At 42.0% G+C, this 72,089-nt stretch overlaps 2 protein-coding genes across 2 annotated transcripts; both read right to left on the reverse strand.

The window, feature by feature from the left end:
- Window positions 1-764: 764 nt before the first annotated feature.
- On the reverse strand, window positions 765-2,033 carry sf3b5 (splicing factor 3b, subunit 5). The gene is made up of 2 exons (XM_041947981.1): window positions 1,930-2,033; window positions 765-1,518 (listed from the first exon to the last, which is right to left on the reverse strand). The coding sequence occupies exon 2, from the start codon at window positions 1,488-1,490 to the stop codon at window positions 1,230-1,232; it is 261 nt and encodes an 86-aa protein (XP_041803915.1). The 5' UTR covers window positions 1,491-1,518; window positions 1,930-2,033; the 3' UTR covers window positions 765-1,229.
- Window positions 2,034-7,485: 5,452 nt separating this feature from the next.
- oprm1 (opioid receptor, mu 1) lies at window positions 7,486-34,673 on the reverse strand. Its single transcript, XM_041946846.1, has 6 exons — window positions 34,275-34,673; window positions 12,832-13,181; window positions 11,856-12,031; window positions 11,079-11,257; window positions 10,336-10,519; window positions 7,486-10,148 (listed from the first exon to the last, which is right to left on the reverse strand). Exons 1-6 carry the CDS (start codon window positions 34,541-34,543, stop codon window positions 10,143-10,145), a joined length of 1,164 nt encoding a protein of 387 aa, XP_041802780.1. The 5' UTR covers window positions 34,544-34,673; the 3' UTR covers window positions 7,486-10,142.
- Window positions 34,674-72,089: the final 37,416 nt, after the last annotated feature.

Here is a 72,089-nt window from a genome sequence, read left to right on the forward strand (position 1 = left end):
AACTGTGAGATGCTCCATCAGGTGTTTTCTTTTAGCAATTCATAACTTTTCCAGTCTTTTGTTGCCACTGCGCAAACTTTTAAAAACATGTTGCTGACATCAAATTCTAAATGAGGATATAATTTTCAACTTTTGACATGTTGTCTTTGTGCTATTTTCAGTTAAATATGGAGCTTCAGTGTTTTGCAAATCATCAGATTCGGATTCCATTTACCTTTTTCGTGTTCCAACTTTTTTGGAAATGCGGTTGTAGTATGTATCATACGAGCATTTACCAACACAAATTGGTGCTGATCTTAAGCATCAAAATGTATCAAAGACCCGTATGTTAAGAAAGTGCTTTAGGTCTCTCATTTTTGATGACTTTGCTATATACCACATCTTAAATTTCAATGGTGACCAAACTTTTACTTCTTTCTACATTTTCATTATTTTTTCTAAGCTGTGTTTGTTTTTTTTTATTCATTTGACATTTTCTTCTCTTCATCTTTTTTCTGAAGCACAAAATACCCATTTGAAATTTAATATAGTCAGTATAATAATGCATGCATGTGTGCATATCATGGAATTTGCTTCATTTGCTCTCTCAATGGCCCTACTGAAATCTACAGGCTGTTATAAAGGAAAAAAAATGTAAATAGGGAAACATAAATGAAAGCACATGCTTTTTTTTCACTCATGACAGCAGGTGACTCTTGATTAATTTTTTTGATTGATCTGACCCATGAATCATCAAAGACAGAAGTCTTGGTGTAGACATGACATAGAGAAAGATGAATTTTAATTAAATCAAAAACAGAAATTTCAAATCAAGAACAGCTCCATCAGTTAATACAAATACTTGACAGGTGATAGGGCGCCAGTTTGCACATTTTGTATTGTCTTCTCTTGTGAATGATTACATCTTCCACACTTCTTTCACCTTCATAGTTAATTTCCCTGGAAGCTGCAGAGCTGTATTGGGAAGGAAACAATGCTTTTCAGTGGTCCAGATGCAGGTATGTAAAGATCTGAGTCCAGGTATCTCATGAGCGAGGTTAATCCATCTGGTGTTGGCACGGTCATCCAAGACTGTTGCAGTTCTAATTTTATAGTAAGAAATTCAGACGAGCGTGACTTTGAAGATGTTAAGCAGAAAATCAAGCTGAATGTCTATTTAAAAAAACCCAAATCCTACAAAAACATCCCGAGGGGGGAAAAAAAACATTCACAGCTCACTCCAGTGTAATCTAGGCATCATCGGGTTTGTCTGCTGGTGGTCCACATGGTTGAAGCATCTTCTCCATCAGGTTGAAGCGGACTCGTGCTTTGCTCTCATTCTCAGCTACAGAGAAGTAGTTGAGCAGGTCAAAATGTCCCATATAGGAACAGTAAGAGTCTCTGTGCTGGTTGACCAGCCATTCCCATTTGCTGGTGTCCGCATGTCCTGTGCCGATGTACTTGGACTGAAGATGCTCCAGCTGACTGTGGATGTTGTATCTGTCTGTCATTCTCGGTAAAATGAGAGTCCCAGAGACTCTGGACAGAGAAGGAAAAAGGCGGAATGTCATGTAGATATATGAGTTAATGCAGAGGCAAACAGATGACACAACGAGATTGGGGGGAAAAAACAATTCTGAGACACATCACTATTTGGCTTAAAAACCCCAGCAACATGCCAGTCATTGTAAAAGGAAGTACTTTCCAGGTTACTTATCAATACAACCGTAAAATAAAAGTCAGTAGCTCCCTCGCTTTGAATTGCTTGCTAGCACTTGGAGCGGCTAGCATGCTAACGTTGCTTAGAATGGCTTTCTCGCTAACAGTAACGTGAGGTTAGCTAGCTGATGTTAGCCCGAAAGTCTTCTCGAACAGTAACTAAAGCTGCTCTTTTAACTAAATATTTGCTTCTTAGTGATCGTAAAGCTTTGAAATACAAAAGATACTTACTTAATACAATGTAGAACGTTCAAGAGCGAAGACAAAAGACGTAAATAATACTGAAGTCCACTCGCACTACGTCGCGAAGCGATTGAACGATGACTTCCGGTAGGTTTCCCGTGTAAAATGAACCGGGTAGAAACAAGGGCTGTAACATTTTGTCCTCGCCTTCTGAATCGCATTCAGATTTGCTTCAGAGGCACAAGAAATGCTCTGCTCTGCTGTTTCTATGCCACCCTCCATTTTCCCCACAAGTACATACACCTTTATGTTTTGGTCTGAGGGGGTGTCAAATCATTAACACGGAAGTTTTTTTTTTTTTTTTTTTGGTGTCTAAAGAATAAGATTTCTTCTGTCTTTTTTAGAGGCTGCAGTTTCGCAGGACGTGTTGCTTGATCTTGTAATCATTCTGATTTCTGCTATTTTCTAGAGTTTCTGTTGAATGGCTGATGTAGGCCAGCTTTTCTTATTGAAGTGGGACTTATCTGAATACCATGGTTATGAAATAACTGTTGAGAAGCTGTTGAAATATTTCAGTCTGGACCAAGGTGGATCAGAATCAGGCGCAACATCAGTATCGGCTTTATTGGCCAAGTATGTGTTCACATACAAGGAATTTGACTCTGGTTTAAATGTTGCATTCAATGAAAAGGAAGCAAATACCAACATTACCATCCCTCGTGCCATCCTGGAATGATAAAGTGTTTATTTTGAGCAAAATTAATGTTTAAATCCAACATTTTCACTAATGAACATTCCCATCATTCCTCATTTCATCCTGTAGTCTAGGTAGTCTAAGTGAATTTGTACTATACTATTTCTGTTGGTGCTTTTTGTTGGAGTGAGGTTGTTATAGTGTAGGCATACTTGTACAACACTGTCCCATGTGTTGAATATGTTTTTGTAGCCAAAGCTTATTTCCAGCCACGGTCCCCTGATGGGAACACCTTGCACTTTGGATAATTACATGACTTTCGCACCAGTTCTTTTTGAAGTTATTTATCATTAACATCTTGCTTCTTGAGCCGGAACAGAAGGGGCAAGAAAGCAGAATGAGGCAGAACTTAGTAGTCACAGTAAAAGTGTGCTGTCCTCACTACACCAACAGGACCAGAGATATAGATATCTGGGTGGCTAAATAAACCCCTCATTAAAAATTATTTCTTCCTGTGTTTTGTTGGAGCAATAGTGAAGTATAACTAGAACTTGTTCTGGCATTTTTACATGGAAAATTGACTTTGGGTTATGTCCCACAAACCACACAAGGAGTGCCAGAGTATTTGAAATTGAATTGTCCTTAGATGTTGGTGAATAGAGATAAGTAGAAATCCAGTGCTGTGATAATGGAACTCTATAAAAGCAGACTGAAGTAGCCTCCAGAGAGTAATTTCCACAATCCTGGAAGCTCAACTTTCAAGCCATTGTAAGAAGTTTAGGTCTGGAAAAAGCAATCATAGTGATATAGTATAATATCAATTCTTTGAGATTCACCTTCATGTGTGATTAAACTAGGCAGCATATTCTATTCAATGAGGCCCCATGAGGACTGCATGACTATTGATTGTCTGTATAGCTCACCCACTCTGCAGAAAAATACCTGATGAGTATAATGAACCTTTAGTATGATGAAGGTCCATTTATCACACAGCACCGTGGAGATTCACAGAGATAGAGATTACATTTCTGGTATAGCACATCCTGGCAGAAGCTGCTGGGTGTGAGGTCAAATCTGCGTGAAACAATATTGTCCTTATTTCATTACAGAGAAAAAACAAAAGCAAAACCTATTGTGGCCTTACTAAAGAAAATGCATCTTATTTTGGCTGCTTCTGAGACGGATTTAGTACAAAAATTACAGAAAGATTTTATGGGTTGTGCGGTTTCCAAGAAAGGAACTCACATGATGCTCAGAGAGGAGGGTTTCAGGAAATGAGGATGTAATGAAGATAGTGCTTGACACACTTCAGAGCGATTCATTCCTTTCAGCCGTCTTTCAGTCAATGCACAAAAGGTCAACTCAGCATGAAAAAATGTGACATTTCTCCACAGGTAAGCATGAAATTCCACATAAATCGTTTCCAGCAACAAATGCGCTATTGATTAATATTTGCTGTCTTTCTTTCAATGACATTCTTCTAGATAGCAACATACTTCATGAACTCAATAAACTAAGAGGATTTTGTCTCTATTAAGATTCTTCATTCTTTCCAGGTATGTTCTTAGGCTGTAGTATGTGGGATTATTAGAGATTTTCAACACAATTCAAATCGATTTTAAAAGAAGACTCCGCCAAATTAGATTAGACTTCCATAAATCTAAGACAAGATAAATTAAGATCCTGACTTTTCGTCTCAAAAATCCTACAATTCCCACAACTCAAAAGCATCTTTCATTAGACCCCCCGTCTTTCTAACACCCATATCTATCAAACCTCACACCCCAATTTGTGATTTAGGCTTTCCTTTAAAAAAATCTTCCCTTATGCAACCGTGAAGACATTAAACAACTGTTTTCCCACGCCGCATCGTTCTCCCTGAGCTGCGCAAACTGATGTTCGTATGTAAAACTGGTGGAAAGCCTCTTTAAAATGAACGCAGACAGTGAAAAAAAAGTGGAGTCTTTCTCTGCAGTTCTGCTGTCAACTTCTCTGTAGAGTGCACCTCGGGTAGAGCCCTTAAGCAAGGTATTCAAGTGTGTAACTGCTCCAAGGTCTGTGAAAGATACTCAGGTAGAAAAGGTTTAAGTGCATAGAAGGATCGCTCTTGCAGACCTGTGTGTTATACGCTATGTGCATGTATGCTGAGACATGAAAGCATAAAGTCAGTGCGCATTCTTTCCCCCTAATTATTTGTTTTGGCACTCAGGTAGATGCAGTTTTATCTCACTTCTTCTCTGCAGAGCTACACCTCTGGTAGAGTAATAGTCACAGGGGCGTGATAATCAAACTTTGACAGCCAATCTTTTAGTGAGCAGACCCGGGAGCTGCAAAGCAAAGCACCAGCAGGAGGAAAGGGTCATGAAATGAGGTGGATTGATGGGAATATTACCTGACTGGATGACTTTTGTGCCTCGCGGTCCTGCTGAGTGATCGCCCAGTATAACACAGAGTCAGCGAAATTTCCAGTGATTTAAACCAACTGCATAAGACGGTGCTCATTCCCAACCACCAGGACAGAGAGAGGACGTAAAAACAAACTACACCCTGCAGAGTTTTTACAGCGATGGCTCGTTGGTCAACGGACAAACTGAGGTGTCTCATTGGTAGATCTGCTGGCTTTTTCTGGGCCGCTGGTTCGTTGGCGGACAAAGTAACGAGGTGGATGGGAGTTTTACAGGACTCAGCAGTCTGTCCCACTCATTTGACTGCTGATACATTAGCTCGAGCAGCTGGCTGGTTTGCTTATTCATCTCACTTCCTGTCTGTGTTCTAAGGACAATCCACGACTTAAACACCCCCGACACACCTGATCTCTCCTGCGGCCGCCTCTCAATCTCCGGCGGTGCTGTGAGCCACACCAGCAAAACCCAATGTTCCTCTCAGTCAGATGACGGGAGCCGGTTAGCCATTCATCTAGGTGTGAAATGGCTTGAGGAAACTATTGGTCTATGACAGTGCTGAGCTGCTGGAGCATCGGGGCCTGGAGGACTTAAATCGGATTTGGCACGCCTCTGAACATATAAGCTCACTCTTTCATGTGCTTGCCGTTTGGGGTTTCATAAAGGATTTATGTTCATCTGCTATCAAAAACTCGTTATTTTCTGCATTGATCACATGCTACAATCAAGTCAAGAGCCTGTTTGCTCGAGGCTTTGGTTATAACCGGAGAAAAGCCACTTGTAGCCGTGGCAAAGATAAAACATGATTCATGCCATTGGCTTTTCCCCTGAAGCCTTCAGAACTGAAGAGACAGTATGGAGCAGATAACCACAACATCCGAAGCGCTGCATGACTCTCTCACATGAACAGGAATCACATTTCCTATAAGTACAGATACAGTGCCGAGTCTCATTATTTGGGCCATGCCTGTTACAGATGACATGATGTAAAAAACATGCACCTTTAATCACTGATATCAGATCGTGGGTATATACACACCATGTGTGCAGAATAATTGTTTACATGCATCATAATAATGTCATTAACCTTATCAAATAGGTCCAATTTAGACAGAACATTAACAGAATGGGCATATTTGCATAAGTTATCAGCTGTTCCTTCTAAGCAAAACAGAACATTAAGGTTCCACACAGGGGAACCAAATAGAGCACAGTATCACATGTCTGTAGTTTTTATTCTGCTCTGAGGTCATTTAGCTTTAGTTTGGTTCATTAGTTTTCTGTGCAGACAAGGGCAGCTCCACAGCATCACGTCTGAGCGAGGGCGCCGGCTCTGTGGGGAAGAGGGGACATTCAACAGCACTTGATAATAATCACTCTGACAGAACTAATCATGCTGCCAACTCCGATAACATGATGTCCGCCTGCGCGACAGCCCCATACATGACAAGACAGAGTCGAAGACCTGTACGCAGGCGTACACGCCGCACACACACCCACCCACGCTCTCCTGAGACGGTGCCGATGGTGTTTTCTCACGCAGACACCGGCCTAAGGGCCTTGTGCACACTCATCCACGTGAACACATGCAAACGCAGTGAATCCACGGTGACCTCACGGGCCGTGCGGGCCGATAATGCTCACACACGACTTTTTTTGGCCCAGCGCGACAAAATGAAACGGTGTGGGAGCAGGTTTCTGCCCACTGGTTCCGTCCCTTCACTTCCCCTCGACACTTGGTGAGACATAGCACCATATGTCAAGCCAGTGGCCACTTGCTGAGTGAGGGGGCAGGGTCAGACACGAGCAGCGGACTGAAAACGAGACGGACCTGCTCTTAATCAGGCCTAATAATTGAGAATAACACTTGATTAAAGGATTGCAGGTGGTTCACTTTCATATGGAACATCAGATAACGAATTTGAAGAAATTCAGAATTGTTTAAAACTGTATTGTATGACTTCATATTCCAGCAGGCATTGTGCAGAAAAAATCATGACATATTAGAAGTGCTTCAACTGTGTGTAATTACGCTCTCGTTCTCCCTGCCCTCATTCTGTCAGTCATGCAGAGCTCCATGTGAGTGTTCTGCAGTTTTCAAGGGATTTCACGAGGGAAGGTGCAAAGGAAAAAATAATTTCCTTCCTCACAGACATTTATCTAAACACAGGTGTCCGTAGACTTTTTGGTGTGCTAGTTCCAGGGTCCTGCTGTTGTGCCTGCTCGCTAGCTGGTATGGCATGATAGGAAAGTTTAATTGGAACAGATGAGTTACACCTGTGTCTACACACACTGCAGCACCTTTTGGCTTAAAGATCACCTAATGTCACAATACTAATAAGTTTCTGAATTACAGAAAACAGTCACAATTCTAGGATGGAACAAGTGATTGATGGGGGGAAAAGGACAGACCACACTGCAGATGACACTTTATTCAGATGCAAGAGAAAAGGCATTCAGTGAGATTCATAGTTACATTTTATTCCATTGCATTTATTAACAGTAAAATTATATATATCGTGTTGTGGCATCCATAAATGAAAAATTATCGTTTGTACATCAGATTACAAGAAATGCCATTTCAAGAATAGAATACGAGTTAAATCATGATCGAGTCAGAAAACAAGCAAATAGTTTGGTGTTGGCGTGTTAACAGATCACATTGATTTTATTACAGATTATCCTCAGAGTATGGTCATCAAATGCTTCTGCAGCAACATGATCTTCAGGTTACATTAAAGCCAAATGTCACTCTCTGTGTGTTATGTTCATTTTCTTATTTCATGATGATTAAATATCATTATCATGATTTACAGCCTGACAAGCCTCAACCCCAGCAAGTTACTGTGCTATTCCCGTTAATCTCAAGTAGACTTCTCATATCGAGCAGTGACTGTTTGCGACTGTTTAAGTGACAACTGGAATATTTTAACAGCTGTAGCTGACTAACTAACTAACACTGTTTCTGGCTGACTTTTTAATATTGCCAGCTGGCTCGTTCTAAAATGAGAATCCTGTAAATCGGGACTTAAATATGAACTACATGAGCACCGTGCTCGAAGACTGAGGCTACAGCTGAATGTCTGCTGGGCAAAAAACCAGCACCCTCACTATTTAATGATCCATGGAGGAAATTAACTAATTAGCTCCTAGTATTACTTCTATGCTCAGGAAAAATGTAAGACCATTTGTTCGAAAATAACCCCATTTAGCTGGGGGGGTGGGGGGGGGGCATTTTAGAGCTTTTCGAGACCTTTAAGAGCACACAGAGAAACATGAAAACATACAAACTCAGGACCTTCGTGCTGAATATTTTAGACTGTTGCTTTTCCTCTTCCTTGGCCTGAAATGCATTACATAGCATAAGAAAGTGACAACCGGCTCCTCAACATTTGTTTCGTGCACATAATGTGTTTTGCAAGATGACACATCAAATTCAGCATGTGATGTTTGATGCCACACACGGGCCAAACTCGGCTGCTGTTTTTGTGATAAGTAATATTTTAATTTAGCCAAATTTTTCTGTCACGGTAGCTGGCGGCCTGACTGCAAACAATAACAACAATCTACTGTATTTTCCTTCAAAACTTACGGAAAGCAGTAATACCAAAAATAGACTGAGACATCATCAAACATTAAGTTTTCAGTCCAAACAAACAAAGAAACATATGAAACAGTCTATGAAGTTAAACTCTGCATACATGTTAGAATTCACAATTTAAAGGTTTTACACACGTTATTTTCTGATTAATAGACATCTCTTCAGTCAACAAGGCAGATTCAATATGACAAAACTTCTGTTCAGAAGCACGATGACTTGCTGGTCCATCGAATTCTCTTCCGGCAAATTCATGATTTCGTGTTTATAAAAAAGCAACACAATGCATACAGTATTTTACATGAGAGACGAATACAATCATGTTCAGCTGTACAGCTCATTTAAAAAAAATACTGATTCACAGAATATTGAGGAGAGTTACTGTAAAGGCAACTGGCAAATATAGCATACAGCACAACACGTAAGCACAAGCAATTCTAATGATTACACACACATGTACAATCCTGCTTGGCTCACACGTCACTCCATTTAAGCCCATACCTTGTGTAATGGCTGTTAAGATGTAGTTAATCATACACTGGTAGTGCCATATGTTTGCACTACATGCCACAATAGCATGCTCTGTGCACACAGGCCGATGCGGCTTCTTTGCTGGTTTAGATGATCCACAGTTCAGCACAAGGATCCAGTGTGATGAACACAGCTGGTTTTCCTTCTGTACATTCAGAAGTTTGTCAAATTCAGCAGAGAGAACATACGGTGCTGTACAGTCCAACAAGAGGGTAGAAAAGGTCTTTACAGAGACAAGATAAATATAGAAGAAATGAAAGGAAAGGAAAGAAGACATAAAGGGCAATAAACAGTCCAAAATGGGATTAGATCCCATACCAGTAACTGCTGTAAATCCACATAAACTAAACCTAAACTGTCCTCTCACATGTGCAAACAGTTGAAAAAGAAAACATCGGGAGGAAAAGCGACAGATTGGCGTGAAGTGAAAGGAACTCAAACACAAACACACAACAATTAATTGATCTTCTTTTTAAAACCTATAGAATTAGGACGAGGGTTCGGACAGGAGGCGCAGATCAATGAGGCAACTTTGTACAGAGCAGAGAGAACAAAGCAACATCATAATAGAGTTTTATAGATCTGTCTACAGCTGTCTTTCTTTGCTGCACATATTCTGTCTATATAGTCTTTAAAGGCATATGAACAATGAAAATAATTTAAAAAGTTGCAGTCGCATTAATGCACAATTTAGTGCAACAACTTCTTCTCTCATGAGGCTATGTTATTGTAATGATGCTTGGTTTTCTGTTTAGTCTAGCTCTACACATGTCTGTATCCGTGTCAGTAACAGTAAAAGCCTTGCACAGCCATGCAGTGAGTGATCTGATGCAGCGCTGCGGTCAAGCTTTCCATACATCGTCAGAATGGTCTGTGCTATTGAGTCTCAGTCATATCCCGTTTGTTTGTGTTGTTTGTGTGGTTTGTGTGTGTGCGGTCAGAGCCCCGTGGTGACCTGCGTGACCTCTGAGTTGAGATCGTCGTTGGCGACGCCGCCACAACAGCGGGAGTCCACCGACGACCCCTCCAAGGCTAGTCATACCTGCAGAGACAAAAAGTATACTGCATACAGTTTATCTCTATATGCCTGTTCACAGACATTTACCTAAGATTATTTTAAAGGTTAACATTCTTTGATCAGCTCTTTATCAGCTCTTGAGTTATACAAGGAGATTGATGCCACTCTATCATGTTTGTCCTATAAATATGAAGCTGCTGACAATGTCTACCTGTTGATTGAACCTTTCTCCTGTGTTTGCACTGTTCTGTTCACGCTGGGGGAGCTTGCGGCTGGTGGCTCCGGTCCGGGACGAGTTCTGCATCTCCAACACCGATGGACTCGGGGTGCAGAACTCACGGAAACAGCGCTTGAAGTTCTCATCCAGGTAGCCGTAAAGAACCGGGTTCAGACTACTGCATGGAGCAAAAACAAGGCCCACCTTTATATACAGTATAATGAGCGGTGTGAAAACCACAAGTCAACTGAAGTCACTGTATAAAAACGTGCGTCAACAAATGTATGTTCAAAAAGTCAATAACATTTGGCTCTTATCTGTGAAACGTGCATCACTGCTCATAATAAGCATCCTGTTATCTGCATTTAACCAGACTTTCCCCCAACACAGCTTGTAGCATTTCACTGATAAAACCACTTTGTGTGCAAATGCAGGACAGTGACTGTAATAAGAAAAATACAGGTGTGGCAGCGGGTGCACACACACACACACACACACACACACACGAAAAATTAGACTAACCGGAGTTCAGTGTGGCTTCAACCATAAAAAGAAAATCAAGCAAATTCTCACCCTAGTCCAGTTGGGATGAACTAACCACAAAAACTCACATTATTACTAAAGAAATGACTTAAATGTTTTATCTGAATTATTATATTTGGATTTTCAGGACTAATATTTCCGATACTACAGTGACTACGCAGGATTTTTTTTTGAGGCTGCTGCTGAGTGCCAACCTGTTGGTGTAGCCCAGGGCGATGCAGAAGTGCCAGGTGATAGTCTGCAGCGTGGAACTGGGGATTTTGATCAGAGCCGTGATGATGACGAAGATGTGGATAGGCGTCCAGCATATGATGAAGACGGCGACCACCACCAGGACCATGCGGGTGATCCGACGCAGGTTCCTGTCCTTCTCCTGTGTGTGTGTGGAGGCGGTAGGTGGTGTAGTGTTGGGGATAAGAAGGAGCACAAGATGAGTGTTGGAGAAACGGAAAGGAAAGGTGGAGAAGGTGAAGGGGGCAAGGAAAAGGACAGAGGAAGGGAGGGAGACAGGAGGGAAAGGATGGAGAGAAGTGGCTCCATTTGTATCTGCACTAAATGCATCCTCTTGAGAATGCGCACATGCTTTCTTGTTCCTGTGTCTGGAACATTTCCTCGAATACTGAGTGTGAAATTATTGTTGCTGGGTCATTTCACCTTCTCCTGCAATTCATTAAAACTGAGCCACAACCTCAGGCTTAAGTGGATTTTCCCTAATTGTTTTCTCTTGAGAGCAACGAGTGCACCTTATTTGCATGCATGCTCTGGGGTAGCCTTCTATTGCGCTTCATTATTCTGAAAGATAAAATCAATTCATTATTCAGTAAATAAGCCATGGAATTAAAATTTCACAAAATGTTCACTAATGCTTACACTCTAAAATTCACTCATTTGCATCTATTTAAAAAAGCGTTTGGCACTGACTGTGGAAAGCAGCTCATGTTTGTGTAAGAAAAACAGATTAATTTTTTTACCTGGGAGCCCGACAGCATGCGCACGCTCTTGAGCCGCAGGATCATGAGGCCGTAGCAGACGGTGATGATGAGGACGGGCATGATGAAGGCAAAGATGAACACGCAGATCTTCAGCAGGGTGTCCCAGTACCAGGATGGGTGGGGGAAAATCAGCTTGCAGTCAACAATGCTGGAGGCTGTGCAGGGTGAGGAGGTACACGAGCTCATGTATATGTTCACATGTGAAAGACACAAACGTTCATTTCTTCCACTCTGTTTTCTTTTTCTTTTTAAACATCTGCTCTTCCTTTCTTTAAAATATGTTTGTTTGATCTGGTTCTTATGTTTGTTTCTGAGAAGACTGTCAATTATTTCTAGGATTAACTGATCGTTTAGTCTTTAAATTTTGGTAAATAGTGAAAAAAGACCCCAAGATGATATATTCGATGTGTTTGCTTTGTTTGACCAACAGTCCAAAACATTAAGCTATTCAATAAAGATAAAAAACAGAGAGAGGAACCAATTTTTCAAATTTAAGAAGCTGGAACCAGTGAATGATTTAAACTTGCAGTAACTGGTTTGGCCACTTGGGGCAGTGGCAACATACACTCAACATCCATTTTTACTTTTACATCTGCTCATTTACACGTCCAGCAGATATCGATCAATAGTGACATTCATTTGCCGTTTCTGTCCACCTGGTGAGCGGTAGTCCAATATTTGCTGTCCTTTTAGCTCAGTTTGTGGGCTCAACCAACTCCTGAGTGAAATCGACTCCCATCATCCCACATTGTTGTTTTTTTTCTCTCTGTAGCCCTTTGTTTCATCTGTTCTCAATTATCTTGAGGCCAGTAGGTGTAAATATACATACTGATATGTTGGTGTGAATGTAAATGTATTCATCTACCATAGAGTTCTAGAATTAAAGTTATTATCATTCATTCATCACTGTGTCATCATCAAACTTTATTTATCAATTGGGTGTGTGTGCGCTCACGAGTGACAGCGGTGGAGGCCATGAACATGACGGGCAGCCCGATGGCCGATGAGAGAATCCAGTTGCAGACGTTGACTATCTTGGCATTGTGCGGCGTCCTGAAGTCCAGCGCTTTGACTGGGTGGCACACGGCGACGTAGCGGTCGATGCTCATGGTGGTGAGCGTGAAGATAGAGGTGAACATGTTGTAGTAGTCGATGGACATCACCATCTTGCACAGCACGTCCCCGAACGGCCAGGTCCCCATCAGGTAGTTGACGCTCTGGAAAGGTAGCGTGCTGGTGACCAAGGCGTCGGCCAGGGCGAGGTTGAAGATGTAGATGTTGGTGGCGGTCTTCATTTTAGTGTACCTGCACAGGAAGCAGGGATTTATTATGAAACATCAGGCCGTGGGCACAGACATGTAAAAGGCTACCTGCACTTCTACAAATGAGCAACGCCCCCAGACTGATGACGTAGCTGCTTCATTTGTAGTCACATTGACTCTCTTTGTGGTCCTTTTGAGTCTCTTTGCAGTTGTCTCGTGTTTTCGTAATCATTTTGTGTCTCTCTGTGGTCGTTTTGAGCCATTGTAGTTGTTTTTAATCTTTCTGTAGTTGTTTTTAGTCCTTTTGTTGTCACCTTTTTGTAGTTGTTTTGCATCCAATTGTAGTTATTTTGAGTCACTTTGTTGTCATTTTGTATCTCTTTCTAGTCTTTTTGTGTCTCTTTGAAGTTGTTTTGAGTCTTTTTGTAGCCATTTTGTCTCTCTTTGTGGATATTTTGAGTCTTTGTGGTCATATTTGGTCTAGTTTTTTTCTATTCATTTTTTTCTTTTGAGTATTTTTGTTGTTCTTTTTAGTCTTTTTGTCATTCCTTTTTGTTTGTTTTTTTTTGTTTTGCATCTCTGTGTTACTTTGAGTCTCTTTGTTGTCACTCTTTATAGCCTTTGTGTAGGAGCAAAAAACATGATCAATTCAGGAGGATGAGCCTCTCCTCTGATTCTAATAATCTAGTTATGTGTAAACAGACACTATTTCCTGGAAATTGTGAAAGAAGTGAATTAAAAAATGTATATTGTTGGGGTTGCTGTCTCTTCCAGGTGACTATAACTGTAGAATTAAATGTTCTTTTATGGGTCTTTTGAACACCATTTGCAGAATTTGCATGGATGAATCACAGGAGGTGTCCTGGAATGTTTTGTAAATAATTCAGTCTCTTCCGAAACCAATTTGGAAACATAAATGCACACACAGAATCGCTCGCAGTAAAATACATTTTCAAGTCCAGTTTCCACCATGCTGAAAAAGAGGCCACAAAGGACAAAGAAGTCCATCCTGAAGTAAACCTGCTTCACAATAGCCTCTGTCATCTGACTAATGGGTGATCAAAGGACTGGATTCGAGGACTGTCCATTTTATACAATAAAAATGTCCTTTTAGTCAATATGGTCCGCAAAAAAACCCCCACTGTGGTAGTTCAGTGAGTGTTTATAGAAAACAGAACAAAGAGTGTGGATCCATTAGTAGAGAGGATGGAACGCAGACCATCGAAATGACTCTACTGTTTAGAGCTCGTGTCAGCAAAGAAATATACTATGTTTAGAATTTGCCGTCCACATTGCAATGAGGTGAAGCTGGATCACGTCAAAAAGACCTGATGATTTTTGCACGTCATAACCCGTAGGCGAAAGACCCAAAATGAAACACGTAAGCGATCGTGAGCCAGCCATTCCTTTGGGACTAAAACGCTACGTGACGAGAGAAAGGTGGCATCAATGTAGAAAATACGCTTTAAAATGCAGAGAAAAGTTCAGCCGCAGCCTGAACGTTTGACATGTTAGAGTGAAGCGCTGCATTTTAATCGAGCCGCTTTTGTTTTTCAGGTTGTCAGATGTGAGGAGGATTTCCACTGCTGAGTCCCACAGTGAGGTCAATATGCCTGTGAGCTATTACAGAGCTCCACAGAGTGGCATTACTCAGGAAAGAGCTAATCAGCCCAAATAACGACGCTGTAATGAAACTAACCAGGAATTAGATCCTGCCTGTAAAAGACACTTTAATCCTACTTTCTCTCCTTAATCTTAAAACACAAGATATTCAGATTTTATTCTTTTTTTTCCATCTCGGTGATGAGAGGAGAAGAGAACAACTGTCCTACCTGTCCAGCAGCTGGTTAGCTTAGCTTAGCATAGAAGCTGAAACAGGGGATTCAGCTGACATGGCGCTTTTTAAACAACACAAACCAGCACAAATTAACACTTAACATCCAAAAAAGTTTAAAAATAACAAAAGGGTTATGTGTCAGGCTATTTCTTGTCTCTCAGCAGTTGCCAGGCAACCAGTGCAGACTCCAGGAAGTTACTGGTTGCAGCCAAGAAACAGTCCGACACGCAACCCACCCATTAAAACAGAGAATTTACATTTTATATACAGATTGAACAGACGTGATACAGCGTGTTAATTCAAGAGCTTCAGAGCTGCTGCTGACGGTAGCTTTACATCTAACAGACACGGCGGCGTCTCATCAAACTCTCTGCCAATTTCCAAAGCACAGCAGCGGTTGCACTGTTGCTGCACTACTCCATGTAACGGCCGCTTAAGACACATCCCCTGCCGTAACGCTATTGAATTAATCTGTATACACAAAGTGACAATGATACAGCACACCCTCTGGCCTTCACTTTATTAAACTGTCATTCTACCTGCGAGGTAATTTAGTTCTGTTTCGTTCTAGCACTCTCCTCAATAATCCCAAATCCTCTTAACAACCAGACGCGACAGTTAGTTCATTAAATTCTGATTAACTTTAACACTGACAGCTTAGTGAGTTTGTTATTTCAGACTTTATTTGCACAGGGACTGACGAGGCGCCTCGAGATGAAGTAAAATCTGTCACTCTGCTCTGAGTAGTGAGCTGGAGGTAATTTCCAACAGCCCCTTATTGACTTTGTGACTGACTGACGGTTAACATGGCTGCAGATGATGATAGCTTGTGTTTCTCCTGTGCGTCGTATGCCTGAAGCTCATGCGTGAACGTGCATGCTGTATGGGGGTGAATGGCCTCATCTCGTCCATGTTAACTGAATGAGGCCTTTTATTAATGAGTTTTCAGCTTTCATTTATTCTTTGCCCTTGAGGTTTTGCTACACTGATCACCCATTTGTTGTCAATATGTTTTGATGAAATAATATTGCAAGATCTCTATGCCGTCTTTATAATTTACATTTCTGAAACCTGAAATATTTCTGCAATAGGAATAAACATACAGTAGAATTACTATATTTTGCATTGATTCTTGTTGCTGCAGCCAATCTTTCCAACAATACACAGATTGTGTGCAAAAAATGCTAATGTTGCTCAAAACTCGCCGTATCGATTTCCTTGGAGGGACATATGTGATCTTCCAGCTCGGATTGTTGGAGATCGTTACCATCCGTGCTTGCTAAAAGTGATGGAAGCATTTAGATGCACTTAAGTAACCAGGTTATGCATAGAAAACAGGTGACGCTGATAATCTGAGAACATGTTTACATGCATTGTAGCAAACTGGTTCGTGTAAATGTGCGTAAAAAATGTTTGTAGACCTTGTTTCGGATGCATTTTAACACTTTTCCTTCTTTATCAGTGTGTGTTGAAGCAAACTGGCAGTGCGGTGAGAGGAGGACAGCAGACAGACAGCTTTAAATATAAAGGTGCGTAATTATGTCTCCTTCCCATCAGCTGCCCTGCTGCTGCTTTCCCTGTCTGCAGTCCATTGTTAAGCACCATTAGAAACCCGGTTTCTCGTATGTACAGCCGGAAAATCGCCGCTGCTCAGGAGAAATCTACCTGGGAAAGCGGCTTTCTTATTTGAGGTTTAACAAATCAGCTTCCTGGAGAACTGGACCCTGGTCTGTGTTTATTTTGAAGCAATAAATCATTTTGGTTATGGTTCGGAAAAGTTGCAGGTTAATATTTATTCCACAATCTCTGCCTCACCCTAACCAAGTGCTGCGAGAGCCTAAAGGTCAATGGTGCTGTTGTTGAAATGAGTGGATATTGATTGCTGTTGGTGAATATTTTGCAAAATGTTCTGTTGATAGATACATTTATTAAAAATGCTTTCTCATTACGTATACAAAGATAATTTCTAGGCTGCAGAGTTGCATGATGATGTTACCTGGAAAAGAGAAAGCACTTTTATGAGCTGTGTCTAGCCTAAATGACTGTCGTATTATATTAATTGACAACACAGAGTAGCAAATGGACAGTTACTGAGGATATCTGACACATTATTACTTTATAAAGCGTAAAATGAATTCCCACGCCAGCAGCAATCATTTGATAAGTATCACTCATAAAGAGGATACAGATCTCCCACGGATGGTTTCTCATTTTGGGAGAAAACTGTGACAAGAAAATTGAAGCTCTGCTCATTCCACAAGAAGATTGTGTCATTATATGTCAGTAAACAGACGTCAAATAAAAAGGTTTACAGCAAATATTGAGCCACTATTGACAGGAAGGGAAAGCGACACCGAAGCCACAGAGAGACCAGACAGAAATCTTCATTACCCCGCTTCTGTGGATAAACACTCCACAACTGAAGTCGTCCAATCTGCCTCTAAACTACCTCGATTTGGTCTTTTCCTGGACCGCTGAAGCAGAGAGGCGGCGGATAGATCTGCGGTAATGGACCTTAAAATCGTCCAGAACAGTCCTTTCAGTGAAATCATGTATAATTCATTGCCTTCCATCCACCCATTAGCTGTGGTTCCCACCTGGGGGTGAGAGCCGCCCTCCTCCTTCCTGTTCCTCATCTGTCTTTATTTCGCCTTAAATGAGAAAAACAGGTTTGACAATGACAGTAAATTATCCCTCAGACGATACCGACGAGACGCTGATTTACAAACTCATCGCATGATCTCACAGGATGTCCTCTCAGATGCATTACTCAAACATTGCAATCATTTGACACGCACTGTGCCAGTACAACAGTGTTAATTTGCCAATTTGAACACATTTACATACAAAAAAAGCTGTTAAATGACTGGGGCAGTTGAGGATTGGTTGTTTCAGTGCGCACAAATTCAACAGAGCTTAATGTGGCAATTTTGGCAAATTTGACTGAAGACCCCACATAATCTTCCGTATGAAAAATTATTAAAAGGAAAATTGCATTTGCCTCCAGCCTGGTTCCATAATGAGCCTCATCTGTTGCTGAAACTGTAATGCAGAAGCACAGACACAGCTTTATAACTGGTCATTATTCTTTTGAATGAGATTTTTTCACAGTTTTGGGAGACAGATGCTGATAAATGATGGGAATCAGAGAAGTGACCACCTTTTTGATGATGGTATATTAATGTCTAATGTATTCAGCTGCAAGTAAAAATTGGTTTAATATCCTCCCATTTATTTAGATTTTTATTAATTTATTTATTTAGACTTACAGCTTTGCTTAAATAAGAAGGAATGCTGATGTATATCATAAATAAATTCATATTTCACACCAGAAAAAGCTGCACAGAATGAACTCTGAGATGAGTTCATCTATAAAAAGCAGAGGGGTATTGTTATATGTTGTAGTCTTGTACTAAAACCCTTTTGGACCTGTGCAATTAATAGAATATTGCTATGTTTTCATTTCGATAATCCATTTTTCTCCTCGCTTGTGACGACTCAGCACAAGCAGGTCAGACCCTGCGGACACATTCAAGAAGAAATATATTGATCCTGCACTTTCAGCTGCAAGAACAAGTATAACACTTCACTGGAAACCTGAATACCCACCAACAACACCTCAATGGCTACACAAAAGCAAATCATTTACATATTGGTATATTTACATAATGTTCAATTTAAAAAAAGGACTTTTTGAAAATGGCCTCTACATAATGCAAAGCTAGTGTCTGGGTGTCTTTGTGCTTGATGTACGGCATATATGCGCATACAAATGTTATAACTCATTGCTCTTTTTTTTTTGTTCTTTTCTTTCTTTTGTGTTAAATGTAACCATGTTCTTGCTGCGATAATTGTTTGAGTGCCACTCACCCAGAGGGAGAGGGAGGAGGGTTGTTCTCTGAAAAATGTGAAAAATATTAAAGAAAGAAAATTACAGTCAGAGGTTCTTACAGCTAAATGCTGACGTCAGCACACTAACAGGCTCAAAATAACAGTAACATGCTGGTGTTAAGCTGGTAGGTATAATATGCACCATGTTAGTTTAGCTTGTTAGCATGCTAAAAAACAATATTCAGCTGCAGCTAATGAGAATGTCATTCATTCTTCAATTATCTGGCACAAGGACACGTCAGAGGAAGATCCAAGAAATGAGGATTTATTGTCTGATATCCATGAACGTCTTGTAGCAGTAGTAGCTGTTGAGATGTTTCTGTTAGCATGACTAAAAAAAAATAAAAAAAGGACAAAAAGAATAGACAGCACTGACAGTGTCCTAATGTTTTTTATTCCTCACTGTATGATTGGATGTGTTTCTTCCTGTTTCACTTGTGATCAGACCTCTTCTTCATTGTGCACATACATACGTTTTAACTCTCCTCTGGTGCCAATAAATGTTGTGCTGTCTGTGTAATTGGGCTGAAGGAGGCCAACCCCATCTGTTCAATAATAAAGGACGAACACTGGACCCATTATTTCTGACTGCCGATAACGTCCGAGCCGTGTTTCCTTCTTGTTCCATTAAAGCGACACTGCAGCAGTGATTGACGTGAACACATGTGGGACATCTGGACAGGAGAGAAAACGCATTCTGCCCACACATCAGGTCCCCAGCCTGTCAATGTAGGACGCAACACAATGTCATTTAAATGTACCTGAATGTTAATTAGCTGATTACTGTTTTCACGTGTGAGGATCATGCTTCACCATGGCAACAGCTGTGACCAGGCGAGGAGAATCTCGTGGCGGGTTTGACAGGGATAACGCAGCAATAAGAACATAATGACTGGACACTTAAACCTCATACCCTGTTCAGTATTAAACTCCTTTTTACTTAAATACTATATATATTTAACTACTGTGCAATAGAGCAAGCACTGTACTTAATTTATCCATAACTACGTGCAATTTTTGTACTTTCAATTGGCAATATATTTTCTATAGTCTTTTGAATAAAATGTACATATACATAGTCAGCTTCTTATTTTGTATTTCTTAATTTCCATTGCCTTTGCTATTTGCTATTTATTGATGCTGCCTGTAACACCAAATTTTCCCAGCTGGGCATTAATAAAGTCGCTGCAACATCTCTGAACGCAAAATGTTCTGACATTCTCACCGTGGATGTAAGTTTTTTGGGGGGGCAAACATTACAACATCTACAACCTAGAAAATGCATGTGGTGAGTCCGCGTCGCGTTGTTTTGAAGATTAGATTGAACATTTTTGACGTTTCTCCTTTTGATGCTGTCTGCTGGGTCCAACACCAGCCAGTGAACACCACCTCCACTCTCGTCTTACTCAGGGGCCACAGCCGCCTTTCTACAGGAGAAAGGTGAATCCTGATGAATAAACATGAATCTAATTCAGTTCCGTTTAGCAGCACAGTAAAACACATAAAAGCAAAGTGATTGAGAAACAAAAGAGCTAAGACGATTAATTTGTGTGAAGTAAAACAGAAAAAAACACGAGGGTTTATAAAAATGAAATTGGATTACGATTTATTATACCTTACAGCTAATTCCCTGCTCATTGTCTCAAATAAATGTTTCCTCTGGGTTTTTGTTACCCGGTGCAGCGTTTAATGCGTCAAATTGATAATTTTGGACTGCTAACAGACATTAACTTGGCTGAATGTTTAAAGCTACTCTATAAGCACCAGTATGAACTTTGTATATCTCTGGAACAAGCCTGTAGCGAATAAACAGTGCTGTCGCCATATTTTCAACAAATCTCAGCATGAGACCTGCACACTTGCGGTCAACAGTTTAGAACAGAAGCTGATGAATTTTCATGGCTCTCGCTACACAGCAAGCTAAACACAGTTCCTCATGAGCCGGCGAAGCTGCCCAGTGTCTGTGTAGCCCTGTGTATGATTCATGGGCCGCTGCTGGGTGCAGAAAGACCATTAAGTCCTGTTTGCCGTAACAGAGGCTGCTCATGTGAACAGACATCTGTATGCCTCTGGCTCAACTAATAACACTGTCCATGCACACTGTGAGGAGCGTGATGGATGAGGGTGCACAGGGTGTGACTGTTTGCATGTCTCACTGCTGGGCATGTGTTTCTGTGGTGCGCTGTGATAGGACATGGGGATGTGTCTGTGCTTTTATTGCATATATGTACTACTTATGTTAGGAGTGTTGGTAACTGTGTGTGGAATTTTATATAAAAATGTATATATCTACGGTATATAATGTCATGATATAGTTGGGAAATACATTTGCTAATTTTGGACAAAATAACTAGGCAGGAATTTTTGTCTTTGACTGATTCTGAACTGAATGCCTGACAAGTCAAGGTAATCCATCACTCTGATGATTGTATAAAATCCAATACTGCTGCGAATGAGTCCTGCTCATTGATTTGCAACATTACCCACAATGACCTCCTTCACCCTGAGACATTAAAGCCATAGTCACCTTGCAAGTGGTAGTTCTAATTTGTACATGGCCAAAACAACTTGCTCAAACAAATCCACACCTCTGGTAGTGCCATGCATGGCTTGCAAGGACAGCAGTTCCTCCCTCATATCAAACTCTGCAGTAATCACACGCACAAATATATACATAAATGATTAAATAATTAATTTGTTTTGTCTGTTTCATCAGAGCACTGGAAATTTCTTGCAGTGTGCCACATCAGTCATGTCTTTGATTATTCTCATTCAGCCAGGTAATGGTACTTGTAGGTGCTTTAGCCAAGCCAAGAGGCTTCTTCAGTTCTGACTGGCGGGGAGTGCCAGGTATTTAGATCCTCTTACAGGATCAGAAGATACCAACGATGAACAGATGAGGTGGTTCATGATGCCATTTATCAGACACTTACAATGCAACCCCGACATCCCTTCCCAGGCAGCTTAACACCCACCACCACCATGTGAGTCGTTTGGGTCGAATGAGTCATGGGTCAATGACTGACATGACACCCAGTCACACCATGCCTCATGTGATTGTTGATGGCCAAGTGGGTCAGTGCCTCACATGGGACCACAAGGTGTGAACGATCCTGCGAGAGAATAAATATCTGTGACTCCCCACCAGTCAGTTAGAGCCGAAGGAGCCTGTTGGATGAATCGCATCAGTGATCCACGCTGCAACGATACTTCGAGACAAACTGACACTTTGGAAAATGTTTTCTTTATCTGGTTCTAGCAGCTCCACAGCAGCTACAAGGCACTCCTAGACAAATCCTCCCCCTCAATGAAATTTCAGCTTCTTAGCTTATCTTGCTCACCACAAAACTTCTAACATCGTCTCTGTCAGAATGCAGACTTGTGAAGTGCTTGATAAAACTTTTGAGTCTCTATGAACATACTGAGTTGTCTTCAGAGCCATTAACCAAAGATATTAAAAATCACCTCAGAGTGTGAAGGTCAGACATTAGGTTTAATATGCTTTGATGATGCATTGGGAAGATTCTGAGAATAAGAATAAGAATAAGAATGAGAATGAGAATAATAAATAACACCATGAAAAGACTGAAATAAATACCAGAAGGCATTAACCATTAGAGACGATAAATAAACCTATGTGACAGTAAACACTTATTGCTTTATTAGTGTTAATATGCTTGCAAACCATATTTCCCATAGTTATTGCTGTTTAAACTCTCTTGGAAATCGTCTCAGTAAATGGTTGTCATTAGACGGGCACTGCTGGGAACATGCTGCAGGAGAAACAGATCCCAATACAGCCTTAAACGTTGTTAAATGGACTCACTCAGACAGACAGATTGAGATCTAGCACTTATTCTGACACTGATACAAAAGCTTTTAGGGACGTTTTAAATGTATTATGATGAATGGCACGAACTGCTCGGGGAAAGCTCGATGCAACTAAAGGCTAATACTTGAATAGGAACCAGCTGAAATATTGGAGTTGCACCCAGCATCAGTGCTTGAGCGTGGTCAGAAATGTGCTCTATTAAATGCGTAACCACACGCAACAGTGTTAAAAAACACTGGAGGTCAAAAACAAGATTTTCAGAGGGTGTTTGAGCGAAAGACAGCATTTAATGACTGATAACTTTATCACAGCCGTCTCTCTTTTAGCAGAGCAATCACACAGACAAGCACAAAGCACGAGGTCACGTGTGGAAGCTCTGTGAGAGCGCAGCCAAGCACATCTGCTATTTCCGTTCATATAGTAACAGTGCTATGTGCAAAAGAGTTGGCTGGAGTGGAACAACAATAGGAGAGTGTGGCGATTAATTATCGTCTCAGCCATAAATCCTGAAGAGACAGGCAAAGTGTATTTTAGGATCTAGAGCAGGCATGTCAAACTGATTCCATAAAGGGCCGTGTGGCTGCAGGTTTTCGTTCCAACCACGGAGGAGCACACCAGGCTGGAATCAATTAATCAGCTGATCTCAGTCTTCAGCTGATAACTAAGTGATCCCTTGGTGTTGATTGGTTGGCCTGGTGTGCTCCTCCTTGGTTGCAATGAAAACCTGCAGCCACACGGCCCTTTATGGAATCAGTTTGACATGCCTGATCTAGAGAGTGGCAACACGTAGCGCTGGTTGCATTAATCTTTGCATTAGCAAACTGAACAAACAGAGCAGACTGAGGAATCTAAACGAACGTCAGACAAATCCTCTGGTCAGCTTAGCTGATGAAAAGAACAGCGAGGAAAGTGTGTTTGCATAAGGCCTTTATGTATACATGTGTATGATAGGTGTGTGCATGGATAAGAATATACCTATACCTGCCACTATGAGTCCTCTCTGAAATTGACTGAGGCTATCTGGATTCAGCTTGACAACACACATTTCCTGGCTCATATTCACACAGAAAAACAGATGTGTAAACATACACAAACTGGCAGATAAACAGAAAATTTTGTTATCCATCCCCAAATGTCAGAGAGACAAACAGCTCGGCTGAGCGAGGTTCGGGCTGTCAGACAGAGATGGAGGGACACTGTTGTGACATGCTGACAGTTGAGGGTCGAGACTCAGAGGCTCAAAGTGATGCATTCACACTCTCACACTGTCCAACACACGCTGTAACGAAGAATTACACACAGAATCATGCACATAGTCTGCACAGACAAATGCATGCGTACACACAGTCACACATGAACTCAAACATTATCCATTTATTCAACCTGCACCCAAACATCGAGTCAATGACAGAAACAAGGACAAGGGAAAAACAAAATAAGATGTACTAGCTGAGAACGGTAATGCCGTTATTTAAAATGCTTATTTATCATAATTATATTTTTTATCATAATCAGATAATTCAGATAATTAAGATGTGAAATGAAATTCAGTTATGTACAACAATTACAAGTAGAGGTTGAGAGATTTAAGAACATTTCTAGAATGACCAAGGATTTTAAGGAGTTGCTGTATTTTGTTCCGAGAGTCAGTTTTTCCAAGTTCAGACTGAACTTGTGGAACATGAACATGAAGAGCCAGTCAGTGCAGCGTGTCTGATAAAACCCATCTGAGGCGACGAAGCAGTTCTGAAAGGTACAATGGTAAATTTCCAGTGAGGGCTTTATAAAAAAAATGTGGAAAAGATGGTTTTAGTTTAGTTATATTGTCTAACTCTCAATCGTGAGTCCATTCATGGTGGAAATATTACGACCAATATAGTCTGTAGCTCTGGCCCTGGAAACTAGCATGAACTTTGTTTGATCTGCATGTTGTCCAAGTCTTGGGTCTTTAAGAGCATCTTGCAAAATGTTGAAGAAATGCTGTAAGATAATATAACATACATAACACTGTGTCATCTGCACGACAATTTGCCAAAAATTTTACCATGTTGTTGATATAATAGTAATAAGGACTGGACCTAAAATTGAACCCTGTGGAGGTCCTTTTGTCACTGATAAACACTCACAATGGTAGCTTCTTAATTTAACAGATTTTGTTTTCTCTCTTATAGGTAGTGCCTGAACTAATCACATGCAACGATACCGACATCGATATCATGTAGCCTCTGAAAGAGCCGGCAATGGTTTACAGTATCAGATGCCTTGGATAGATCAACAAAAAATGCCACTCAGTGCTTTTTCTTGTCCAAAGCTGATACAATGCCATCTACGATAGCAGACTAACAGCAGATACAGCACTGGGCCCCACTTTAAGACAGACTGAAATAGGCTTAAAATGAGGCTCTGCACATGAGCCATTCTTCAAGCCCTGCTCCAGAGGAAATAGAAAGAAAACACAAGTTTGTGCCCAGGGAAAAAAGGGGATCCAGACCTGCCTCTCCAGTGCATTTCATTGGATTGATGGCAAGGAGAGCATATTTAACAACGCTTGAGGAAACAGGATCTGGGCTAGACAGCGGGTGGCAAGAAACAGACAATACACTGTCATCAGCTGGAGAGAAATTAAGCCTCGATTATCCGAAAGATGACCAGCTGCTACAAAATGTTTATTCCAAGCTTATCTGTTTACAGTCTGATAAATAACAGTCATTGACCTTGATGTGAGTAGGAAGCGAGAAAATGTTAGTTTTATTAGAATTCACAGCCTTCCAAAAATTTCGAGGATTTGAATATGAGCTGCAGATTAAATCCAGAAAATACTCTGTTTTGGCATTCATCACCATGGCATGGTGCATCTGTTTCTAAATAAATTGAAAGCCATCCAACTGGAAATATTCCCAGAGTGCGCAGCAAGGGACCAGCCTTTATTTCTTTCCATGAGCAAGTCTGATAGATCATTAGTAAAGAGTTAAAGCTTTTGTCCGACAGGAGGTACAAACTTAACCCTTCTGTCCTTTTACGTACCAAGATGCAACCTATTACAATATAAAGCACATCCCAGTGATGAGAATTGTCACTTCCATTTGCATCCTCTGCAGATCCATCATGTGCTCACTGACAGAAGTGTTTAATAAAAACAGCAACAGTGAGCGATGACATACCGGAACACACCTGACTGACCTGACTTGATACGAAGGGATCAATATCCATGGACACACATGATGACCCCTGTGGGGTGGAACCAGATGTACATATCGATCCACAGGTTTAACACGAGGGTGATCATATTTTCAAATGTCATTGCTTTTGACTTTTGCCTTTGGACTCATAAGATTGCAACAACCTTGACACCAATTGACGCATACAGACAAAACAAGTGTTGTATTCAGACATGTGGTGCCTTTATGTTTTTATTCTGGGTTGGGTAATAATGACGGTGAAAGAACATGGTAACATCTATGTAAGCACTGAAAACAGGTATATTGTAATGATTATTTTATTTATGATTATTTGAAAGTGGGACAGTCCTGCATAAGATGGGATGTCTGGTGACTGTACACAAACCTGGCAGCTGTAAAGTGATTTGATAGTAATTTGTATTGAACAGGTTAAAACACCCGCCAAGAAAAAAAAAATCGAGGGAATTAGAAAAAAAGAAAGACCTGTGAACGAATGGGGTTGGGCACAGTTTTTAACTTGCAGTGAAAACCACAACAATCCGAAGTTGGCCTAACTGAGAAATGCTTAAATCTAATTGGCAAAACACTTCAAACAGCCTCGAAATGGGATTATCTGGATCACAATGACATAAATCGCACCTGCCACATGTGCTCTGCACCCACTTCATTACGTTCTGCTCATGAGGTTTTACAAACACTGGCCGGTTCATTGTGATTCACTCCTATAATGGTTTTCCATTTCTGGAAATATGACAAAAAGAAACCAATTTAGGACAAACGCAGATCCTCTGTGACGCTGGCAAAGGAAACAGGGACCTCAAGAAGAGATCGTCAGCTTGTTGCTTAGGAACACTATTGTTAAAGTACTGAGGATCCTTTCCAAAGGGTCTCTCTGTGCCCTGGGCCCCTGTCTTAAATCAATATTTAATAAATGCAACTGTTGTTCACAGCAGTGAGACTGTTTGCGAGTTTCACTTCAGATGAGACCATCGTTGACATCTTTGGGGGTTTTTTGTTTGCTCATTCTTAGTACGTTGCAACAATAAACTCCTCTCCTCTCCTCCTGGAAAATCGCTTTTTTTGAAAAGACAAAAAAATGTACAGAAGTTTTCGTACAGTACAAGTAGCGGGGCGTAACCGAGTCATCAAATTGATTGTGAGGCCAAATGTGCGATACCCTCTGGTGCTTTGAAATGGCAGATTGATAAAGAAAGACATGTTTAACAGGAACTGTCATAACTAGAAAGAGCAGAATCAGCGTTCGTGAGTGAGTCACTTTGTAACTGACGGCTAGACAAAAGAGCTGAGAGCTCCCATCAATCATCAAACAGAGAAAGACACTAAATCTGTCTTTTTTTGTTCCCTCATCTTTCTATCACTACATTCCTTGAATGCAATAAAAATGTTGTTCCTCTGCCTCCGAAGTCAAGATCTGGCAAATTCTGAGGGTTCAAGTGTGTGAAGTGTGTGAAGTGAGCGATCGTCCTTTTCTTCCTTCGCCTCTTTTCTGTCTGTCTTTTTCACTCAGCTCCACAGGACACCTCCTGTTGAATCCAGACTGATGCCGCTCTAATTCTCCAGCAGAGTCCAGTAATGTTAAGAAGCTCATTACTCAATGACACACACACACACAGGAAGGACAGCCTAATTACCTCTCTGCAGTATCTCCTCACAATTGTCTCGCTAACAAGAAATTAGACTCTGTCCCACCCTGTTGTGCGCAGACACACAAATTAGGAAGAGCAGCATCTCTCTGAGGCTCACACTGAGCTGTTAAACTCCTTCACACTGATAATAATAATCATCATTGAAATTCAGGCAGAGTCAAGCGATGAATCTTCATTACCAGCTGATAGTTGCATTGCTTGCAGGGGGCAGAGGTGAGGCCCTGAATACAGTTGTTGTCGCCCGTTTCGTGCAGGTGAGTCTGTTCGTGCTCCAATGCAAACAAAGTAACAGCAGCACGATTATCGAGCTGTCTGCCTCTCGCTGGCGAACAGCGATCAAGGTCACAGCACACAAAGGCTGCGTGTTCGCTGCACAGCTGTTACCAAAGGTCAGAGGTAAGAGACGGTAAGAGAATGCAACTCCGAGCAACTTTCATTCTGCAGTGGTTGGAGGTTCGTAGCTGCTGGAGGCACGGACGTCTGCTGCCGATGTACCTTCACAGCTCTTCTGTGTTTAAGTGAAAAAAGCCGGATTCTCCCAAGTTGTTACGTGTTAACAGCCGCACAAGCTCACACCCGTCACACGTGAGGATGTTCATGAATATGATCTACACCTTTCAAGCAACCACAGTCAACTCACAACTCTGTGACATCAAAGAGGGACTTTAAAGTCACTGATTCCCATGGCTGATTTACAAAAAAAAAAAAAAAAAATAGCACACCTGGTAGCTCATTTGTGTTAATGAGGCGGAGGCCATTCTTTTTCATCCCACACAACTCAGAGCCTGGTAATTATAGCTGCTAATCATAGCCTGTATAACAATTCCAGAAATTTAAATGCAGCACCTCTATAAAATATCTCGCTTCGCATGAAATGTGGCTGTTTGAGAGGACAGTTTCACGTTTCTCAAAACAATACTCAAATGCAGACTATGGTTTGCTGTCTTCCTCCTGTCCAAACTGGCCTTAAAGAGAGTTTTTGATGACGTGGGATTAAATCCACTGTGTAAAAATGGATTGAAGCTCATATGAGGCTCCTGCAGCCTGAGTTTGACACTCCAGGATCATCATCTTCCTGAGTCACAGTCTTTTTGGTGTGCGTTTCCCTCTTTGTGCTCCCGTGGAGATTGATTTCCGGCTGATCCACGGCAGAAATTTGTCCTAAGACGGTTGAAGCCATATATGCATCAAGTTAGGACTTTGGTTTTGTTCCCAGTAACCGTTCAAAGGTTCAGAATGATCTGCTATGATGATGTTTTTCTTTTTAACATAAAAAACAAAACAATAAAAAGTGGTTGAAACTTCCATTTTGCTGATGTCCCTTCGGTGTTGCATGTCAGGGGAGAATACTGTTACCATTGTGTAACCATTTCCCCCCAACAAAACCTTTGATTTTGAATTTGTTTTCCAGTTCAGAACAGCATAAATGATCATTGATCAATAGTGAGGCAAAATGGTGCAAATGGGTTGTAAATATTTTGGGAGCCTGTTTTTGTTTGGGCCCTCTGCAGTCTACTGTTATGCTGGTGTTTCCTTCTGTTTTCCCAGTCTTCCCAGTGCTCCCCTGTTTATGTGTGTGTGTGTGTGTGTGTGTGTGTGTGTGTGTGTGCGTGCGTGCGTGTGTGCGTGTTGCCATGGTTCCTGGCTCTACTGGCTCCCGGCTCTGGTCATCGTATACACCTGCCCCCCTTCAGCCCATCAGCCTGAAGCACATCTACCCCGGCTGTCCAACCACTCTTTGCCAGATTGTATCCTCACCTCTGTGATAAACACTCGTCAGGGCCCGAAGCTCATACCCGATCTCCAAGCCTTCCCCATTATCACCCACTTATCCTTATTCCCTGTTTCAATAAAACTCTTCACCTCCAGACCCACCTGCCGTCTGTACACTTGGATCCCACTCATGGTCATAGCATCTACTCAGTGGTTAGATTGAATAGGTTTAAACTATGATTTGACCTTGAAGGTACGTCCAGCTGATATTCTGCTGCGGCAACACCGATTATTCCAGTTTGATGAATGAGCGATGCCAAAATTTTGCACATTGAAGTAGCTTTAGGAAGTGGACAGGAGAAACAATCACGGTCACAAATACCCTTTAAATACACATGTGGGTATGTCACATCATCTTACCCCTTTGCATCGCTTACAATCAACAAGCACTAGAAATTATTTTTGTGAAAGGCTTTGTTGCTGAGCATTAACTTCAAAGACTGAGGGCTAGCGTTTGAAACTCAGCCTGAGACTGTTTGTCATATCGGGAGCATTCGAGAAAACCCATTAGGGAGAAACATTAGCAAGGATCTACGACATTAATCTTGAGATCCAGATTGTGTTGACTCTCATCATAACGTCGTATTTCATGTGGCTGGGCTCAAACTCGTGTGAAGAAGTGACAGGATGACGCAGAGTCACGGCGAAGACGTTTTAGTGCAACGGCTGTGCAGATGTTCAAAGCATCCAAAGTTCAACCAGCCAGGAACAGCTGCCTGCTCGTGTGGCTGGACGGAGGATGGAGGCAGGTGTTTGGGGAGCTGGTGGAGTCATTTTGCACTCACCAGTGCTCAAAACACCTCCCAGTGTTTCCATGGTAACAGGAAGCACTCCACGCTGGCGGCATGCTCCTTGTGGAGCCAGGCGGTTTCTGTTCAACCGCAATTGATTTTTTTCCGATTGAGCGCGCAGATCTGCGGTGCTGTTTGTTTTGCTCACAAGAAGTTTGCGGATGTAAGCGCGGAGCAAACATTCGAGGAAAAAGGACACGGAGATAAAGAGTGAGAGAGAAATGTTTTATGGCTTTAAGGTTATCATTGCTCAGACAGCAAGGGGGAAAACATTTCTCATCCACCGCCGTCTCTATTTAATCTAGCAAAATTGCATTCAAGGCCACGACTGTAAAGTGGGGACGGAGGGTTCAAGACGACATTTCCATTTACAAGTAAATATCCACTGTGTGTCATTAGTCAGTGGCTGTTCGTCCTCAATCTACTGGCAGAGGGAGAAAACACCAGCAGAGACAGAGGAAAAGCAGAGGCTGATGGATGTTAATAACCCTGATGGATCGTGGTTCTCAGAGAAATGAGACATGTCCTTTATCTTCCTCCCAGTCCCCTGAAAGCCTCATCAGTCCAGCTCAAAAAGTTGCAGAAGTCGACAGGTGAAGCAAAGTTATATTATTCATGTTTCAGGTTTAGTGAAGCAAGTAACCAAAAGAGAGACTGAGAGCTCAGAGACAACAGCTAGCGATATGGATGCTAGCTGCTAGCCAGGTTCAACAAACTTTGTCCTTTAAGTCCGAAATCATGAACTTCAATACAACATGACACGTCCCCCTCGCCCCGCCCGTGGTTACGCCCATGGCTGATGCCCATTTCATTACCGCCAAGAGACGGCAGGAGACCGTCCTAAATCTCTTCCCACGAATCAGGCAAGGATGGGGGAGCTGAAGCTCTAGTGATGCCCTTCACATTTGTCATCTGCTTTCGAGACAAACTGCTTCGGAATACATAATGCGAGCCTGTGTACAGACTCATGCATCACAACCGCTCCGCTGCCGCCAGACAGCAGCAGACATAGATCCTATCGTTAAAATGATGCTGGTGCATGATAATCGTTCCAAAAGTTGGTTTAGCTTCTGTTTCTCCAGGGCTCTCCCACTTCTTTCTGTTGCTATGGAAGTGCCGAGGAGCAGTGGTGGAACAGATGAATTACAATTACTCTGATTACTGCAACAAAGTCAGAAAAAATGTTAAAAAAAAGGTAAAAATGTAAAAAAAAAAAAAAAAAAAACCCTGAATTAATCACTGACTGAATGTTGAAGGAGGCAGAGCCGGACGAGTTTCTGTGTCTGAACATTCACTGAGGAGCTGCTGCCTTCAGCCTGTTTACAGCTGCTGAGCTACAAACACACAGCAGCACACAGAGGCTGGGTGGACTCGGTGTACTGGGACAAAGAGGCTCAGTGGACTGGTTTGACTGGGACAGAGCGGCTGAGCCAACTGGTTACAACAGGACAGACAGCCTGAGCTGAGTGGTCACAGTGGGGCAGAGAGGCTCAGTGGACTGGTTATAGTGGGACAGGGGGGTTGAGTAGACTGGTTATAGTGGGACAGAGACTGAGTTGACTGCTTATACTGGGACAGAGAGGCTCAGTGGACTGGTTATAGTGGGACAGGAGGGTTGAGTGGACTGGTTATAGTGGGACAGAGAGTGAGTTGACTGGTTATACTGGGACAGAGAGGCTCAGTGGACTGGTTATAGTGGGACAGAGAGGCTCAGTGGACTGGTTATACTGGGACAGCGAGTGAGTTGACTGGTTATACTGGGACAGAGAGGCTCAGTGGACTGGTTATTGTGGGACAGAGAGTGAGTTGACTGGTTATACTGGGACAGAGAGGATCAGTGGACTGGTTATAGTGGGATAGAGAGTGAGTTGACTGGTTATACTGGCACAGAGAGGTTCAGTGGACTGGTTATAGTGGGACAGAGAGGCTGAGCTGACTGGTTGTATTATGCTTTGAGCCTGAATGAGCAGAGAAACTGAACCCAGAGCAGTTTGTGGAGGGACTAGCAGAGCACACAGCTCACAGAATGACGTCTGAACGTACTGAAGGGCGCAACTCTCTCTCTGTAGTCGAGAAGGTGCGTTTCTGAGCCTGATGCTTTATTCTGCTGTTAAAGTGGCAGGTTATTTAATTGATGCAACCAAATATTTCTTGTTGCACTCGCTGTGTTGTCCATAACTGTTTTAAATTATTGTAATTTTCTTTCAATTGATATTTTATTGAGTTTTGTCCTCATTTCTGGTTAATTCTAGTGAGGCTACCCTGAGAAAGGCCACTCTATATTCATAATTTAACTTGTATGCTCAGGCTGTAAATGTCCATCTGTAGAAAAAGAATTAATAGCTGGTTTGGACATCAGGGTGTTGTGATGTGGTTCAAACTCAGGAACAGCATGAGGTTATCCCACCAGTCTGTGCACATCGACATGCTAATATATTTTATTTTATAGCCTAAAGCCTTTAATCTAATCAATGTTATTATATAACATCATCATCACTCTTTGTACTGAGGTAACATTTACTCTGAGTACATTTTAACAGACCTTATGCAAGCAAGCAAAATATTGCAGTAGTCTCTCTCCCTGGGAGTATATCTGTTGTGAAGGAGTTTGGTAGAAAACATCTGGCATAGGTGCAGAAACGTGCTGAAAAGATGTGCATTCTTTAGCAAAACAGAACTATTTGGGGAGCCTCTCAGACTGTGAAAGGGATGATGTGCAGTCTGGCAAATGAGCATTCACTTCATGCTGCATCTGCCCTGGAAACTGCAGGGGGGTGGGGAGTATTAAAGGTGCAACACAGTAATGACATAAGATAGTGAAGCAGTAATAGAGATGCGAATTAAGAGAGAAGCTTTTTTACATGTCTAATGGAGTGTTGTAATTTCAGTTTCAAAGCCATCTGAGCATCTGCCTGACAAGTTCAGCGCAGCAAGCCCTTCACTCTTCACTGATTCTATCAGACCAATAAAGTGTGTAATCAGAAAATGACGGTGGACCACACTCACCTTTATCTCCATTCTCCTCCACTTTCTCACTGCTCACCATCAGTCTTTCTCCTCTCAACCCTCCAATCACCTCCAGCTCACCTGTTTTGACCTCATTTTCCTCCTCAAGCTGATTCCCCGTTCTAGTGACTTTTATTACGTGAAAGTGCCTGATCTTAAACGACAGCATCAGCCGGGGAGCAAACATAAATGTCTAATGTGTAATTGAAGGCCGAAATCCTCCCTCTCACAGTGACATCCGCTTAAGTGGGCTGTTGTCATTAACACAATCAGTGACTGTAATTATGTCTTAAGCTCACACAAAACGGTACTTATATTCTTGTTAACTCCACCAGTCAGCATCAATGTATGAAAATGGGAAATATCCGGCTGTGTGGCTTTTAAACTAATAGACCTCATCATGCTTTATTATCCTTTACTCCCAACTTTCAGCACATCAGTTTTCTGCCAGTTGCTTTTTTAAAGCACATTCCCAAATCTAAATAAGGCCTCTCATTTCTCACTCTCACTCACTGTGTCCATGAAAACAGCAGCATCGGTTCATCGTGGTCCATAATGGTTTTGTTTAGCTCTCACATGGGAGCAACGTGCAGCAACACTGCGATTTCCAGTTTAGCTATGGCATTATGGATGAGAGAGACACTGAGGGAGCGAGCGCATGCTGTCTCTATACATATGCACAACACATATTGTGCCTCTGTTGTTATGGATATTGGATGTTGCAGTATGAAAGAGAAGCGGTGTTTGTTTTGCTTGTGTGTGTGTGTGTGTGTGTGTGTGTGTGTGTGTGTGTGCGTATGTGTGTGTGTGTGTGTGTGTGTGTGTGTGCAGCAGCCCTCTCCCTCCATCCCCTCGCTTGGCTAGCTTTTTGCGCGCTGGAGTAACTTGGTTGGAGGTTGGAGACATTTTTACGCACGAACGGCAGCGGAGCGCTGTCAGCACCGCACTCACACGATCTCACTCGGTCTCATAAACACACACACACACGTTCGTTTACAATATGGTTAATACAGCAACAGGTTGCTGCAGAGTATTCTCTCACTTACAGTCGTGTTAGGAAAAGACTGTTAAAAAAAGTGTAAAATGCGCAATTATGCGCAACACAGCCGAGAAAACACAACCACACATACCGGTGTTTAATGAGGACTTTTCTGTCTTACCTGACGATGATGTACATAACCAGCACGTTTCCCACCAGCCCCACCACGCACACTATGGAGTAGAGAGCGGTGATGACAATCGCTATGATAACCGGGTTGGCGTCGTCGTCCAGGCTGCCGGTCAGTCCGCGATCCGCGTCGCATCGCGCCTCCGCGAAGCTCGTGTTGTTGTTGCCGTCGGTGAAGTTCAGACAGAAGCTGCTGTTGCTGTGGAGCACCGGGAGCTGGCTCCGGTAAGCCGCGTCCGAGCCGTTGCCTGCGCTCTCCATGGTCCTCGATGTGCCGGAGGTGCTGTGCGCGTCTTTCGCCTCCACTCGGGTGACGGTCTGCGGACACGATACCTGCGATGCCCCGCTGGGTGCTCGGCTGTCGTGCGCTGCGTTTCACGCGCGGGACGGAGCGCTCCGTGTTGAAGAATGTGGCCGCGTGTGATGTGGTGACTGCACTGACGACCCTCGCGCGGCACAGCGAGCCTGCACGGAGCAGAGACGACAGCGTGAAGATGAATTGTTCGCTCCCTTTCTCCCTTCCTCCCTAGGATGCTTCCTCTCTTCTTTCCTTCCTCTCCTCTTCCCTATACTTCCATTCCTCCCCTTCGTTCACATTTGTTTTTTCCTTCATTTTAAAAAATCCATTGTCTCCTTCACTTTTTGTGCTTCCTTCATTCCTTCCTCCCTTGTCCCCTACACTTCCATCCCACTCATCTTTGTTCATTCCTGCTTCCCTTCCTCACTTCCTTTTTTTGCTCCCATCCGTCCCATCCAGCTTCTTTTCTTGATCATTTCCTTCCTTCCTTCTCTCTTCCCCTTTCTTCTTTCCCTTTCCCTTCTGTCTATCTTTCTTGTCTCTTTCCTTCCTTCTCTTCCTTCTCTGTACATAAGGGGTAGCCCTTCTCTCTCATCTATGTTCATCCATTCTTTCATCCCTTTTTCCTTCCTTTCTTCCTCCTTTCCTAGACTTTCAGCTCCCTTCACTTGCATTTATTCATTCCTTCTTTACCTTTAATTCCATCTTTCCTTCTTCACCTCTTGTCTCCCTTCTCCTCTCTGCTTCTATTCACCACTTTCCTTATCTTTGCTCATCACATCCTTCTTTTCTTTCTTTTCTCATCTTATTGCATTTCCTTCATCATTCCTTCCTTGTTCTTTACCTCATTTCCTTCTTCCTGCCTTTCCCTCCTCCCTTCTTTCCTTCAGTTCTTCATCCTGATTGGTGTTTTATTGTATTTTGATGTTGTTGTTATTGTCACACACACAGAGAGAGAGAGATACACTTGCACCATCAGCTTCTCCCATAAGTGGCAATGTGCTGGAAGCAAACTATGCCTCACTGCATTTTCTATTCGGTGAAACAACCAATGATGCAATAATAGGACACAGGAATGTAAAATCTGTTGGATGATAAGACGCCATGACAACAGCAAATACGGAGTAAGACCTGATGACAGTAATGGGTGATGACGAGGAGTCCAGGGATTATCTGTCAGCGTCAAATTGTCCATGCGTGTACCACTAGCACTTTGATGAGTCTCCCCACTTCTGATTTCAGTTTTCTGTGCTGTGCTCTAATCAGTGAAGCCAAGCAGGGGAATGTAGCACAGTGTAATTCAATAGGGATTGATTTTAATCAAGATAATGTCCCTGCTTGTCTCATTACAGTTTCAGAGAGGCACGAAATGGGCAAAGATCATTTACTGAACGTGCTGGAGGCCCGCTTGGAGTGAAACCATTCAACATGAGCGTAACTAGCACTCAAAGTCGTTGCTGTAAGCTTGTTTTTGCAGCCAGTTTAATCAACAAAATCCACACAAGTAAAAACTCTTGCCAGCTAATTGTATTAGTGAGTTTGTTGTATAAATCTAAGGAGCGGCGAGCTTTCCTGTTGCTGATGAAAAGATAGGATTGTATCACTTTAAGTGTTTTCTTGAAATACCCAATAGCTCGTTTTTAACTTGGATGTGAACACTGTTGCTTATATGAGTAAATTTACTTCTGCAGCTTATGCTTGAGCATCCTTTTGAATAAGGCCAATTTCCATCTTGGCTGTGTTTTGTTCTGATAGGTGTGCGATTCATTGATGCGAGACCGAGCAGGCTCTGCAGTCCTTATGAACATAAACAGGGCACAGAGCGTCGTTAAATTTGGAGGATAGATTCAGATTTTACAAGTCTATCTTAATGCAGGAGGGAATTCTGTAGCAGGAAGGCTGTAACTTCAGAAGATATTCACTTCCTTTATCTAACTTTGGCTGCTGAGGGCTCACATTAGCTTTAATTTATGTTTTAGGATGCAGGACTGTGGATTTTGTCCCCCATCTCTTAATATAGCAGGGCTGCAGTTGCTTTTGAGGAGGTAACTGCAGCCCTGCAGCCATGTCTTCAGTGATGTTTCAGGGAATTTGGGGGTTTTAGTAGCCAGAGGGGAGTTTACAGCCTGCAGTTACAAGTTTCAGTGTTTTTAGACCCAGCATTTTTCCACCAGGATTTAATTCCTGGCAGTTGTGCAGAAGGCCTTGAAATAGCATTTAGATCTTCATGTTGGGAAATAAATGGGAACACTTTACAAGTCAGCTACCCATATAATCTCATACTAATTAGGAAAAATGAAAAAAGTTCTGGGGCCGTTCCAAAGATTTATCTGTCATATTTTCAGTATGTGCAGTGAAATGTGGGGGCGGCATCATCTACAGGATGTGCTCAAAGGATCTTGTGCAATAATAATAAGCAGAATAGGAATAATGAGAATACAATAATAAAGAATAGAAAAAAAGTTTGAAAGACTGAATTTCAAAGTGCAAATTGTCTGTGTATTTGTTAGCTGTATTGATCTAATAAGCAGTTTTTAGAGCTGCTTCATTTAGTTAAAACTTGAAATAAATGAATAGCAAATAATGAAAACTAAAGAGATGTCATTATTTTAAATCCTGGACGCAGCTCTGCTTCACTACAACAAGGAGGAATGTTTACAGCAACCAGTAACTCTTTTAACGTGCTGGTGGGAGTACTGTTTTAACACACACTTGAAAAAATCCATGCCAGTCTTCTAAAGGGAGGTTTAAAGGTTTTGTTGCACAAAGAACATGATAAACAACCTTTCAACCAAAGATAAGTGGCTTCGATTAAAAACTAATTTCTTCCTATGCTGCGATGTATGAATAAACAGTTACACACTCGCTCCCGCAGAGATTCATCACCAAGTGCTTTGAAGAGAGAAGCTGTTCATGTTAGATGCTTTTTTACTCTCAGTAAACTCTTTCTAATACCATTGTTATTTCCTCTCCCACCACAGGCGTGTGTCTCGGGTGAATGGGCTGGAGGTACGGGCTTTGTCCTGTTGCCATGGTGAGGATGAACTACATCCTCACTATGGCAATTACATTTCACAGAGGCATCACCATCACAGCTCCACAGGTGAACTGTGTGACTATCTGTGTTCCCATGACAGTTTTTTAACACTACAGTCGCAGCATATTGGATGCGATTCCTTTATTGACTGTGACAACAAGATTCATAGCACTTCAGCTGCCTGCACAAAGAGGTGTAGAATCACAGTGATTTTTATTATAGCTTCATTTTAGCTTTATAACTACAATCACCTGCAATAAATGCCTCAGCTCCCAATTTCATTTATTTATTTTAATTCACAAAAAAGAATAAAAGGCTGCTCGCCTTCTTAGACTGAATGCAATGATAATTTTAGAGGTGTAAAAATGTATACAAAATCAGTGGAAAGACGCATAGAGATTGAAACACACCTCCACCTTTAAGCTTGACATGATGTTCTCCATTTCTCTCACATTTCTCTCACCCCTCGTTGCTTTCATGTCTACACTCTCACTTCAGAGCAGAGTTCATGGTTCATTTTGGTGCACACATGCATAAAGCTGGTGCATGCTCTCACCTTACAATAGCAATCATCTGCGTTTTCAGTGTGTTGGATGTCTGTGGTGCACAAAGACTTATCATTCCAGCAGCCAGGCTTCCATCCAAAGTGACAAAAGATCCTCATGAGAAAATGTGAATTAATCCGCTACTAAGAGGCAAGTGGTCGAGCAGCTGAAGAATGGAGGGCTGGACAGGAGCGGAGGCGGGAACCTCAGGTAGGCGGCCAGGAGGTTGGACAGGGACGGAGCAGGTGAGCTCAGGTAGATAGCCTGGGAGCTGGACAGATGAGTGGAACGGCACAGGCTGGTGGTGAAGGTAAATGGCTTGGTGGGGGTTTGGCAAGGAGGCTGGCGATGAAGGCGAATCCCATCTGGAGGTCTGGCAGGAGGTCAGCAATGGCGGGACCCCTCTGAAAGCCAGCAGCATAGCCGGAACTGTTCTGGAGGTCATGGAGGTCGGCCTGCAGACCAGCGGTGAAGGCGGAACGCTACTAGGGGTCTGCCTGCAGGCCGGTGCCATAGGCGGGTCCCCTCTAGAAGCCGGTGAAGTAACTCAGGACCAACAACCAGCAGCAGGAAACCCAAGCAGGAAGCTGTCCTGGCAATCACAGTCATCCAAAAAACAGGAAGTGCAGGGCAAAACTCGTAGTTAGAGACAGGAGACTGACGTATTTAACAGCGCAGGTGTAGTTAAACATGGGCAGGTACGGTAATGATAGATCAGTCCAATAGTGAAAGCTGGAGAGTCTCAGATGGATGCAAAGAAACAATCTGGCAATGAGTGAGTGTATGAGAGTAGCTTAAATACTGGGCTGATTGCGAAAGAGGATCAGGAGCGTGAGTGGAAAAGTATTGGCTGAGCAGGTGAACAGATGAACGGAATAGCAGCAGGTGAGAAGCTGAACGCTCTGTGACAGCAGCGAGATGAAAGAATCCAATGCAACACCATCACTAAGTGCATTTCCAGCTAAGCGGAAACGCTCGATATTTGAGAAAAAAAAGTTCTCATGCTTGGCTGACGTGGAACAATTCTTATAGTGACAGAAACAAAACATGAGAAAATGCAACATGAACAGACTTCACAAATAAATCATGACGTACATGAAGCATGTGACATGAAGCGGTCAAAAACATCAGTTCTGTGTGGACTGATGAGGAGACCGGAGCCTTCCTCAAACTGACCTGTTCTTTTAATTGCATCACTTAAAACCAATTTAAATAAGCACAAATGTGCTGCACAAATAAATTTGCTTTAACTTTTCACCTCAATCAACAGTAGCAACTGTTTTTCTGAACGAACCAACTCCTAATATTAGACTCTGGTCCTGGTTCAGGTCTTGGTTACTACAAACCGAGTGGACACACGTGTTTGGACTCATGTTTACAGGCCTGCTGTGACTCAAGAAAAACCATTCCTGGTTATTTATGAGCGCCAACAAGTGAAGAAAATCACATATCACTGACAATTTCCACATGTTCTTGTATTGTGAAGAACAAATTGCGATGATTTCAAATAACTAACAGCGGCTACAGTATTTAAAAAAACGTCAGCGAGGCAGAGCCGTCCTGTGACTGGTGTCTGTTTCCAAACACAGAAACAGACACATGCATCAGCGGAAGTGCTCTGCTAACAGCCTCACAGTGTTCTGTCAGAGATCGCCTTGCAATGCTCAAACTCATATGTATTTATACAAGAGAAATATTTGTTCATTCTAGCCGGCTTCACGCATTTGTCATGTCGCATCTGATGAAACACGTTTCATCCGCGGAAGTTTATGTAACGGTCTGAAGGCATGAGGCAAGAGCACCTCACGCTGCATGGTTATTGTGATGTTATCTCAACTGATGGGCATTTTGCATTCAGAACTAAGGCTCAGTTTGAAGCATGTTTTTCAAAGTGACTACAAAGCATCACAATCGATGTTCAGACAGAAGGAGATTTTCTTTTTATGTCAGGAACAGGACTGACAACGGGCAGAGCATTTTAGATACAGAACACAAAGAAAACCATAACAGAAGAACAACGCAGCACTTCACATCCGATCCTCTGAACTAAACGAGCTCTTATCTGTGCCCAAACTGTGGGCGCATCAGTCAAAAAAAAAAAAAAACTGCTGATTTATTTAGGAACTCGAGAGGAACAAAGCTGAAAATCATGACTCAGGCAAACAGCAATGACACAGAAGAACAATGTTCATAAGTTAACCAGCATGAACGCATCAGTCACTTCTCAAAACAAAAGAACCAACAAGAAAGAAAAACCAAGCTGAATCTATGCAAATGCTGAAATTATGACAGCATTGTTATCGTGCTTTCCATACTAATGATGTGGTCTGACCAAACTGCTGTATTATTATTAATTCTTCTTAAAATCGCATTTAGTCTCAATGATAGACACCTGACAGATAAAAGTGCATTTGGAGCAGCATTTACAGCCTTACCACTGATTCTAGCAGCATTTCAGTGAAATATTGACTTAAAATAAAAATATAGATTAGTATGAACCGGAAATTTCTCTACAAAACCATGTGCAGATTTGCTCGTCAGACTGTGTACAGCCTTAACAATTTCCCCGATCGAGTCAGCATGTGTGCAAGACCCAGGGCGAAAAAGTCACCAAGCGCTTGCTGTCGCTCATAAAGATTATTGCAGTGAGAGCGAGAGTCCATAGAATTAGCATTTTTATCAGCTCCTGGCTACTCTCGTCTGGATACCGACAGCCGGAAAAGAGAGAACTGTGCTGAGTCACTCACATTATAACCATGAAACTGCAAATTTCTAAAAGAAAACTGGAAAAGATGTATTTTCACTGGACATGGGACAAACAATCAATGCAATTTACAGTAATCCAGCCAATCTATGTAGTCATGTTTGCAATAGTTATTTAATTACATCAAAATTAAGTCCCTTTTTTGTGAGCAAATTATGGTTTTTAACACTATTCTCACAGAATGGCACAAGCAAATACTCATACTACTGACATTTAAATGCAAGACAAGAAAAGAATATGGTGAAGTGTGAGAAACAAAATAAAAATGTAAAAGAGAAGAAAAGAAAGAAAAACAAACATTATAACAAAGACAAACATCTCACCCATAAAGTGTGTCCTTGCCACTTTAGAGCGCGTTTTGGCGTCCAAGAGGGCACTTTAGCATGCGTTTTGGCTCCCAGGGGGCACTTTAGCGCATGTTTTGGCTCCCAAGAGGGCACTTTAGCACGCGTTTTAGCTCCCAGGGGGCACTTTAGCACACGTTTTGGCTCCCAGGGGGCACTTTAGAGCACGTTTTGGCTCCCAGGGGGCACTTTAGCGCTTGTTTTGGCTCCCAAGAGGGTACTTTAGCACGTGTTTTGGAGTCCAAGAGGGCACTTTAGCACGCGTTTTGGAGTCCAAAAGGGCACTTTAGCACGCATTTTTAAAAAACTGGGCCACGAGGGGGGGCGGTAACCCCCCGCCCCCGTGCACGCCACTGTTCAGATGCATCTTATATGTGTCTTTATATTCAACTAAATCAGCAGCCGCCTTGATAGCAGCTGTTGGCTCATCATGAAAAGCTTCAACACATGAAAAGAGGATTTCCTCTGTTAAACACTGTATGTGTTGGTTTCCATCTAAAATGATTTCTTAGCTGCAGTCAAGCCATCTTGACAGACTAATAAGTGTTTCCGTGAGGTGTTTATGTTATGTTCTCCAGCCCCTGAGCTGCAGATCAGCTCACATTCAGGTTGATTTCTGCAGTAGATTTCCATTTTTAAAGTACCAACAGCGGATAGTGCAGCGTCGTGGACCTGTTATGATCTATCGCAGTAATTCTTCAGGCAGTGAAGCTGATGAAATTAAAGTCCTTTTGAAAGTCTGTCTCGCTGCCTCCGGCAGCTCTCTTGCTGCCCTCCTTCTCTGCTTCCACAGATTTCTGGATAATCACTTTGATGGAGTATTTTACACCCTTCAAAGAAGGGTGACAACTCTTTTTGACACTGACAGCCAGTGATGATTAAATATTTGACTAGCATATTATTAGCAAGGCTTTGATGGAAGAATGTGAATAGTAAGAGGAGGGAATGTGTGAATGTGTGAATGTTAAAGGTAAATAATAAATCGAAGGACCTTCTTTCATTAAATGGTTTCTTGGGGGAAAAAAACTCAGTGACATGATGTATCTAAGCTGTAAAATGTGTTTTGTTTTGTTTAACTCTGCAATTTCACTTTTTCACTTTCACTTTAAAAAAATTTTTTGTTGTTGTTGAAGTACTATAGTGTGTTTTTATGGCTTTATGGAGTCAGATCGCAGCTTCCTGAATTCTCACTCTCGTCTCTACAGAACGATAATCCAAGCAGTAGAGAAATCAGTCTTCTGAGTTTGGCAGTTTATGTTGTGGGATCTCAGTCAACTATCGTCAGTTGCTCAGAGATGCACCAAAATTCCTGATAAACCCTGTAGGGATCATCAGAGTTATTTTAATTCATCCTGGCGGGAGCATGAACGTGTGTACAACATTTTGTGCTGATCTGTCCAGCGGATGTTGAGATAGGAAAACTTTGAGCTGCTGGTGGTGCTAGAGGAAGAGTCATGGGATTTTTCCTCTTATTTCCATCAGCGTAGACGACATTCATCGCTTTCCTCCTCACTCACTGTTCAGTTCACTTTCACAGTTTGATCATCTTCTGATAGTCTTACAAGTCTCGTTTTAGCAAAAAGCTCTAAAAACATATTATATGTTGTATGTCTCGCATCAGCTGCCAGACAGACAAAGTTGGCAAAAAGTCAGTGAACATCGTGGAGCGTTTAGCAGCTGAAGAGGCTTTCCCTCATGAGTTGGTGGAGACCAAAACAGAGCTTGGGATCTGCGGGCAACAGAATCGCTCTCAGTAGCCTTCCAGTGAACATGGCAGGACCAGGACTGGAGACAGCCTCTGAGACAGACGCCCCCGTTAACTACAGGGAAAAGTGGGAAGGTGGGTCACTCGGAGAACCAGACCAAGTTAACGATGAGTGAACTTGGTAACCTAGCTCGTCTTAGTTGGTTGAAAGAGAGAAACTTGAAACACAGAAGGAGTACGGTTGCTTTTCTCTCTTTGAAAGGGAATCTAAGTGTAAGATATTTCCTTTCTTGACATTTTGTGAGTTTATTTATTACACTTAAAAAGCTAAGAGAGCCTGTTAAACACAACGTGGTATTAAAAGAGAGGATGGGCCGCAGCTAGCTGCTTAGCATGCTAGCTTCAGTAGATCTGTCTGCAACACAACACATAGATGTCTTTGACATCCATCAGAACGTCTTCACATTCTGTTGATAATGTTTTTGGAGCATTCAAAATTAAAATTCTTACACACTGTACCTTTAAAGGTCTCCTCTGGAGGTTTTGACTACTGGTGGTGCTGTGGAGGCCTGTTCGGTGACCAAGTCCCTGATTTGTTTGTACACATAGAGACGCTTCAGCAATCTTGCCCGCAGTGAGTGTTAAACCACGCTGTTCCATGTTACAGGCAGCAACGGGCAAAAGAACATATAAATGTTGAGCAAGTGACATGAAAATATATGTAAACATGATGGTTTGTTCACAAGAAAACGCCACAGGGTACCTTTAACTAACTAGCAGTGAAATTCTCCTTGAATGAATGTAATATAATGCTACGATTCATTTTTGACACTGCATATTTCTGTCACCGTAACACAGACATGCACAACATGTGTTTTGACATCAGACTGTGAGCTCTTCCTCTCCAGGCACAAGCGGTCACCTTGAAGCCGCCTGTAGTGAGTTATGGTTTGCTTTCTCATTAAACTGCACATACTGTTGGTGTCATTGTGCGGCAGCTCTCCCCCTCTGAAGTAATGGTGCCCTTGATGGAGCCTGTTGCCTTGATAAATGTATTGAATTTCATTTTGTGAAACGACCACAGCCGTTATTTTTTGTTTCCACGTACAAGTGATGAAAAACAAGTGCAGCATTTGTCTGTTTGCTCGTAACTCAGAGCTGTGGTTGTAATTGTGAAGCCTCTCCAGCAGAGTGTGAGCAGTTTCTTTTATTCTCTCTAAAGAGATAAGTCCTCCTTATCAGTATGAGTTGTGGATTTTGAAAGACCTATTGAATGACAAGAAGAAGGTTTTTAAGTCTGGGGACAAAACTGAGTTGAAGAGGGTGCAGAGCGAGCTGAAAAGGGAGATCAAGAGAAGCAAGGACTGGACTGGACCACCAATACAGATGCCCTGTACACGTAGGGCCTAAGTCGTCTCCATCTGCTGAGAAGACTGAGGTCCTTTGGAGTATGTAGGACATTACTAAAAAAATTTTATGACTCTGTGGTTGCATCTGCAGTCTTCTACGCAGTGGTCTGCTGTGGCTGTGGAAGCTCTGAGAGGGACAGAAAGAGACTGAACAGACTGGTCAGGAGAGCTGGTTCTGTCCTGGACTGCCCGCTGGACAACGATTAAGGACTTGGTGAGAGGAGGATGTTAACCAAGCCATCATTGACAACTCCTCCCACCTCCTGCATGACACTGTGGGGGCCCTCAGCAGCTCCTTCAGGAGCAGACTACTACATCCAGTGTGTAAGAAGGAACGCTACCGCGGGTCCTTCATTTTGTTAAATCTTATTTTGTATTTTTTATTTTCTATTACTATTTGCTATTTTTATTGATGCTGCCTGTAACACCAAATTTCCCTGCTGGGGATTAATAAAGTTGATTTTATCTAATCTTATCTGATGTTGTGATGATTGTGCAAGACTGTTTACACTTCAAGCCGATAGGCGGAACATGAAAACGGAGGCAGCCGTGACTACAGAAACCTGGAACCAGCGGCAACGATACATCAACGACGAAGCAGTGAAAGCTGAGGGAAGCTGAAGACTTGCCACCTCTTTATTCTCTATCTGTTGCTTTAAAAGGCGAACAAACGAAATGCATTAAAAGGGAAACTTCAGCAGCTATTTCTGTGCTATTTCTTCTGTGAGATTCGGTCACATGGTGGCGGCAGGGGTGTGAAAAATTAGATCAGCGAGCTTGTGCACAGTTTTAATCCACAAACCTGTCCTTTGTTGCAAACGAAGCTGTCCAAATGGGTTTCAGCAGCGAGCTGGCTGTACGGGTGGACAACATGATGACGGGATCAGAATGAGTCATCCCCTGAGTCCCTCTGGGTGTGTTATTGCAGGTACTTTGTGACCTTGTATCACTATTACAGCAATATTTTATTTTTTGAGATTCATCAGTATGAATTTAACGCTCCACAGAAGACAGAAGGAGTCTTTCTTAATGTGACAGGTGATAATTTTGACAGTTGTTAAGGGGGGTGTTCAATTTTAATTATTTCACATGTCACCAAAGCCTTCAGCGCCATCAGTGATTAGGTTTCAAGCACTGGAGGAGCAGCACTAGCTCTGCTGTTGGCTGGCAGCCCACACCTCTCAGTCTTTCCAATTACTGCTCCTCTGTGTTAATGACCAAGCAATCGATTCTTGGTCCAGCTCCTTTCTAGCTGCACATGCTCCCCTGTGTCCACAAACAGAAGAGAAAAAAACACTGGCTAAACAACGCGACAGGCAAAGTCTTGGTTTAGTTTGCAGATTTCTCAAAGAACAGGAATCGATCGTAGATTTTGTTGAAGGACGGATGTGTTGAGGTGAACCTCAGGTTGATTTTGAAAATCAGTTACAAACATTAAGGGATGGAGGAGATTTGAGTATACTGTGTCTTCAAAAGTGAAGGTGAAAGAACAAATAATTTGCCACTTTGGATGGAAAAATAATTAAATTTTTACTGTTCTGACGATTTTTTTTTTCAATTTTATATATAAGGAAAGACCTGCATAGTAAAAATTGAAACGTATTACCATTAAAATATACTTAAAGTAAAGGTAAAAGTCAAAGCACCCATCATGCAGAATGGTCCACTTCAGATAAAACACATATTTTATTATTGGATATTAATTATTGATGCATACTATTGCAAGTGGTAAAATACAGCTATTATACCTTGCTGGCTAGCTTAATCAATAATGATAGGATCATTCATCCTACTCTGTATTCACGCCATCACTGCATGGAAATGCATTTGTGCCTCTGTCTCCTCGCTCCAGCCCTGTACCTGCTCCACCTTTTAATGCTCCCACACTCTCTCTACATCCTCACAGCAATCAGTAAATCAAACACCTGCGATACCTACATTCCTGTCTACCTGCGTGCACTCTGCCCGTGCACCCATAACTGAAGTCTTTGCATCCATGGTATTAGCCCACACCGTGCGTGCAATAACTGTGACGTTAAGCAAAACAGGAATGTTTTGAACGATTTCAGGTAATCATATGTGCCGAGAAACTGAAGCTGCAGAGCAGGCACAGGTCAAGCTCATCTAGTAGGAAAACGAAGCTAAGTAAGCTTTCATTTCCTGCAGGCATAGTGGCTGCAGCACAAATGGGCCCAGTTTAACAGGATTTTTCATGTTTCTTACGGTCAGGAGAGTGAGTGATGAGTGAAAGTATGTTTTTTCTGCTTTTTCATCATCACTAGTGAGTGCTAGCTAACAGAAAAAATAATTAAGTTCACTTAAGGTGGAATGTTTTCCTGCATGTTACACAATGTACAAGTTGACGTAGTGAATCACTCAACACATTTTAAACATTGGCGATGCCATTTGCTTTTATTCGCTCTCCAGCATGACATACGCTTCAGTGATGACCGGAGCTTTAAGTGCTTTAAAAACGTGTGAATTTAATTTTGTGAACTGTGAATATTCTATTTCCTCACTCGTTCCAGTGGCGCTCCAGCAGCACTGCACCTGTAATTTTAATGTCAGTTCTTCTGTGTTAAGATTTCTCTTTTAATGCGTGACTTTATATGAGAAAAGCACAAAAGACTTGCCTGCTCTCCATTGTGATCCTTACGCCGACGGCTTGACTCTGAATGACATTCATATCCCCCCCAAACTCTAACGTGAAAAAGTATGATGTAGGTGAAAAAGCATGCAGTGAATTGGCTTTTCCTTTTCATGACAGCGGATGCACTGACTCTCACCAGCAGCAGCTGTCACATTCGTTGAAAGGTGCGTTCTGCAATGCAGACTGACAACTGATGACACCACAGATTATCACATTCAGTGTCACCTGTTGTGACGGATCACGTCAGGCTACGACAACTCATCTGACAATTGTCTTACACCCGTCTGCCACTTCGCCTCGTCGTCCCCCTTCAGCTGATCCACCGGTCCGCACCTGTGTTTGTTTCAGGCTGCAAGCTGTCCACTCTCCACCGCTCTCATTCTGACCCTCGTCCCTTCACGTGCTGCCTTCCTTCTCTCGGTTTCCGCAGCTTTTCATGTTGCTTCTTTGATGTCGGCCTGTCGTTTGCTCAAAGCTGTAAGTGACAGAGCTCTGAACAGCCAGCCAAACCAGCTCACACACACACACTCATCCAGACCTTCATCCAGCGTCTGTATGTTGCTACTCTCCATACAGTCGTGCCTTTATTGGAGCGCCGTTGTTTATATGATCTATTATATTCTTTTCTTATTCTTTGAAATGGAAAATCACCTGTTTAGCATCAGTGTTACTGACACATCCAGCATCCTTGTTCATTTTGTCACACTTATATCTTGACAGTTCTCAGCATCCATCTGACCTCTCCTTCACTCTACACACACACACACACACACACACACACACACACAAACCATGCTCAGCCTGCATCCTGTATCTCATCAGTTGCTACAGTTTAATGCCACTGAATTTGTTTTAATAGATAACCTTCAGGAGAGTTTGTGTCCAGACGTGACGCTCGCCAACCGCAGAGCAGGAAGGACGCTGTTATTAAATATCAACCTCTTATTAACTCATCATTTCATTACTGTTTGTCGTATAATTCAGTTCAGCGTTGTCATCAGGCAGTGGTGGACAATGACTTCACGTCGCACAGACCTCAGAGGGACTTCGAGAGCAAAACAGGCTTCCATACACTTGAAAAATGCTTCTCTAAATGGTTTTAGAAAACCAGAATCCTCCATGAGCCCTTTAGCAACAATCTGGTCCGATCAGTTTATTTATATTCTATTATTTGTTGTCACATATACATTTCCAGAATTGTTGGTACTCCAAAGTAATTTGTAACAATTGTGTTGCAGATTTAAAAGAAAGAAAGAAAGAAAGAAAGAAAGAAAGAAAGCAGAGAGCTACAGACAAGAAAAGGCCTCATTTGTGTCAGTTTTGAGGCAATTCATCATTTGCCAACCAGCAAATCCATGTGGAACAATAAGATAATGGAACTGAGTGGCAGGCAAGCAGCTTGGCACCCATTTCAGTTGAGAAGGTTAACAGATTATTATTCACTGCAATCAGGTGTCTGCTGGTGATTTTTGAATGAAGCCTAAGCAGAAGGCCTTCACAGCCTGCAGACGTGCTCCCCCAAGTGTTGTTGATTAAATTATGTCATGCTTTTATTGGTATTTATTAAGCTCAATTACAATGGGTTTTTTCACACCCAATCCATGGTATTATATATATCTTATAATATTCCTATAGTATCTCTATGATTATTCAGTAGCATCAGTGCTGCTGAAAATACGCCACCTGACCAAACCTCTGCCGGCTCTGCAACAAGTTTTCCCCAGATAGTTGTGCCCTGCACAGCCAGCTTGGTTCAGTCTTTATGCTAAGCTAAAGGCTGCTGACAGCAGCTTCATATTTAGCGCACAGACATGTGAGTGGTGTTGATCTTCCCAGCTAATTCTCAGCAGGAAAGTGAATGAGCATATTTCTTTTAATATCAAACTATTCTCTACAGGATACATGGTATTTAGGACGATAATAAACTAGAGTTTGGGTAGGGCTCTTTCCTGGTTCAAACAGAGGCCCATAAATATGGTTTCAGTTTGAAAGACTTGACTGGCCTTCACAGAGCCCTGACCTCCACCCCAAAAAGTTATTAGAGACACAATTATATGTTTGCAGTGAAAAAAAAAGACCTATTCTGAGGCCAACTGCAAGGTCTAATCACCCAGCAGCAGCGCCCGACCTCTGTGATGCTTTTGCGGATAAATGGGAGCAAATCTCTGCAGCCAAAATCATCATCCACAGGAGAGCGGAGGCTGTTACAGCAGCATATTAATGGGTGTAATCTTCAGACATCCATATATGTTGTTGATGTAGCGTGTGTGTGCAGTATAAATGAAAACAATCTTAAACACAACATTCAAAGTTGCCCCCTGCTGCCCTGCTCTTCCATTTTCGCAGCTTGCTCTTGGATTAGTCTTTACAATCTGGCATCAGGGTGCTGCGTTTGTATCAAGTCCCGTCCTCACACCGTGCACGCTGCTATTGGCTGGGAGCTACAATCGACTTTCTTCAGGTTGATGCCCAGAAACGCTTCATCACAGCAAAATAATGAAATACAGGTTGCAGTGCAGGGTCATAATGATGATTCAGAGGGATTATTTTTGTATGAATCTATGCAATATTTTTAAAGATAACATTCTGTGTCTAAAGGCTTATGAAAAAATTCAAATTCAATGTGAAGACCTGTTGAGAGGTTGTAATGAGGGGTCTGTGTTTTACTTCACTTCACAACCATCTACTGTCACCAATTATCCCAGGATAACCCAGAGAGGAACGACTCCGGTGGGAATTTCATCTGTTACCGGTGCAGGTTAGCACCAAATGCACAGTGCTGCTGTGCTCTTCATACATACAAATCATTTTGATTATATAGATGAAGGCAAATGTCAGGCAGTGAAACGGCTTCCTGTCAGCTTTCAGCCCGTTTGTGATGTAAACAAAATGTGAAAAGACAGCAATGAGAGAGAAAAGCTGCAGTTACACATCAAACCTCAGCTGCAGTGTTTTTGAAATGTGTCACTAACAAGACACACGGTCCTCACAAGCTTAACCGTTAAACTTCCGGGTTAAAACTTAAAAAATTTCAACAGCAGGTGAGGGTTGAGTGTCGGGCATGTGGTGAAACATCAGCCAGGCGCCTCGGTTTTGGCCGATTAGACTATGCTGTAAATTAAATGTGGTCACCAAACTCCTTGTCCCATTTTGACATGACACAGGAAGAAAAGCACAGGTTTAAAAAATAAATATAAGGATTGGTGAATTCTATTTAGCTGCTTCATTTTCATGGTCCTGGTACTGAGACACTTCAGTAGCATTGTTAGTGTTATTATGAACACCTGCGCTTATCCTACTATGACAAGCTGAAGTGTCTGCAGTGAAAAGGCCTGTTCTACACTATGTGCTGAGACTAAGCAGGTCTTTTTATGCAGGTTTGTTCACACTTGAAAAGATTGATTGTTTCATTTTTTGAGTCAGCTGTTGATTGTTCTCCCACAGTGCAATGCTTTAAGGTAATGGAGGAGCTGCTCACAGCTGCACAGTGTTGCCAGATGTTCAACAGTTATCATGTTTTGTAAAATAATTTAAAGAAGTGCATGATATATGATCAGTAATTCCAAAAAAAAGGTGGAATGTTTGATCATTTTGCCATTTTAATAAACCCAGAACCTTGTTTGTGATTTGAGAGCAACCAATCAAAAATCGGATCTGTAATGAGGAAAGACCAGAGGTAGAATGAAGTTGTAAAAATTCATAATTACCAAATAAAATACAATAAAAGACTATAGAATAGATAATATAATAGATAAATCATAAAATACTTAATGTGAGTAAAACCAGGAGTGTGAGGTGGGGAACTAAAAGGAAAATAAAGACAAAAATAATGAGAGAAAAGATAAAATAATAAAAACAACTAAGAGGAGATGTGAAGAAGTAAAACCAGACACAACGTTATGAAGAGGGAAACAATCAAGAAAATAAAAATAGAATAAAAAGGATAGACCAGATAGATTAGAGGTCTTAATTTTGCTTTTAAAAGTAACAACACTCATCTGCCTTCACGTCTTCAGGGAGGCTGTTCCAGAGACAAGAACCAGAGCAACAACAGGACGCCTCATCGTGGGTTTTTGTTCAGACTTTCAGACGTGTAATTAAAAGGCCACTACCAGAAGACCTGAGGGTTCATACGATAAAAGCTCATCTGATAAATAGGTAAATTAAGACCATGAAGAGCTTTATAAACCAATAAAAGGCTCTTAAAATCAGTTCTGGGGCTGCACGATGGCTCGGTGGTTAGCAGCGTCGCCTCACAGCTAGAAGATCCCCGGTTCGATTCCACCTGGGGTCTTTCTGTGTGGAGTTCGCATGTTCTCCCTGTGCAGTGTGGGTTTTCACCGGGTTCTCCGGCTTCCTCCCACAGTCCAAAAACATGCTGAGGTTATTTGATGATTCTAAATTGTCCGTAGGTGTGAATGAGTGGTGTGCGTAATTGTCTGTCTATATGTGTAGCCCTGTGGTAGACTTGGGACACCCTGCCCAGGGTGTCCCCTGCCTTCGCCCGAGAGACGGCTGGGATAGGCTCCAGCCCCCCTGTGACCCTGCAAAGGATTCAGCGGTATAGATAATGGATGGATGGAAATCAGTTCTGAAGCAAACAGGTAGCCAGTGCAGAGACTTTTTTGGGAGACCAGAAAGCCGACCACTACAGTCATCACTTCTGCTGGTAATAAAAGAGTGCATTACTGACTCTGTACTGTAGAGAGAGAGAGACGGTCGCACTCTGGCAATGTCTTCAAATGACAAAATGCATCTCAGTGACATTTCTTATATGAGGTTTGAAACTGAAATCTGAGTCAAAGATGTTTTTTTTACCTGTGTGTTGACAGATGTTTGGTGCCACTGTCTGCAGTTTCTCACTGAGTTTCTCCCTCTGAGCTTCAGTACCAATGACCAAAAGTTTAAATAAATTCTCAGCCATCCATAATTTATAAAATACAGCTTTAAAAAAGGGCATCGATTGGCTCTGGGTCATTAGGAGACACAGCCATGTAAAGTTGTGTGTCATCAGCATAGCTATTCCGTGCTTCCTGGTGATGTTTCCAGCATATAAAGATTAAAAAGAGTAAAATGGAGCCTTGAGGAACCCCCACAATTCATTTTGTAGCTTTTCCGTTAACATGCATCAGTGTTTACAAGAAAAATAGACACTGACACTAGATAAGATAAGATTTAAACAAGCTTCTCTAAAATCTACTTAACAATGGTAGATTGGATCCTCATCTATAGTTTTTAAGTATGTAGGCATCCAAATTGCTTCTTTTCAGAGGTGGTTTAACTGTTGGGGTCTTAAGAGCAGAAGGAAGGACACACATCTGTGGAGAATAATCCACAATGTTCATCAACTCTTCATTAAAAAGCTACTAAATGTTTCCTTGTGCAAAATAATCTGGGGTGTTAAAGCTCACCTGCTGAGACTGAGGTGAAACAGGGTTGATTAGAGGGTCAGTGGCTGAGAAGAGGATTTTGAGCCTGCTCCGGCTGTCGGTTATCCATTTTGAAAAGTGAACTTGTCTTGCGTGTTCGGCTGCTTTGTTGTAAATAATCAGGTGTTCACGGAAAATCTGGCGTTAACAGATAACAGGAGAGTGAGGAAGAAGCCAATCAGGCACAGTAAGCACGGGCCTGCACAGTCCTGAGGGGGGGTCTAATCAGCCTGATGGATGTGAAGCGCTTTTCATGTTAGGGTGCAGCAAGACAGTAAAATCACGTTTGGAAAGAAGCATGTATGGCTGCGTGTTTCTGTCAGCGTCCACGATTGTCAGTGACTGATGCCAGTCAGCAACGACCAGGTCTGAGTGCATGTGCATGCATGTTGGTCTTGAGAGGCTAATTTGAATGAGAGCAGTCGCACAAAGAGGCTCTGATAACAAAGTCAAAGGTCTCTCCCCCTTCAGGAAAGCACCATCATTCTTCTGCCAGAGCAAACAGAGGGTGAGGGAGGCAGAACTGTGCATTGTTCAAACACTTCATTTTAGCTGGTCTTAATTTAGCAGCACGGTTAATCAGAAAACACATTATCTTCTAATTTATGATGCAGTTAAACAGTAAATCTAATGATTAATTTGAGAAAAGCAAAGAGGCGAGCAGGCCGGACAGAGTTTTCCACCTCTGAAAGGAATGATTTTTCTCAGAGCATCCTTCAAGCAAGGTCATGCTGCTGATTAAGTACTTACAGCAACAATAAAAACATTCATTTTGTCCAACGTTCATGCTTGCGTATCCATGGATACACTTCTTCACAGGTGAAAGGAAGCGCTGCCAACACGTCACCTCATGTTTTTTTTAAACTACTTTATTTTCATTTTTTTATATGCAACATATAGAAACATGCACAAACATGCCGATATACCAACAGTATACAAACATAACAAACAAGAGGGTAAAAGTACTCGTCACCCCGCAAAAAAAAAAAAAACTCAATACAAGTGATTACATTAATTATTTGGTGCAAACTAAATATGGCTGCCAAATTTTCAAAAAGGTGTTATATTGTTTTCTGAGACAATATGTGATTTTTTCTAGGGGAATGCATCTATTCATCTCCAAAGACCACCTGTCTATGAAGAGAGGGGAATCAGATTTCCATGATACCGCAATGCACTTCTTGCCCACGCATAGAGCAATTTCCACAAATTTAAGTTGTGCATTGTTTAGAGAACTGCGAATACTCGTCAAGTTCCCCAACAAACATAGTCCAGGGTCTACCGGAACATTAACGTCACCTCATGTTTGACGATCTGTCGACATGTCAGTCTGTCCTGTGGCTGATCGGAGCTGACGATGAGGAGGGACAGAAAGCCTCTCACAGTTCTTCATCGGACTGTTTTTACTCTCTCACTTTCTCTTACTTTACTTTTGATTTTAGTTTTCCTCAATGCATGGACGTATTTTGTTTACAACAATTTGTAGGAGGCAGGGATGAATCAGTGGAATAGTACTGCAATAAAAAGCTAGAAGTTCTGCCTTTAAAACTTCACTTTGAAAGCATGTTTTTTCACTCTATGGTTCCTTTCACATTCTGCAGCATCTTGTATTAAATAGAAAAAATACACAATTCTTATTGTACTACAGTGCTCCACTGTTTGAGTTCCCCACATGATAATAGAGTTGATGCAGAAACACCAGTGAAACTGCAGCATGTTCATACGTGAATGTTAAATACGACAGACTTTGTCAACTTTAGAGCATAAGTCTAATTTTAATTTAAATTTTCAGGTTCTTTGAAAATTTACACTTTAATTCTAAATTGTTCACTTTAGAGCATGTTGGTATGTCAATAGAACTTTATTGAAAATAATGAAATAAATTGTACAATTTATTCAAAATTATTTATTTTCATTTAGATTTAAAATGTGCTCGTCAAACGCCCATACGAGTGTGTGAGGATTAAAATCCAGATTGGATTGTTGCATTTTCATTTTGTCCCAAATAACACACACATAAATGGAAAATTGTAATGCCATTGTGGAATCACATTATCGTTTTTAAGTCTGCATTATCATTTTAATTATGTCTCCTATGAGACATAATTAAAATGACAACAGAAACATGCTACTGAACTGTGTTGATGTGACGCTGGCCATGTGAGAATACAGAAAAGACATTTCCTGTCTCTGTTTGAGGTAAAGAATGACTTTGTGTTGGTGGAGTGGATAGAACGGAAATCTTTATTGAACCCTTTTTTGTGGCCATTAAAAAAGGAAGGACGAGGAGTGAGCACAAATTCAATAAATGCTCAAACAGGATAGAATCTCTGTTAATAGTGAAGCCAGCCTCTTTGAACTCAGGCGCGGAAGTCATTTCACAGCGACATGTTCCGTTCACTCTCGAATCATTGACTGTCCAGAAAAGTCCAGAAAAACCTGTGTGCAGTCATTCCTATTCAATAAACCACTTCCTGCTTCTTCTCTGCTGCAGTGTTTAGACTTCTGTTTGTTCAGAAAGTCTTTTTTTCCTCTCATTTTCAGTGTAGAGTATAGAAAATACTCATAAAATATTGCTTTGAGTTGTTGCTTTTGGCCAAATCGTCGACAAAACATCTTACGTTTTACCTTTATACAATCATTATATAATTTTTTTGGGCACATTCTCAGGAAATAAATGTTATATTAGTGACATAAAGGTCATCAAACAAATTAACCTAATTTATTTCAAGAGGAAATCCAGCAAACCAGGGAGGATAACAGGATAAATGGGCTTTTGTTTGTATCACAGGGGCACAGTGGCTCAGATTTGCATATATAAATAAGATTAATGGATGCATCTTTGCAGAGTTTAATGGTTTAGCCTTTTCCTGCCAGGCAGCCAAACTGAAACTAATTGTTATTTTTATTAGAAGAAATTAATGATGATTGATGACGATGAAATGTTTGCGCTGCTGATACGTGCGAATCCATGACGCCGTGTGCTGTGTTTGCTCAGACCGTTCTCATTTCCGCGGCAATATTAGATGCTTAGAGACAGCGAGGTGGAGTAAAGAGGGAGTTCTCCCAGGGAGGGGGTCGCGGGAGACTGGTGCTCATGTCCCTGTGAAGCCAAAAGTCAATGTTTGCTTATTATTCCAAAGCGTTCTTAAAACTAACCAAGAAGTTTTGGCGCCTGAAGCAAATCGAAGTGTGACTGTTTCACAATGCTAACGTGTTACAAAGGCTTTCTGGCAGGTGTTGCTGAAGGGTACCTGGTGCACCACTTTTTAAGGCACTGGGTACCTCTTCAATATATTTTTAGGGTGCTCTCACTGCGTCAAATGATAGGTGGTATAAAGGGAGAGAAAAGTCCCCAGATGGAGGAGGCTGCAGTGGTTGGGCAGATCAAGACCATCACAGGAGACTGGAGTTTGTGTCCCATGTTAAACCAAAGGAGAACATTCATCAATCAGTGTTGTGTTGACAGATTGCTGCGTTGCCCCCAACTGGTGAAAAATGTTAATGCAGGTTGATGTACGTGTCAATCATTCATTTCGGTGTATTTCAGGCATGTGGTACAGCACCATGGCGTGCACGGGGGGGGGGGGGGATGGGTGCAGGGGCCCCCTCGTGGCCCAGTTTTTGAAAAACGGGCGCTAAAGTGCCCTCTTGGTCTCCAAAAGGCATGCTAAAGTGCCCTCTTGGACGCCAAAACGCATGCTAAAGTGCCCCCTGGGAGCCAAAACGTGTGCTAAAGTGCCCTCTTGGATGCCAAAACGTGTGCTAAAGTGCCCCCTGGGAGCCAAAACGCGCGCTAAAGTGCCCTCTTGGGAGCCAAAACGCGCGCTAAAGTGCCCTCTTGGACGCCATAACGCGCTCTAAAATGTCCCCTGGGAGCCAAAACGCGCACTAAAGTGCCCTCTTGGACGCCAAAACGCGTGCTAAAGTGCCCCCTGGGAGCCAAAACACACGCTAAAGTGCCCTCTTGGACGCCATAACGCGCTCTAAAGTGTCCCCTGGGAGCCAAAACGCGCGCTAAAGTGCCCTCTTGGACGCCAAAACGCGTGCTAAAGTGCCCCCTGGGAGCCAAAGCGCGTGCTAAAGTGCCCTCTTCAGTGGCGAGGACACGCTATATGTGCCCTTTTTTTCCTTTCCGCCCCTGCCCTTCAAAAAGTCTGTGCACGCCACTGGTACAGCATAAAGATATCAAAGGTAAAGGAAATGAAATACAGGCAGACACAGATGAAGGTGTATCTGACATTATTCTCTTCTCTGTGACTCGTTCACTCGTTCAGTCCTGGAACTACAAAACACATTTAAAAAGAAGAACAGAAAGTGACGTTCATCTGCTTTTTCCTGCACCTTTTACAGTAAATAACCACCTCAGTCATTAAATAGTGGTAGAGCCTTTTCAGCACTGTGGTAAGTGGGTCACATTACAGGATGAAGCCATCAGATGCATCAGAGTAAAAAAATTTAAAAAAGTTGAACGGGGTTGAACAAAACAACCATTACCTGGGATGAGAGTAGACAGGAAATATAAAAAAAGGAGAGAGGGAGAGAGAGAGAGAGAGAGAGAGAGAGAGAGACTCATCACTATAATGACAGACAGAAAGTGAGCAAGACAGATATTTCAATGAGCTCCAGAAGAGTTCCTGTACCTACAACAATGTCATCCCTATAAGGTTGAACAACAACCCTTCCCAGTAGATTTCTGTCCACACAAACACACACACACACACACAAACACACACACACACACACACACACACACACACACATACACACACTAACTGTGTTCCAGGAAAACAGCTTCAGGGAGTCTCTCCAAATCACCTACGCAGCCAAGCTGAAGAGATGAGGCCAATAAACCCCAAAGGATGCTTACTCATTTTATTGATGAGTACACACACACACACACACACACACACACACACACACACACACGGGCAAACAACAGGGAGAGCTTCTGCTCTTGCTGATCTTCAATCAAAAGGTCTTCGCCTGCTCATCTGAAGCGAAGCAGCCGGAGGTGTGCAGAGGTTTTCATCATTATTTGTGAATACGCATCACACCAGACCAGTGACAGTCTGACATGCAACCGGCTCCGTGCCAGGAAGAACACAAGGACAATTATTGACTAAATATGTGAGCTGGATGAAGTGAACACATCAAAAACTTCAGTGTACAAAAATAAAGCGAAGTAAGAGTCTCTGATAGAAAAGGGTGTTTGTGGTGGAAAAACCATCTCTGAGGCTAAAAGATAAGAGACACATGAAATAATAAGTAAAATGTATAACGTAATGTAAAACTATGGTTTAATATAATACAGTATGTAATGTAATATAACTGAAATACTGTATTTGCTTGCGCTTCTTTTTGTCCTGTACGTGATGTGAAATTCATGAATGTGTTTCTCTGTTTGCTTGTGTTTTATTCATTGGCAGTGTTTCTTCTAAATGACTGACTTCTGACTTGTTCTACATCTCGTCGAGGTGTTTCTGCGCGTTTAAATTGCAGCGTGTTCACGTCTGTCGTCCACTGTGCTAGAACCACACGGGCCTCTCGTTACAACAGCGAATCAATGCTGAATTTAAACCTGAGCTTAAACAATGCAAAAGCAGTGTCTGATTAATCACGCCAGCATAATTTAATATTGGTTGAATGGCAGGTAAAGTCATTTTGTTGCTTAATTATAAAGCATGGAGGTAACTGTCACTGTTACGTCACTTTCATCTCTTTTTCCGCTTGAAAACAAGATGCATGTAGTTTCTACCCCTGTGATGCCCATAGTTTGATATGCTTTCACTCATTTTAAGCTCTCTGAACCCAACAATCCACTGGAAAATGCAGTAAAAACCAAGAGAGAGATAAAACAAAGGCCTTTAATATCAGTTCTTATGAAAAATAATCCAATGGAAAAACACAGAAAAAGACCAGTGGTGCGTTTGTTTGTGTATGCATCATGGAACAAAGTGCCATGTTGAGTTATGGGAGAAATGCATCAAGCAGATCAGTTCAAACAGATCCTGCATTAATGTTTCACATGAGCATGTTCAAATTCCCCCCCTCTGTGGGTTAGGATGCTCCACAGTTTTCGTCATCTTCAGTAAACCTGACAGTGAGGACTGTTGAGAATTCAGCTTGAAGAATATAGAACGATACCTGCCTTTTGAGGCTCTCATTATAGATGCTTGTAAGGCATCAATAACTCAAATGTTCAATAAGCCATTGAGAATGCAGTTAGATATGCTGATAAAGTCATTAATAAATCATCTGTAATTAAATAATTTAATAAGTGATTCATAAGCAGCTCTTTCAACCGAGTCTGCAACTGTAAATGTTAAAGGAAGAGTTCGCCATTTTGCAAACTCTACTTACTTTTCTTTCCGAGAGTCAGGTGAGTTGATCAGTACAGCTGTCATGATTGGGAACTATTTGTTGGATGGGCCCAGTGATCGGAGGTCTTGTCGTCATGGTGAGGTTGCCTGGCAACCAGCAGAGACGCTGCACCGGATGAAAAGTTGCAGTTGATAATTGCCTGCAAACCCACGTCACATTGCTGCTTCTAAACAGACTAAAAAAATGTACAAAATGTTAATTCTGATTCTGCTGCTTCAAGTGTTTATGCTAAGCTAAGTGGAAGTGGCGTTGAGTTTCTCATCCAACGGAGCTGAAAATACAAAGCTGCACGGTGCAATGCAGCAGGAGGACAAATAGCAGCCATGAAATCTGTTGTGCTTCTTCAAAGAGTGCGAACAAACCCGGCAGCCCAGGCGGAGGAGTGAGGGTCTGATGAAGCTACGAACCTGGTTTGGTGGGGGTTTCTGTGGGGGGTGCAGCTGGCTCAATTTCCAACTTCCTTTGCAGGAGATGTTTCCCTCATGAAGTGCTGATTGGTTTGTCAGAGGCTGTTGCGGCTATCAGCTCGGTCCCGCCTCGGCTCAGACTCCGAGCGGAACGTCTGTGCCTCCCCCGTCTCTCGCTCTGCTCGGAGTGGGCAGACAGGACTCAGAGGAAGATGGCCCCTCTGGTTTTAATTAGGCTGTTTAATTACAGAGTGGAGATGCTTTTCACAGAGATTTGTGCTGAGGTTACAGCTGAGCAGAGGCGATAGCAAAGGGAGCGTAGCCGTGTCACTAAACTAATAGATAGCTGTGTTTGTTTTGACAAGACTTGTGAGGCAAGTGGGGGGACCTCTGGGGATGTGGAAAAAATCGATTCACTGCAGGATGAGTTGGGGTTCTTTGAGGATAACAGAAAAGTAAAGGTATAAAATGTTCTTAAACATAATATCCATGCTGCCTGTTTTACCTGTAGATCCCTGCATGCGATCACTAACGGACCCCTCCTCTTTACCGCCAGCACCGGCAGTGTCAAGGGTTTTTAATAATGTATGAGTCATGCCAGTACATACAGTTTCATTGCACTCAAAACCAGAAGTGCTCCAAACTAAACAACAGAATTTGCTGTGTGTCAACTGACCCGATCAGAAGGATGGCATCATTTGTTGGTGGCTTACAAGACCTTTACAAAACCGATTGACAATGATCTGATCTGCCACCACGATGGTTCAACCTCCCATAATAAAGCTCAGCTCTGTGGAGAGATTTAACATCTGAAAACTCTTTCTCTTTTTTTTCATTTTATGACCTTTACTTAACCTCATCAGTATTGTTTTTGTTATGTCTCATCGGATCTGTTGAGGTGTTGCTCACTAGTGTCTGGTCTTTGTCTTCCACTTCCTGTCTTATTGTGAAAACCATTTCTCCTCACGTTTCAGGCCCTTTACTTCCTGGTGTTTCCCGCCTGTCTGATTGTCTGCCCCGCCCTGAGTGTCTCCACCTGTTCCTTGTTACCTTGTGTATATATTGTCTGCGTTTCCCCTGTCCAGTGCCAGATTGTCTTGTGCTTCCCCTTCACGTCAGTCCAGCGGTCGTCCTTGTATACCTAGTGTTTTTGAAAAGAGAGAATATCCTTCACGCTTTTTGTTGTACTTTGTATTTTGAACATCCTGAGTTATTAGTTTTGTATTGAGATATCATTTTTGTTATCAAATCGGCCTGGAGGCTTTTTGCTTTCATTTCAGTGTCTGAGTTGTGCATTTGAGTCCTGAACCGGCTGTATAGTTTCAAGAATCAGCAGGCAGCTCTTCTCAGTGGAAAAGCACTAAAAACACTCTGTATGCTACCTGCACCAAATGGTCGACAGTCGAAGACAGACTTTTTAAAATTTCCTTCAGGAGCAGATCTAAATACAACAGCAGGTCAGTGTTGTCCCACGAAGTCAGAACCAATGTTTTAGTGCTATTATCACATATGTCCATACGTCGGCTCTATGACAGTATCTGACCGAACAATGACAAACAAGTCATCCTGTGAGCATTTTAATGGAATTAGAGTTTGTCATCTCCTGGAAAACATCCTGCTCTTGTTACTGAATTTTTATGACCATAGAGGTATGAGTCGAGTGTTTCTGGGAGCTGGGCCTCACTGATTGCTGCACAAAAACACAACTTTCTAACTTAATTCACTGATTTGGGTGAAACTGGATCATTTCTTATCGAGAAAATATGATGCCACACTTGAAGGACAGAAAAGGCTGCCGTCGTAGCCTCCTCCTGGCTGCATCTCACTTCCTCTCCAGTCTCTCTCCAACAACTCTGCATCTTTTGTGTTTGAAGTCTTGGCGTGATTATCTGTATAAATGGGAATAACAGCACACGCTTTGTCGCAGCCTGTCCTCGAAGGCATTCATGGAATTGTACTTGGTGATAAATCATTGAAAAAGGGAGAGTGATTGTCAGATTGTCCGTTTCAAAAAAATTGACAGACACGTCTTCCCTCTTCCACGGTGGAAGGGGGGTGGGGGTCTCAGACGCTGTTAGACAATTCAACGAGCTGCTCATCTGATACTGAGGCCTTCGAAATGCTGCTTTGCTTGCGTCAACAGGCAACTGTGTGACATGACTTGCTTATTTTTGTCAGCCTAAATGAACGCCAGCCAGTGAAACGAATAATTATGATTTTTGCTGTATTTAAATGAAACATGGACATAGCCCCCGCTGGTTTCTGAAGAGCCATTGTGGAGCTCAGCGTCAGTGTTCAGTTGTCTTGGCAGTGCCTGACTCTAGCTAACCTAGCGGCTAGCTGTCACTCAAAGCGGCCATGCCCATAATTATGCATAAATTTAAGCCTTAATATAATTTAGACAAGCGAGTTGTCTTGAACGGGGAAATTAGCTACAGGGACCGAAACAGTTTTTTGTACCAGGCTGTTAACATGTTTATTTCTGCTGTGAAGTTGGGTATTTTAGTATGGGGGTCTGTGGGGATTGACTCGCTTTTGGAGCAGGCCTCAAGTGGCCATTCAAGGAACTGCAGTTTTGGCACTTCCAGCTTGGCTTTATTTTAATTTTAAGTATTAAGGTAAGCAGGTGGGAACTATCAGGGCAGGGCAGCTAATCAGACCAGCGGGAAACACAAGGGGAAGGGGTGAGTTACCTGAAACGAAAGGGTTAGATGTCAAAATAAAACAGAAAGCCACAATACAACATAGACACAGTACAAAAAGCTAGACATAACCTAACATGATTTCTTGGACATGATACAGATGATAAAATCTACACTCATCACCTCCCACTCGTTGTCTGGTTTTCACACCCTTTTTGACTTTTTGAGTCTGCGGTGTGTTAAAGCACCTTTGCTGTCTGAGTAACACACATTGACAGGAATTACTTCGCAGTTTGCAGCATGAAGAACGTTGGAGGGTTGGTGGAAGTGAGAGAAGAATAGCTGCCAAGTTAAGGAGAATTATACATATTGCTGGCAAAGTATATTTTTAACATCTCAAAGGATATATGTGATGGTTTGTGAGAGTTGGAGGTGTATAAAGGATAGAATGGTGCAGGTCTCAGCAGCCAAAACATCCAGATGTTGAAAAATTATATTGATTTTGAAAGACAGGCGGCTGTAAAAGGTGCTCGGAGAAAGGTAGGAAGGGATAGAGGAGCTCGGGGAGAGAGGTTGAAAAGATGGACGAGTGTGGTGAAGGGAAAGGCAGGAGAGGGAAGGAGATGAGTAGGAGGATGCGTTGGATGTTGCACAAACAAGAAGCGCAAACTTGTGTGGAAAGAAGAAAAAAAAGATGTCGAATTCAATGTCACGCAGACATAAGAGTATCAGCGAGGCTTTGTGTTGCATGATTAAAGTGAAAACCGTAACCCTGGAAAAGAAGAAAGAACAGCGACAGAAACTCGGCGCAGACGCTGTGAGGCAGCGACGGTGACGTGCAACAAACACACACACGCCCCGCTGCAAAATTATTACTCTGAATGATGCAGAATGATGAACTGTGCATGCAGAGTTTCACACCAGAGGCCTGTTTTCACATCATCATCATCAGCTGCTGAAAGTGCCTCTGCACTCACTTTTAATCTGAATTTAATGTGTAGATCTTGACACTTCATTACATACCACTGAGAATGGACTTGCATTTTTATAGATGTACAGAAGAAGTAGGAGTTTTTTCAGTTAATTTAACTTTTTGTGGAGAAACTCTGTCAGACACAAATGATTATTCAGAGATTTTTATTAAAACATCTGGAGGGGATCTTTAAAGTTGTGATACTTGAGATTTCAGTCCTGGTGGATGTGGTAACAGCAGAGTGGTTTAATACTACAACAAACACTCCCTGGCCAGCTGGTTTGAAAACACAACAGAAGAGCTGGCGGTGTATCTGTTTACAGAGCAGCCAAACAAACTCAGTGTTTTAATAAGCAATTCAGTTCACTGGGCTCCGTAAAGTTCGTCGCCTTGCTGAGCAGTTGGAGCGCACTGTAGCTGCTCCATCTTCTTTAATTACTTCCTTTAGAAAATTAGAAACAAAGCTACGATAAGAACTGCTATACAGATGTCACAGTCTGTCTCGCCATCCAGCCAGATCCCTTCACTGCCATTCTCCATCCGTCCACCATCACCTGACTGCCGCGCCCACGTGCACACCTGTTCCCACTTCCCTCGTCTGCCCCGCAGTTGCCCGGCCTTCCCCGCCCACCTCCTCACCTGCATCTCATTCGCTCATCGGCCCTGCAGATATTAAACAAGCCATTTTCAACTCGCTCCCTGCAGATCGTCATAGCTGTTTCTGTTTCTTTGTGATTTTGCTTTCAAGCCACCAAAACTGAACCTGACCCTACTTGGATCCTGTATCTACCTGTTTGCCTACTTGTACCTGTACCTGCACCTGCCTATACATCTATATATACACCTTTACTCTGACAATAAATCACTGAACTGACTACTTTTTCTGTATTTGGGTCCTTCCCCTGCTGCCTTTAAATTTCTATCACTGAAACAATGGCCAAGATTACAACTCTAAGGTGAGGATATCTTGAAAGAAATTAATCTTTAAACAATTTGGACGATGAGATCATGTGACTACAGACACAGCGGGGTATGCAGCACCTCCAGCCCTTTTTTTAATTGACCTTTTGTTAATATTAACCTGCCAAAATTCATTTCCCAAGAAAATCATTCGTGCCAGAGGTTTCAGGTGTGGACATGAGGACCTGAGGAAAGGAAGGAAGGAGGTGAAAGATAATGGGCTGGGCAGGAAGAGGATGGAAAGAAGGGGAAGGAGACAGTTATTAATTTATTGATTGTGTTCTACCCTCCACTGGGTCAGATAGACATAAGTGTAGCCATGGAAACCAACAAGGGTATGAGTCATGGGTAGCAGCATTAGAGTTGGGGTGGGTGTGGGGGGAGGGCGGGGGATTGGAGGGAAATGACTGTAGTTAGAACCACAAGCACCGTATTTATTTTTCAAACATTCAGGTCTTTTGTTTCTGTGTGTTTTTGACAGATTAAAGAATTAAATACACGCAAGAAGCTACAAAAAATGATGCATGAATACAATGGATTGCTCTATAGGTGGGATTGCTGTTTACAGGACTTTTTATGTAGAGTTACCCCATGAAGTAATGTGAACACCTAGTCTCGCACAGCCTGACCTACCTGCATACTTTGCTTGCATACTCTGGCTTGTACTCGTTGCCTTCATTGTTTCCAAGCTCCACATGAGGCTTCGGGCTCGTTGTGTTCTATGCCAGAATGTCAGATCATTAACTGTCAGCCAATGATGTGACATTAAAAAGAGCTAATTTGTGCTGGAGGGATTCTGTGACAGGAAAGGAAACTGGCTGTGGCTGAACATTGACAAATTCAAGATTAGTGAGGTACCACATGGTCTGTGATTGCTACGATGTGTCTGACCATGCCACTGGCTGTTAAAGATCACCGGTATGTTTAAGGAAGCGGCATGGGTCTGTCTCATTTGTGATAGACACCTGAGGGATGATGTCTGTGGTTATCGTTGAGTAATACGTCACCAGTTTGACAGAGCTTCATCTTGGCAGCTTTAACTGACTCTTTGACGGTGTAGAATAACTTTTACTTACTGTACTGTTACTGTACTTTGTGTGTTTGTGTGTGTGGTGCACTAAAGGGACCAGGTTCTTGATGAGGCTCAGGCCATTGAAAGTGGGTTATATCATAGCAAATTGTCCCAAATTAGTAATTCTGAATGCTAATTAATCTCTAGATCTTTTAGCCTTGCAGAACAAAATATTGCTTGCTGGTGTCACAGCTGCTAAAAAATGCTGGCAAGCTCCCGATTCTGTCACACGCTCATACTGAACCAATCTGTTTTAGCTGTTCATGTGGAAAAGTCTATTGCTAGAAAATGTCAGGAAACTCATGAGGCCTCAACAGCTTCACACTGAGGTATTAATCTCACACAATTTTGCATTTGCAAGTAATTATCTTTTACTCGATAATTAAACAAACTAGCTAGTTTGTTTAATGTACTACTTTGACAATACTGATTTAGTCATTTGGAGATCTTTCGGTGGGTATGGAGAGGGTTTGCAATTAAAAAAAAAGGTTGCAATTTTCTTATGATTACGCAACAGTGGGGTCTTTGGGACCCCAAACAATGAGAAAGTAAAGTCATCAATGCACATGTGATAGTTAGACATCTTCAACTGTATATTCTAAACCATAGGCTCACGTAACCTGTAACATACCAGTGGTTTACACGTACATATTGTAGTTATTGTCAGCTGTCAGTGTCATCTTTTTTTCATGCTTAAGCTTATAGCACAAGAATGCAGCCACTCACACACCTTCAAACACTTGGCATTTGACAGTGATGATGATGATATTGTGAGGCCGGGACTCAGATGCAGAGATTTTGAACACACAGACCTTTATTGAAATTTCAACCCAAGATCCACTTCAATGAGTGTCAAACAAATGGGCATATAATTACACTAGGCCTAAGGCTATAACTATGACTATCAAGAAAATAACAGAAAACGCTCACTATGAGGATAAACTCGAAAACACTAAGTAGTTAGAAATAACTAAGAACAGAAAACGCTCACTATGTGGGAAAAACTAGAGATCACTATGACAAATAAAAGAAGGAACAAAAAACAATCCAGAGGGAGGAAAACACTATAGACTATGAATACAGGGAAATCGAAGCTAGATAAGGAAAACTATGAAATCGAAAGTACTCTCCTAAAAAGCGGAGGAACAAGAAGTTAAATACTAAAACAGAAACAACAGAAAATCTCTCTATGAAGAGGAAAACAATTCGGCTGAAGACTAAGCTAAGAAAATAAATCAGAAAACTAAGATATCAAACTTACAAACAAAAAACACTCACGAGGAGGAAACAAGAGCTTACTGAAACAAAGACTGTGACTGTGGCTGTGGCTGTGGCAAGGACGAACGGGGAAGATAGGCTCGGGTGAATCGCCGACGGACAAAGACACACTGGCACAAGACAAGGGAGACGCAGACTATTTAACACGTGGAGGGTAATCAGGAACAGGTGGAAACAATGGGTAATCAGGGCGAACACACGGGACACACGAGGAAGGGCAAGTGCTCTGAAAGGAGAGGAGAGTTAGACCTTCAAAATAAAACAGGAAATGACAGGACAAAAAAACCCATGACGAGACAGACCTCACCGCGGTGTGACAGATGTCAGTCTGACATGGCTTGAATATGTGTGTAGTTCAGGGTCACAAAAGAGGAATGCTGATGTTTCCTTTATTTAGACCACAAGTACCTGCTGCCATTCACAGCAACACATATGCCACTATGACAGCTATAAGTACACACTAGACATATTTAAGTTGCAGGCGAGCATAGTGAGTGATAAAACCACTCTTCTGCAATTATTTTAATGGATTCTTGGATGTTACATCGATACAAAGGAAGTGGCACACACCTGCTTAAGCCTGAGTTGACATTTAATGTAGCAGACCTCCTGAAAGTGTGACACAAAAAGCAGTTTAAAAAAATGTGGATGCACAATTGCACAAATAAACACATGCGAGGTGTGTCACTGTGTTTCATCTGTGCAGCGTCCTCTGTTTCTGCACCGGGCCTTAGATACCATTAAAATGAATCAGCAACTTCTGATAAGTTATGAGTAAAAAATATGTATTTTCTGTGTTCTTTTTGCTTTTGTTTGTATTTCTAATCAGCGAATCTGCATTTGGGCCAAGTCAACAAAGCTTTTCATCCAGATTTCTTTTGCAAAGAAAGTGACATGCAATTCTTTATATTTGGTACGATCACCGTGGCTCGAAGCTCTCGTATTGCCTTTGAAAGCACCGTCATTCAAAATTTAAAATGCGTCTTTTTACAGATATTTCACTCGTGCCTCAACTGAATACAAAGCAGAGGCCCACAGGTGACCTTCCCTGCTTCGGAGATGAATAATGAGGTGCTCTGCAGAGAGAGGTATGCCCTGGACAAAGGAGAGGTGAGTGAATAAGAGTACAAAAGGAGAGTTTTCAGCATAAAGATCTCTGTTAAGTCTCTGTTTTATACAGTAAGTATATGGGCGACTCGTATCCAAGAAATACATATAAAGGAAATATCACTTTAAGAAGTAGTCTTATTCACTTTCAGCACCAGTGGCCTGACACCAGTGATTATCCCCCACTCGTCCGCAAAAACGTCCCTCTATAGTAAATAAAACCTGCTGAAGTGCACCAATGGGTGTCCTTCCAGTGGAGAAAGCAATGAAATGCCATACAGAACTGTTTGACCACGAGTGCATCACAACATCCTGCATGCTGGTGCCCCACTGCATGCAGCTGGTGCTCGGGCTGCCTGAGTCCGCCACTGGCCGCTAGGCAGATTTTATTGTTTGTTACTGTTTCCAGTCTTTGTGCTAAGTGTTGCATTTTTGTCTGCCCTGTTTGCATCTGAGAAACTGAGAAGTACGTTTCCATTATCACAGTATTGACGGGCAGTCTTAAAGTAATAGCGCACAGAGGAACTGTTGAGCGCACACATGGGAGAGGTTGTTGTACACGCAGAAACTGAGCTGGCTGAACAATAGAGATCCCTCAGATTTGACACACATACTCGCAAGATTATCGATTTTCCTGCACTGTCCTGTTCTCCTTCAGTGTACGGTTTCCTCCAGGAGAATTTACTACCGAAAATGATAGATGCGATGATCAATTCAGGCAATAGTGCTGCAGGGAGAGCACGGGATGAATGGCCTGATCCATATTGGCAACATGACGAAAAATCCCAATAAAATGTTTGCAGTTTTCAGTACTGCATGTTGCAAGAATGAATGAAAATTACCTAAAATAGCCAAAAAATTGTCTCAATCCGAGCAACATTTGACACCCTCCTAAGACCCTGAATTCAAATGAGGGAAGAGGTTATGACAAGCTTATCTAAAAGGAATAGTTTGATAGAAATAATCTTATTTGTGTTCTCTGTCTAAAGGTGTTACCCTGCTTGCTGTTTTTTTCCCTGCTTCCAGTCTTTATGCTTACAGCCAGTAGCTTCATGCAGCATTTTGAGAATGATCACAATCTTCTCATTTAAATCTTAGCAAAAAGTTTCACAAAATATCAAACTACTTCTTTAAATTCTAGTCAAGATCTCAAAGTTTCCAGAGATACCAAATGTATCGCGCAGAGAAACGTGGATGAAAGGATGAAGGCTGGAAAGTATGTTTCATTTATTTCCGAGGACACTGAATGAGAATTTTCTGGAAAATGTGGCTTAAAATAAGTTCAGACAAAGGTTTCCATGTTAAAGGCACTCAGTTGGAAAAGTGTCCTTTACTAAAGCTGAATTTGCCAGCAATCACAGCATCATATCTGATGTTTTGCATCTGGAAATTTAAATCAAGAAAACTGAAGCGTGCATCCGCAAATTTGGTAAGCGGCCACGAGCAGATGGAAGGCCTCACTGACTTGGAAAACTGCTGGTGAATATTATCGAGTGTCTCCTGGCGGACTCAATGAATGATGAATCTGAAGCACTGCTTTGCAGCAATGAAGATGAATAATTGAATGTTGTTTTAAGGAGGTTTGACAGAAAGTCTCAGAGAGAGAGGGCCAAATAGAGCTAGTGCGTAAATGTGCGCACACGTGTGTGTGATGTAGAGCAGTAGAAAGGTTTTGACATTTCTCTGATAGATGATGGGAGATGACAGCTCTGCAACACACCCATCCTGCTCTACTGCAGAGCTGAACTTTAGGACGTCTCGGAAATCCTGCAGCTCTGCGGCGAAGCTGCGCATCACTGACGTCAAATGAAAAATCTCCTGTCTTCAAAATGTCAAATTATTCAGACAAAACTAGATTTTAATGCAAGAATGACACCTGAAATTGCTGGAGAGTATGAATGCGACTAGACAGTATGCACAACAACAGTAAACTGAAAAATATTACTGGCCTTTACATTTAAATCCAAAAGGCTTGAAACCTTTTACACAGTATACAAACGAACAGCATGCATGGCTCTTTGGATGTAGCCGATGTTGTTTAAAGGATAAAGCTGGATGTCGAGTCCTGTGTCCTGTCTGTGTTTACTTTCAGTTCGACTCAGAGACGAGCTTTTCAAATTATTCATACAAATAATGATGATTTGGAAAGCTTTAAGAGGCTCACGCAGCTCGGCATGATGTCCTGCTTTGTTTGAGTTTTTGTTCCCATAGCAGCACAATGGCTATGATGGGAAATCCGCCAGGTCGAAGTACACTGACATTTTCCTTTGAAGTTGCTTAAAGAATAAGTATTTTTTTTATTGTCAGAAAATCCCATGACAAGCCAAAAGGAAGTGCGCTTCTTATATCTGATGACCTTTTATTATGGCTCCTGCAGGCCGAAGTCTCAATTAATCTATTAAGCCTATTACGTACAATATAGTCCATGTTTGTCCAGCCAACAAGAATTCTGTCTGTCTGTCTGTAGTATTCACTGATTCTTGTCTCTGCTGGACCATTGGCTGACCTGGGACCAGTCTCTCTCTCCATCTCTCTGTCTGTTTGTTTCCTTCTCAGTGGGAATGATGTGCTTGAACTTCGTTCTTGTCTGGTCTGGGTCTGTGTAGTCTGTCCTCTTCCAGGTCTCCACGGTGGAGAGGAGGTCATGTGGTCGAAAGGCCTGAAGCCCATTTGTTGCTGTTGAAGAGGTAAATCTTTAAAAATGGGTCACATGTATATGGAGTGTCATTTAAAAAAAAAAAAAAGACTTAAACACGTGTGCAGACTGTTTTTATTAATAATTAGTAATAATTAATACACCTTTGGTGAGTTTTTGCAGAGAGTGACCATGTTCATCGTAATGAAGAAGCATGTCAACCAGAGCCACAGTGTGACTCACTGATGTGCTTGTAATAGTTTATAAAACTTATCTTAGCTCAATATGTTTGATGATAAATTCACTACATATTGTTGATTCTTCCCCACAGGTGAAAACGACATTTATACATTGCATATTGCACTGAATATTTAACTTTTGGATCAGCATTTAACTATAAGTAAAAGAATGAATTCCATCATAAACCAGTCAATAAAACAAACTAAACTTTCTTTTCTGCTGAACATGTTTTAGCACCAGCAGTTCTGTTCATGCATCTCTGAATGTCTTGTTTTATCCACAGATCACGTACCTGGTTGTTCTAAAACTGAAACTGGCACTTAATTCCAGGCTGGCTGGACACAACCGAGAGTCCATTTTAATGAGGGCGTGAACTTTTCAAGAAATATGTCAGAGTAAATGAGAAACACTGTGCATGCTCGCACAAAGATTCATTTCCAAACAATCCCGACTTGAGCCGTAACTTTCTAACGGCTTATTTAAATTTCGAACAGCTCTGTATTTTCAACACCTTAGCTTAAAAATCCTGTACTGTGCCTCGACACCTCTCCCAGTGGAGCTAATTCCCCTGTGGGCTCGACTGTGACCATGTACCTGCTGTTCCCCGCATCTCCATTTTCTCTGTTTCATTCATGTCAGTCCTTCTTTGCACCCTGACAAGCGTGTGGCATTAAAACACAACAACTCTCCACAGTTTGGAGACCCTTTAGTCTTCCTATTTACAGGTTTCAGCCTGTAAAGCATTATGTGTACTGGGAGGTTCTGTGTTGATTACATCATCCATCTGCTCCGCTGTGATAAATATCATAATATGCTTCAGTTATAGCATCAGACCAAAGTGATAATGGTTTGTTTGTCTCGGGGGGAAAACACAAAAGAGCCCTTGAGTTGAGGATGTGCTAGTACTGAGGTTACATGCTGTATCTCTATTGAGAGAGTCAAGCTTTCCTCCTGCTGCTGCTTTATATTTAACCTTACAATGCAGAATAATCACTGGAGGAGGACTGGAGGGTGTGTAGGGTGAGAAAATGTGGTTCCTATTTGAAAAATCTAATTGTTGGAGATATTTTTTTAATGTGCAACATGTCCTTTTTTGTACTTCTGACCACCTCCCTGTCTCCGAAACATACTGGAAACACATTGTAGGATACGTCATTCATATAGGATGTATAATTCATCCAAGCCTCCTGCTATAAGTGGACAAAGGAGCAAAGGAAAGAAAAGAGTAAGTGCGCTTCTTTAGCTTTATACAATGATCCTTTCATACTCTCTTGGTTGTAGAGTGTGTTCTCAGCAGCTATACTCACATACTGTAATAATATCCTTGTCCATTATCATTAGGAATACCCTTCTTGCTCATGTCACCTTCAGTATTTCGCTACAAAAGAGTCAAATAATAAACTGTATCTGCAAAGCTGCAGTGGAAATGTAAAGGTGAATGAGGTGCAAAATCACAGAGCACTTTCATATGCTGAAAAAGCATCCACGATGAACAGCGCTGACCCTTTCCTCACTGATATCTACAGCTGCATCATATCACATCCAACTCATGTCATATAGAAATGTAGCATACTAGTAAAATTGTACCTGTGGCAATTTCAGAGCCATCACGTTGTCTCGCCGAGATAAGATTTTGAGTTTCAGCCATTGCTGCCTTTCGCCGCCACCACCCTTTGTCTTTGTCAGAGAAAGCAGAAATGTCATGGAAACCATTGTTAAAAGGACATGAAATAATTTTCCCATTATCCTTTGGAAATTAGCTTATTAATATGAACTCTGTCAGAAATGAGGGAAATTTGTGCCTGTGATTATACGATTTAGGATGTCAGTTGAAACTTTAAGAAGATGAACAATGATTTATTGAAGTGTTTAGTTAAAACCATTAAGACCTCGTATAGGATAATCTTGGAGATGGTAAGTGATATCGA

The sequence above is a fragment of the Chelmon rostratus genome, chromosome 11 (genome assembly GCF_017976325.1).
Source record: "Chelmon rostratus isolate fCheRos1 chromosome 11, fCheRos1.pri, whole genome shotgun sequence".
In the NCBI taxonomy this organism is placed as follows: domain Eukaryota; kingdom Metazoa; phylum Chordata; class Actinopteri; order Chaetodontiformes; family Chaetodontidae; genus Chelmon; species Chelmon rostratus.

What these genes read in the sequence shown, in the direction of transcription:
- sf3b5 (XM_041947981.1), bottom strand. Translation starts at nt 1,490, where the DNA reads ATGACAGACAGATACAACATCCACAGTCAGCTGGAGCATCTTCAGTCC.
- oprm1 (XM_041946846.1), bottom strand. Translation starts at nt 34,543, where the DNA reads ATGGAGAGCGCAGGCAACGGCTCGGACGCGGCTTACCGGAGCCAGCTC. An exon ending in GGCCTCCACCGCTGTCACTC is followed by an intron (nt 12,032 to 12,831) that starts GTGAGCGCACAC and finishes CACCCTGCACAG; the next exon opens with CCTCCAGCATTGTTGACTGC. An exon ending in GCCCTGGGCTACACCAACAG is followed by an intron (nt 10,520 to 11,078) that starts GTTGGCACTCAG and finishes TGCTCCATGCAG; the next exon opens with TAGTCTGAACCCGGTTCTTT.